Genomic DNA, 69,046 nt, shown 5'->3' on the forward strand with positions numbered 1-69,046 from the left:
CCAAATGCTAAGTGAGAGCCAAGGGGAAGCAAGGAACCCACCAGCATTAAAAACAGCTCCTCTTACAGAATGACAGACGCGACGACTCTCCGCATAAACACTGGGTGAAATTTCCCCCAACGCCCAAAACTCAGTATCTTCCCAAGTATGGCTATGTCGATGCTTAAACATACGGAGGGAGGCCATGCGCTGCGATGTGCTTCCTGGCAGCAGCGAACTCGCTTCACAGATTATTCGCTCCTTAAGCTCCTGCTGGCAACACCTTACCTTCAAATTCACGCGGCCACCGCAGAGGGATTTCTGTGGGAAGGCGGCCAGCAGAAGCGCCCTCACACAGGGGATGCATGGGTGTCTGTAACATTTTCCTGGGCGCGCGGATTCCTTCCCAATGCTTCATATAAATGCAAACAGCCTTTTCCTCCGACTCCCTGAATATTCCAAGACCATGACCAACATTAGCACCTTTAAGCATCCAGGCTTTGTGCCCACTAAATCCTTCTCCAGTCCCAGAACAGTGATACAGTGATGTTTGTACAACAGGCCTTTAATAAATAATTTGTGAATAAAAGAATAAATGTAAGGACTCTACACATGGTTCTGCCTGAAAAGCAGCATGTCCACTAGACTCTTCCCATTTCACAACTAAAAGCGAGGCTTTGAAAATCTACCTTTGTAACGTGGGGTTCAGAGAGTAAAGAGAGAGCCCTGTGGAAAACACAAATTCTCCTATTAATCACTCGTTAGACTTCATTTACTGAAAATGGTTAGGTTTGATCAAATAATTGAATCTGCACCCCTCCCCTGGGAACTGACCTCCAGGCCATTTCACAATGGGCATTCCCTCTCGCTGAGACCATTCTCTCCCCCTTCCCCCCCCCCCACTCCCCACCCCCGTCCTGCACAGAGAATTCTCCGCCAGAAAAAGCCTCCAAAAGTCCTTTAAAAAACTCTGCCTCCCTGTCCCTAAGGCAGGTGCATTTGGGGCTCAGCCCCTCCAGCCTCCAGATGATGGAATACGTTTCTATTCCCTCACCACTGTGGCCTCACGCGTTCCTCCTTCGCCGACCACAGCAGAAATCACCAGACATGCATCTAGTCCTTTATTCTGTTTTAAAGAAACAGATTTTGTGAGAGTTTAAAAATAATTTTTGGTGAATGTCAAGGTGTTCTTACTAATTCACAGAGGATGGCTTTAGTCAAAAAAGCACTTGTGTGGAGAGTTTTGATAAAAGACTTAAATGTAAGTCGTGAAGCTATAAAATTCCTAGAAGAAACCATAGGCAGCAAAATCTCAGACATCTCTCGTAGCAATGTGTTTGCCGATACAGCTCCTCAGGCAGAGGAAACTAAGGAATAAATAAACCAATGGGACCACATCAAAATAAAGAGCTTCTACACAACAAAAGAAACCATCAACAAAACAACAAGAGAGCCCACTGCATGGGAGAACATGTTTGCCAATGATTCATCTGATAAGGGGTTAATATCCAAAATATATGAAGAATTTACATGATTCAATACCAGGAAAACAAACAATCCAATTTAAAAATGGGCAAGGGACCTAAATAGACACTTCTCCAAAGAGGACATTCAGAAAGCCAAGAGACATATGAACACATGCTCAAAGTCACCGAGCATCTGAGAGATGCAAATCAAAACAACAGTGAGGTACCATCTCACACCTGTCAGAATGGCTGCCATCAGCAAATCAACAAACCAAGTGCTGGCGAGGATGCGGAGAAAAGGGAACCCTCATGCACTGCTGGTGGGAATGCAGACGGGTACAGCCACTGTGGAGAACAGTAGGGAGTTTCCTCAAAAAGTTAAGTATGGATCTGCCATTTGACCCCATGATCCCACTTCTAGGACTATATCCCAAGAAACCAGAAACACCAATCAGAAAGAACGTATGCACCCGTGTTCACAGCAGTGTTACAACTAGAGGCCCAATGCACGAAAAGCATGTACTCAGGGGAGAGGGGGTCCCTCAGCCTGGATTGTGAGAGGGTGCAGACCAGGCTGAGGGACCCCACCGGTGCACAATCGGGGCCAGAGAGGGATGCAGGAGGTTGGCCAGCTGGGGAGGAACTGCAGGAGAACTTGAGGGCATGTCCGGCCCATCTCGCTCAGTCCCGATCAGCCGAACCCCAGTAGCAAGCTAACCTACCAGTGGGAGCGTTTGCCCCCTGGTGGTCAGTGCATGTCATAGCGAGTGGTTGAGCGGCCTTAGCATATCATTAGCATATTACGCTTTGATTGGTTGAATGGCCAACTGGATAACTGGACACTTAGCATATTAGGCTTTTATTACATAGGCTAAGACCTGGGAACAGCGCAAGTGCCCACCAGTAGATGAGCGGATAAAAAAGCACTTGTTCAGGGAGTTTTATCTGCTGCGCCTAATAAGTTACGGTTAAATATATCACCTTAAGTTCCACTGAAAATAACTTAAACCTTGAGGGGCAAGTCTAACAGCACGTGGCATAGATTATAAGGGTGAACAGAAACCTACGAAATGTCAATGTGTCATCTGTCATCGTGTGGAAGGAAGAGAACCCCCCAGCCTCCCGCGTCGCCAGCGTGTCCTTCAGGAGACTCGCCTGTACAGACGCCTTCTCTGTCTCTGCGACGCGAGGAAGCCCATTAGAAGCCTCCCGAGCCCCCAGGAGGCCTCTCCTGGGGCCCCAGAGCCCCTTCAGGAAGGTGAGCACCAGGAAGGTTGGTGTTCTGCCTCCCGTCTCGGCAGGAGTTTAGCGAAGGTGCCCGACTCCCCGTTGTAACTGCTGCTTGTCAAGAAGATAAATGAAGTTTCCTTTTTCCCTGGATCAGAACAATTAACGTGTATGTAATAAATCACATCTTCAACGCGATCTAAAAAGACCAGGGTTTCTTTGTGCATTTGCCATCGCTTTGGGATTTGTCTCTGATGCACATCACGGAGTGATTTAATGATTTTTACAATAATCAAACCGTCTCGTTCTTTCCTACGCTTTTTGGAGAGGATTCACTGGATTGGCAGGCGATTTCACCTTTAATTCTATTTCCCCAACAGGATTCACGTGGAGCTGAGGGGAAAGAAAAGGCTGTATCGAAACAAGAACACGAAGGCTGAGTAAAACAGAACAGTCAAACCAAAGCAGAGAAAATGTTTCTTGTCTATTAAAAATGGAGAGTGTTTTGCTAAGCGAAATAAGCCAGTCGGAGAAAGACAAGTTTCACATGATCTCACTCATATGTGGAATCTAACAGACAAAATAAACTCATGAACAAAACAGATCCAGAGACATGGAAGCACGGAACAGACTGAGGAACTCAGAGGTTAGGCGGGGGTGGGGGGGGTACGGGGGGGGGAGGGGGGAAGAGATCAGCCAAAGACCTTGCGTGCATCTATGCATGACCCAGGACACAGCCAACAGGGGGGTGAAGGCCTGGGGCAGGGAATGGAGCAGGTGGAGGAGGCCAATGGGGGGGTAGGGGAATGGGACATTTGTAATACTTTCAACAATAAAGATAAATGTTTTCAAAATGGAGTAAACGCCACGTGCCTGTACTGGCAAGTACGAGTACATAGAACTAACGTGCTATACGCTGGAGGCTGGAACGTCGCATTCGGAAAAGCTCAGAGAATTCAGAGCTTCTGCTTTTAGCTAAACCCGCCTGTGTAGGTTAATCAAAAGAAATTCGGTATTTCTCACATCAAAGCAACCCATTTATTCCATGAGAACTAGAAAGGAATTAAACAACATGCTAATAAAAGTACGTAATTGGTGAAACTTGGGGAAAAGTCCTCAAAGAATCAGAAAGGCTAAGGAAATACCCTCATCGGTTAATACATCAAGAACTCGCCGAAGCCGGTTTGGCTCAGTGGATAGAGCGTCAGCCTGCGGACTGAAGAGTCCCAGGTTCGATTCTGGTCAAGGGCATGTACCTGGGTTGCGGGCATATCCCCAGTGGGGGATGTGCAGGAGGCAGCTGATCGATGTCTCTCTCTCATCGATGTTTCTAACTCTCTATCCCTCTCCCTTCCTCTCTGTGAAAAATCAATAAAATATATTAAAAAAAAAAAGAACTCACTCTATAAGTCGTCTAAAAAAATGATCACCAATTAGCAGCTCACATCAGTGAACCTCTGTTCTCTGCGTTATAACTAATTAGCAGGGATCACATTGCACATCGTCTAGTCTAGCAGGAGAAGGAAACTTAGTGAAGATCAAACCACAGCCCACATGCTTCCTCGCTATCCAAGTGTTGTCTGTTAGGGACTTCAGATTTACAGAGAACTCCTGTCGGATGAGCCCAGAGAGACCAGCGCCCCCCAGCCAGCCTGAGCTTCAGGCAGCGCACTTCCTGGCTGCAGGCCTTGCTTCTCCTAGACCCGTGGTCGGCAAACTGCAGCTCGCGAGCTACATGTGGCTCTTTGGCCCCTTGAGTGTGGCTCTTCCTAAGCCTTAGGAGTACCCTAATTAAGTGACTAACAATGTACCCACCTATATAGTTTAAGTTTAAAAAATTTGGCTCTCAAAAGAAATTTCAATCGTTGTGCTGTTGATATTTGGCTCTGTGGACTAATGAGTTTGCCGACCATTGTCCTAGAGCATTTTTTTAGAACTAAATGTGTATGTCAGTCTGTTCCACACATCCCTGCTTCGGGTCTTATTCTGTTGGTCAATTCATTTTGTTCATTAGGTATCACATGCGATCATGTGATACTCGTCTTTCTCTGACTGGCTGTCACTCAGCATAAACTCCCCAGGTACCTCCATGCTGTCTCAAAGGGTAAGTGATCCTTCTTTTTGACAGCAGCACAGTATTCCGTGGTGTAGATGTCCCACAGCTTTTTCACCCACTTATCTGCTGATGGGCACTTGGGCTGTTCCAGATCTTAGCTACTGTAAATAACACTACTATGAACATAGGGGGAGCATTCATTATTTATAACTAGTGTTTCTGATTTCTTAGGACACATTCCTAGAAGTGGGATCACTGGGTCAGAAGGCAGTCCCATATTTAAGTTTTTGAGGAAACTCCACATTGTTCTCCACAGTGGCTGCACCCGTCTGCATTCCCACTAGCAGTGCACAAGTGTTCCCTTTCTCCGCATCCTCGCCAGCACTTGTCGTTTGTTGATGTGTTGATGATAGCCATTCTGGCAGGTGTGAGGTGGTACCTCATTGTGGTTCTGATATTTCTCTGACAGACTGGCCTGTCCTAGATCTCTTCATCCTTCACCTACTCATGGTCCCAGGAACTCCTGTTCTTCAAGGCTTCATCCAATGGGCCCGTGTCTATGGAAGCATCCTTATTTAGCACACAAACATGCAGTCACATGCTCCACCTTATACATAACTTTCTTTATAAATATAATTTTATTGATTTCAGAGAGGAAGGCAGAGATAGAAACACAATGATGAGAGAGAATCATGGATCAGCTGCCTCTTGCACTCACGACCACCCTGGGGATCGAGCCCGGAACCCGGGCATGTGCCCTGACCGGGAATCGAACCATGACCTCCTGGATCATAGGTCAACGCTCAACCACTGAGCCAGGGCAGGTGGGCTGAAGAAGGATTTTCTTGATTGTAGATAGCACAGATACATATTACAGGTCATAGCACATATCTGTATACGTATATCTGCAAATAATTATATATTTTCATAAATATATTGAAATGGGCCAAAATACGCGACCTCAACAGAGGCCTCTTTGGCTTAAGGATTGTTCTGAGCTTGAGGCGATTGGGGAAAAGCTCTCAAAGCAGAGACTGAGTTCCCTTAGGGAACTGACACAAGGCGAAGTTCCATTTGTAAAGCTGTCTCCCTCTCCTGTGCCAGGAAAGAGGACAACTCTTAATTTAATGTAATTTAAACTCTTCATTTAAATCTCAACTAAAGAGCAAGTGTTTAACGTGCTAAAGTTACCTGGTAATTGCGGAGTGCTTAATAATTGTTAGTGCCCCCGAGCACAGGCATGGAGAGGGGGCAGTTAGCCGGAGGGGAATCTGCATCAGCCTGCTCTCTTGTGTAAACAGAGACAGTGAGTGGACTACGCAAACTACACAACAGAAGACGGGTCTTCACTGAGATCCTGATGTTCTTCTAAGGGCGACACAGACCAGCCACGTGCTGTAAAATCATCACTTAGCCTTCCTCCTTTCTAAAGGGTTTGATATGCACATTTTTGTTTGCTTGTTCCTGTGTTGGCCACTGAGCATTGTATTTGATGAGGAAAATTTGAGAAATGCTGCAGTAGATTATTTAATATCTGATTTAATGTTTTATTTAATATTTTAATACCTCAGGAAAGCAAAAATAAGAAAAAAAAAACTTGAGAAAGAAACTTCTGATAATATCCTCACTGGTCTTATGGGAAGAATTCAAGGGCAACGGGAGAATCTTGCCAAGATCCATCAAAGTATCTTTTCCATGCTTTTCTCTGACCTCTGGGGCACTAACCCTTTTCTCTTCTGTGAATGTAACAATGCTCTAAGCCTCTGTCCCCACAGATGAGCTTAGATGTAAGAGAACCACCTTCTTTCACAGTTGACTCAGAGCAAAGCCTCGAAATACTTCTTCCTGGTCCCGTACGTTTTCCTGTATCTCAAGCTGTTTTCCTGGTTAACCGCCCACTTAACAGAGGATCTCTTACTAGAGGCCCGGCGCACAAAACTCATGCACCGAAGGGGGGGTCCCTCAGCCCAGCCTGCATCCTCTCGCAGTCCGGGACCCCTTGCTCCTTATCACCCGCCTGTTCACTGCTCCTCACTGTTCAGCTTGCTGCTCCTTAGCGCTGCTGCAGAGGCAGGAGAGGCTCCCGCCACCACCTCTGCACTCGCCAGCGGCGCTCCCCGTGGGAGCACACTGACTACCAAGGGGCAGCTCCTGCATTGAGCGTGTGCCCTCTGGTGGTCAGTGCGCATCATAGCGACCAGTCGTTCTGGTCGTTCTGCTGTAACAGTCACTTAGGCTTTTATTATATAGATTCACCGCCCAGCACGCTTGGGTGGCGATAACTATGCCCACGATGACTGATATGAAGGCCACTGGAGGTCTAAGGGTTCCTCACAACGAATGAAAGAACAGTGGGGCCCACAGCACAGAGCAATGAGACCTGCACGAAGTCATGAGCTGATCCCTCTTCAGGTGCAGATACCCAGCCAGACAACGACATCCCCAAACTCTAGTGTCTCTCAAATATTCAGCCTTGACAGGCAAAACAAATGGGTCCAGGGAGACTGCAGAGTCAAGACGATGAAGGCAGGCAACCTGCCGCTTCCTCCAGACCCTGGAGATGGAGGCCTTGGGAAGGAGAGGAGGTGCTCCTTAGGGTCCCCAAAGGAGGAACGCAGAGGCCCAAGTGGTAGGGATTACACATCCATTAGGTCATGGGGAGGCCAGGAGGGCTGAGCCCCACCATGGCGCCCGCCCCCGGGGACGGGGAGTCAGAGGTTGTAAAGGCCCCTGGGCAGGGCTGGATCCTGGGAAGGTCCTGAGGGGAGAACTAATGGTCTGAGCGGAAGGGAATGTGAGGGATGTTGATTCCATTATCTGATCAGACCTCACAGCCTTGGCGTCTACATCAAACCTTCCTGAGAAAGAGGGAGGGCAGGGAGGACAGCCTGAAGGCAGTGTTCTGTCCCGGCACAAACAAAACGAAACCATCAAGAATGGCAGCGATGATGATGATGACGATGATGATGATGACGATGATGATGACGATGAGGACCATGATGATGACACAGCAAGGAGGTAAACAGAGAAAAGCAATCCCAGTTCACAACGCTTTTGCCACCAGAGACGCATGGAGAAGCAACAGAGAGCAGGGCCTCTTGCACAGGCTGCTCCTGAGACCCACAAACTCTAACAGCGACCAAAAAACTACTCAGCTCAAACAGTCACCGTCATAAACTTTAGTCTCAAAATAAAATATGCGAGTCTGTGCTATTTTTCCAGCCAGTAAATTTATTGTGGGCCTAATTAAAGTTATTAAACATTTTAGTGCCTCATGAATTATTAAGGCTACATCTATGTGTATATTATTGCCCAGAACTAAACCATCACGAAGTCTATGCCTGCACACGATAGATTAAAAGTGATTAATGGCCCCCTTCGTTGACTATTATCATTTGCTCTAATTGAATAACTTTAAGAATTTGGCCCAGGAATGTGCTGTTATTAAATATCTACAGACAGTACAAGTAAAACATGCTGAGGAAACTGTGTTTTTGACCTTCAAGAACTCAGTTTCATAATTTATGATCAATAACGCAGACCAGCCCCTCGGCGTCAGACTCCCACACGTGCCTTCTGTTCCACACCTGGGACACTTCCAGACCTTTTCTTCAAGCTGCTCTATATCGTGACATATCAAACGTCTCGTTTATAAAATCCGAATTTTGGATGCTATTTATAGCTTTTCTCAAAATGACATACTTTCACAATTAGCAAATTACTATTACTTTTTTATTTTTTTAATCCTCACCCCAGGGTGTTTTTCCCATTGATCTGTTTAACTTTATTGTTGAAAGTATACAGATGTCCCGTCCTTCCCCTCCCCCCGCTTTTTTTTTTTTTTTAACTATATCTTTATCACTATTTACTAGTATTGGAAGTGGAACTGGCAGCTTTCATTTAATGTAGTTTCAATTTTATAAAAACTTTTTAAATTAATTAACATTCTTCACAGTATAAAATGATATAGTATATAATAATATAAATATATTATGATAAAACTGTTTGCTAAGGAAGTTTATGACTTATAAGATTGATATATAGAACTGCACTAAGCATGTTTTTTTAGGGTTGTTGTTTTTTCTCCCATATCTGACAGACTTTTATCTGTCTTTGGAACAGGATTGTACTTTTAGCATTCACTTCTTAAAAAATTTATCCAAGTTTACAATTCAGTGTTTTTAGTAACTTTACCAAGTGGTGCTACCATCATCAAAAGTTACTTTTAGTGCGTAATCAGACACCTATAAGTTCTCTTCTGCCCATGCATGGGTGCAGGCCAGACTGAGGGGCCCCCCGAGTGCACGAATTGCATGCACCGGGCCTCTGGTATGCCTATAATTAACGGCTGACCAATGCGCCTGCTTCAAGTGACTCTAATACCAATCTTGCTCCCACGTGGTTCACAACGTCTGGTCTGCCAGAACTCAACAACTGGGAGAAATCCTAGTGAGAATGCCTGGCTCCTGTCCTCCTTCCACCACTGGCTCACTTGCCACCGCAGGTTAACACTCAACGTCTCTGCCCTCGAGTCCCTGGCTTAGTAAACGAGGAATTGGGGTTATGCGATCCAGAAAGCCCGCCCTGCCCATGAAGTCAACGGACTAGTTCTTTCTTGCTTCTTATTTGCAAGGATGAGATAACGACAGGGTGTGCTACACAGCATTTCATCACATAATCATTGATCTGCACGCCCTTGCTTGAAAGTATTGGGCAGGTGATGACAGCTCAGTGCCTCCTCTTCTTTTAGAATAACCGCCTGAGAACACAAACCTTCGAGATCAATTCCTCCCTGGAAACTCTGCCTGCTTCCTTGGGTTCATGATGCACACCCCTATGAAAAGGAATAGTGCCTGTGAGTGAACATCTCTTTGGTTTATTGCTCATTTCTATCAAAATATATACGATAAATGCAAAAGAGAGGCAAAGCGAAGAGCTATTTGACAGCCAGCCTTCTGTCAGAAATCATTCACGCCAATTACCTCGAATGCCGAGATATTCCATTTACCTTAAAGCACTCATTTTCCAGTCCAGGAGGGTTAGAATTTCAGGAAACAGTAGCCATGTTCTACGAAGCTCAAGTTTATGTGTTTCCAAGTCTCCCTAGGAAATGTGATAACATTGTGCTTAAAATAACCATTCACTTGTTCCACGTTGAGTGATCGTCTGTGACTGTGTCAACCAAAGAGACCCCTCCCCTTCTGGAAGCATCTGGTTCCGTAAAAGAGGCAGGTAAGTATTCAGATCTTGACAATTCAATCTGATCCAGAGATGGTCACACGCACAGTGTTAAGTGCTGGAAATGAAGGAATTATCCACCAAGAATTGACTAGCACAGGTGCCTGGCCCGCAGTTGATGCATAATAAGAATTTCTGAGTCGTAGTGAGTTTATTCGGGAGCTGTGAGCTTAAAGGATATGAACAGACAAGATAGGAAAGGACATGCTAAATCGAGATAATAATTTCTGCCAAAAAAAAAAGCTTTACCATTGTCCCGAGGTATGCGATCATTTAGTGACACAGATGAGGCCGAAGAAGTAGGCAAAGTCTGGCCACTGTGGCCTCGTATGTCAAGACAAGAAGTTTGCCTTTCAGCCTGGTGAGTATGGGGATAGTATCTACAGTTTAGAAAAATGACTCCAGGAGACTATTCAGAGGGAAAAGATAGGGGCAGGTAAACATGAGCAGATTATAGGACAGAGGGCCTGAAATGCAGCCCTTTCAGGAAAAGACAGAGCGAGGCATATTGGGAACAGTGTAGGGGGTAATAATTAATCGGCAGCAGAAGGTAAGAAGGAGGGAAGTGTCTAGAAAGTTCCTAGGACACTGGCTTGGAAAAGTCAGTTAACAGCGACACCACTTACTGGGAATTTCTTAAAAATACAACAAAACCAGGAAGAACATTACACACTAAGTTTTGGACATACTGAGTTTCACATGTTTGTATAATATGTAGGCGTGTACATTCTGCTCGTAGGGAAAAAATGGGTATCAGACTAGAGAGGACAAGTTCTGCTCAATATGGAAACCTGGAAACATCCTTTTTCAAACAGTGACTGGAGTTGTGGGCAGCGGAGAGAGCACCTGAGAATCGTGTAAAAGAAGGGGGCCGAGGTGAGACTCAGGAAAGATCAATACACAAAAGAGGGGGAAGCCAGTGAAAGAGCAGGGTGTGCTGAGGGCAAACAGGAAGGAGAGCTTAAAGAAACTGTCACGTATTGATCACATTGTCATGCACTCGTCTCAAATGCAAAAGGTAGACGGAACACTTACCAGCTCTGACGGTAGAGGACTGAAAACCAGCGAAGGCGGTAACGGTTGGTCATCAACAAGTTAAATAGGAACAAAGAGGGATAATCTGTGCACCACGGACCCCAGAGAGAAAACGTGGCACGTGGCTGAGCTCACGGAGTTCACAAACCACGTGAGAGGCTCGCTCGGGGCTGAGCAAAGTGCAGCCACTGCCACCCAGTGGGGCACAATCGTGCCCCGGTATCCCTGCCACACAGACAGGCACAACGCAGGGAGACCACCTGTCCCTCTCCTCCCCCTCACGCCACTGCCAGAGCAGATCTTTAAAGCTGGGCCCCTTTATCTTCTCACTGAACTCAGAAGGATTTTACGGTTGTCCACTCGCTCCAGAAGCCCAACACCACAGCCAGACACTCCAGTCTGTTCACATTGTTTTCCCAAGTGTGTCTTGGTCGTTATCACACCCACAGCTATTCCGCCCAAGGACATTCATCTCAGCAGCCTGCGACGCCACAGTCTCCACCCTGAATTCCGCCCCCGCCCCCCTGGCCAGGCCTTCATTACCTGTCCGGCCGCCCCCCCACCCCCCGGCCAGGCCTTCATTACCTGTCCGGCCGCCCCCCCACCCCCCGGCCAGGCCTTCATTACCTGTCCAGCCGCCCCCCCACCCCCCGGCCAGGCCTTCATTACCTGTCCGGCCGCCCCCCCACCCCCCGGCCAGGCCTTCATTACCTGTCCAGCCGCCCCCCCACCCCCCGGCCAGGCCTTCATTACCTGTCCGGCCGCCCCCCCGCCAGGCCTTCATTACCTGTCCGGCTCCTGCCCCCTTTCCCAGGTGCTCTCGGCTTCAGCCTTTCCAAACACCACGCCTCCTAACACTGCTCCTCAGGCCTCGTTTCCCTGTCAGCTGCCTCTCCTTTAGACAACCATTACTATCTTCTACATAGAAACCCACACAGGAAACCTGTATGTTCATACTGACCAATGTCACCCCACACATTTAATTTTAAAATAGTAAATTAAAAATCCTATATAATAGAAGGGTAATATGCAAACAGACCAAACGGCAGAACAACTGAACCAATCAAAGTGTAATATGCTAATGATATGCTAAGGCAGCTCAACTGCTCGCTATGATGTACACTGACCACCAGGGGGCAGACAGTCAACCAGTTGACCAGTTGCTATGACGTGCACTGGTCGCCAGGGGACAGATGCTCCGACAGATAGGTTAGCTTGCTGCTGGGTTCTGGCAGATCTGGACTGAGGGAGAAGGGCCAGACACGCCCTGGCGCTCTCCCACGGTCCCTCCCTGGCCCGATGGTGCACCGGTGAAGTCCCTCAGCCTGGCCTGCACCCTCTCGCAATCTGGGACCCCTCAGGGGATGTCAGAGAGCCGGTTTCAGCCTGATCCCGCAGGCCACTCCCCTTGGGAGGGCACCAGACGCAGGGCTCATGGCTGGGGAGCACTGCTGTGGCAGCGCAAGCCTCTCCTAATCGGGACTGATTGGGTGTGAGCCTGTGGCAGGCACAGTGGGGCCGGGATGAGCAGGAGCGACAGGTAGGAGCTACAGGCGGGGTTGGACTACAGGTTTTGGCCCAATCCCTGCAGGCCACCCAGAGGGACCCCACCCATGCACGAATTCGTGCACTGGGCCTCTAGTTAAAGAATAATGACCATGACTAGCTTTAAATTCCCTTTATATATAATAAAATAATAAAATCTCTGCAGCCCTGAGCTCAATAGTTTTATGTAACAGGGAAGTTGGATGAATCCTCTCTTATTAGAATAATAATATTCCTGGTATTTACATAAATTCATTCCAAGCACATTTTTCATTACATGGCTCGCATTCTGTTTGCTATTATGAATGAAGAACAACAATCAATTTTACATCCTGTAAGTGCCGGAGGGAAGCCGGTGCCAGCAGCCAGGGGAAGGAAGGCCTATTCTTGCACAAATTTCCTGCATCGGGCCTCCAGTCTCTAAAATAAAAGGCTAATATGCAGTGTCCCCTCAGGAGTTCGATTGGGAGACGGGGAGTTCATTCGCTCGCTATGACAAGCGCTGACCACCAGGGGGTGGCGCAGAACATGGCAGGTGACCAGCAGTGGTGGCGGGGCACTGAGGGAGCGAGGGAAGGAAGAGACAGGGAGGCGGGGCACCTGATTGGCCCTGATTGCTGGCCAGGCCTAGGGACCTACCCATGCGTGAATTTCGTGCACTGGGCCTCTAGTGTGCACATATTGTAGTCTTTTACAGTAAAACATGAAAAGAATGCTGTCCCAAGGGTCTCGTGTTCAACAGTTAAATCAGCCATTCCAGACTGTTCCCACTCTGGTCTGAAGTGTGTGGTCACTAATTAAAATTCATGGTCCTCATCTCTCCTCGGACCATTAATGTCATACTAAACATTTGATTAATTACTCTATGAAAGCATACTTTCCACATAGCTCTCAGCTCTTGGCAGGAGTGAAATATTTCCACCCATAGCTATGTGACATGTAAACATTACAGATCTAAAATAGATAAATTCCCAAAGGCATTCCTACTCCTATAAAATTTACTTTGACCCTGGAACAATTTTTAACTCTTCGCAAAAATAATATCTAGCTTGCTTTCTTCACCACATGGAAGGCTTGGAAGAGGAGTGTGTTTGCAACGTGCCGTTTGCAGGCTATCCAAGTGGCAATGTTGATAAGAAACTCAGAGTGTAGATGTGGAGCTTGGAAGTGAGGGTGGTGAAGATTTAAACGTATAAATCACTCACGATGAAGAGATCATTGGAGTCATTAAAGCCATAAGATAGTGGGACAATTAGTGTGGAGGAACCTGTAAAAACTGATGGGAGGGGAGAATTGTCAGATATGATTTGAGGAAGGGAAGAAGAGAGACAACACATAAAAGAACATGTTAAAGCCCAGACAGTATGGCTCAGTGGTTGAGCATCGACCTATGAACCAGGAGGTCACAGTTTGATTCCCGGTCAGGACACATACCCGGGTTGCGGGATCAATCCCCAGTAGCGTGCAGGAGGCAGCCAATCAATGACTCTCTCATCATTGATGTTTCTATCTCTCTCTGCCTCTCCTTTCCTCCTCTCTGAAATCGATGAATATATATACATTTTTTTAAAGAACATGCTAGGAAGGAAAAAGAGTAAAATAGAAGGTCTTGAATGACAAGAGAGGAGAAAGTTGTACGAAAAGAAGGAAGTATAATCATGCAGTCATTGACGACTGAGGACAGAAGAGTTTTCTAGAAGGTAGAGGCAGAATCCAGAGAGGCACTGCTGGGAGAATACAGAATACTTTTGGGGACAAGAAGTGGTAAAAGGAAAATTAGAAGGAATATACTAGTAGCTCAAAAACTTTTTGTTTGCTTTCTCTGTTTTTGTTTTGTTATAGTTGTTGGCTGTTGTATATCCCATTCCTTGTTTTAATTGAGTTCCATGTATATGTTTAAGTTCCTCTTATTTTCTCCTTAACTCACATGAGTCTCTCCCACTTCCATCCCTACAGCACCTCTGGGACCCTTCTGTTAATATCAAAAGGGTCCCAGTAACATGGTTTTTCTCCATGTTACTAAATGTCAAAGGTCACTCCTCTGCCTTTATTGTATTTGAAATTTCAGCTCCAGTTAAAACACTTGACCCACTTGTTCTCCAGTGTTGGTCAAGTCTACTATTTCCTTATAGATTTTCTGTCTGGATGGTCTATCCATTATTTAAAGGGGGTATTGAAGTCTCCTTCTACTACTGTTTTGCCATCTATTTCTCCCTTCAGATCAGTCAATGTTTGCTTTATATATTTGGGTTCTCTGATGTCAGGTACATATATCCTATATAATAAAAGGCTAATATGCAAATCGACCAAATGGCGGAATGACCGGTTGCTATGACATGCACTGACCACCAGGGGGCAGATGCTCAATGCAGGAGCTCCCCCCTGTTGGTCAGTGCGTTCCCACAGGGGGAGCGCTGCTGAGCCAGAAGCCGGGCTCACACCTGGGGGGCGCAGCAGCGGTGGCAGGAGCCTCTGCTGCCTCTGGCAGCGCTAAGAGCGGGCATAAGCCATCAGTGGAACATCCCCCGAGGGCTCCCAGACTACGCGAGGGTGCAGGCCAGACTGAGGCTGTACACCGGGCCTCTAGTATACTTATAATTGTTATATCTTCCTGTTGAATTGGCCCCTTTATGAATATGTAACAATCTCTCTCGCACGCGCGACAGTTTTCATCTCTATTGACAAAAATGAAGAAAAAAACTATAGAAAATATTTGCAAACCATGCATCTAATAGTGTTAATATTCAGAAAATATAAGATGCTCCTACAGCTCAATAGAAAATAATATTAATAACAACAACAACATGATTTAAAAATGGGCAAAGGACCTGAATAGCCACTTCTCTAAAGATGACATACTAACGTCCAATAGACACAGAACCATGCTCAACATCTCTAACCAGGGAAACGCAAATCAAAACAACCACCTATCACCGCATCTGCTAGAATGACTGTCATCGAGAAAGTAAGAAATAGCTAGAAGGGGTCAATGGGGGGGAAGAGGGGACATATGTAATGCTTTCAACAATAAAGATTAAAAAAACAAACAAGAAATACTAAGTGCTGCGTGGATATGGAGAAAAGCAAGCCCTGTGTGTTTGTTGGTGGAAATGTGAACTGGGGCAGCCACTATGAAACAGGATGGAGGCAACAAAAAATTAAAAGCAGGACTACCACGTGACCCAGCAACCTCGCACCCACGCAGACATCCAAAGAAACGGAAATGAGGACCTTGTAGAGGCATCTACACCGCAGCGTTACTCACAACAACCAGACACGGAAGGACCTACATTTCCATCCACGGGTGAATGGGTGAGGACAGTGTGGGGTGTGCAGTGTTCACAATGCAATGTGTAGTCTTAAGAAAAAAGCACATCCTGTCATTTGCAACAGCATGGATAAACCTAGAGTACATTGTGATAATAAGCCAGACACACAGAGACAAACCCTACGTGAGTCCCTTACGTAAGGAACCTCAAATAGTCAAACTCACACCCACCAAGGGCAGAATGATAGTTGCCAAGGGCTGGGCGTGGGGGACACAGGGAGGTGTCAGCCAAACGGAGCCGAGTTTCAGGGTATGAGATGAGTGAGAGCCAGGGATCGGCACAGCACAGTATCTATGGCTAATAATGCTGTATTGCATACTTAAAATTCTGCTAAGAGGGTGGGTCATATTTTCATATCTTACAAATAAGTAAATAAAAGGGCAACACACTGCACCCAGAGTCTTGGTTAGTGAGACAGATATATATGGTGACATATTCTCATGTCCTCTTTGGGTTTCTTTAATATAAATTGGCAAAATATGATTATTTTGGGCAACTTTGGTACCTCCCCCTAAGCCATCTATACTAATAAAAGCATAATATGCAAATTAGACTGGACGTCCTTCGGACATCCTTCTGGAAGACCTTCCAGACAAAGCCTGAGTCCTGGGTGCCGGAGGGAAGCCGGTGCCGGCAGCCAGGAGAGAAAGGCCGACTCTTGCACGAATTTCGCGCATCGGGCCTCCAGTGCTCTGTATCCGTCTTCCTGTGTCCACAGGGTTTTGAGTCTAATTCCAGGTCCTGAGGAACTGAGCGAGAGCAGAACTTAATTTTCAGGATGGTCAGCGTTTTTCAGAGAGAGGGTTCCTCAGGGCACTCGGGGGGGTTCGGCGTGCAGGGGAGCCCCATCTCCCGACGAGGAGCCCAGTGGGACCTGGAGAGCTCTACCCTGCCATCACCCACGGCCGAGTGAGCATCCCTACAAACGCAGTCCCCACCTCGGGAGGAAGCGGTGATGGCGCCGAGCAGACGACAATTCAGCACAGGCTGTAACAAGCAGTTATTTACTGAACCATTTTCAAACAAAGGAAATCTTACATTTTCCCCAAGTTTCCCCCATTTCAACCTCTGCCTAATCCTAATTTCATTTATGGGTGTGAGTCAAACGAGGACTTTGTCCTGTTTGTTAGAATACAACTGTATAAAGTGTAATAAGATCTCTGTTCACTTTTTTAAAATATATTTTTATTGATTTCAGAGAGGAAGGGAGAGGGAGACAGAAATAGAAACATCAATGATGAGAGAGAATCATTGATCAGCTGCCTCCTGCATGGCCCTACTGGGGATGGAGCCCACACCCCGCAACTGGGGATGTGCCCGCAGCCAAGGTACATGCCCCTGACCGGAATCGAACCTGGGACCCTTCAGTCTGCCGGCCGACGCTCTATCCACTGAGCCAAGCCGGTTAAGCTTACATATTTTTATTGATTGCAGAGAGGAAGGGAGAGGGAGAGAGCGATGGAAACATCAGTGATGACAGAGAACCCTTGATCAGCTGCCTCCTGCACGCCCCCCACTGGGGGATCAAGCCCACAACCAGGCAGGTGCCCTGACTGGGAATCGAACCGTGACCTCTTGGTTTATAGGTCGATGCTCAAGCACTGAGCCACACTGACCGGGCACTTACTATTTCAGATTTAAATAATTACCATATTCTCCGTCTCTTACAACTTTTTTGAAATTTCAAATTCAATCATTACTTTTTCAGATTGCTGAACATAACTGGGCAACTGAGCTGCAGACAAACCCAGTGAAACCACTGCCTGGTGGGATCTGCACTTGGGGGCAGATGGGGGACGGGAGGTTTTTACCACAAATGGGTCGGTCAGGAGAGGCTGCGCTAACGAGGTGAAGCAGAAAGTCGGTGAGGTTCCGGGAAGGACTTTCCCAGACAGGCGGGGGCTAACGGTGACAGCCACGAGCCTGTGCGTCATACCTTTTCATCAGGAAAACTAATCTCTAGTTGCGTTGCCAGAGCAGTGAAGGTTGGATTCCAATTGGCTATACAGTGGGGCCTGGACTTACGAGTGTCCCGACGAACAAGTTTTTCGAGATACGAGCCGTCTCTCGGCCGATTTTTTGCTTTGAGTTGCGAGCTAAAACTCGGGTTACGAGCCGGCTTCAGATACCCCACCGCCAGTTGGCGCAGGGAACGTCACAGTGACCGCCACAACGTCAGCCCAGCATCCTGTGTCTCACTCGTTCACTTTAAGATTTGACAGACGAGTAATCTGAGTTACGAGCTCCGTCACGGAACGAATGAAACTCGTAAGTCAAGGCCCCGCTGTATGTGAGTCTTTTCCTGAATTGATTCTATGATCTGAACTTTCTGCACGTGTTTCCATTTCTCTCATCGCATTCATGGACGGACTCTGCAGTCCAGAGTCCACAGAGTGGAACTGGTTTGAGATTCGGACAAATGAGAGAGAAACGATACGACCCAGGAGCCTTCTGTGAGCTAACACCACAAACGCGCTTCTCCGCTGGGCTTACACGGAGCACTGATCTGATGGGCCCACCGCCCGCTCCCTGTAAATGGTTTCCTCCTAGTCCGTGGTTACTGAGCTCCTTGTCAACGAGACAACACGCCGGCTGCACCCACGTCCCCTCAGGCCCCGGCAGCCTGATCTGCTCACCAGGGATCCTGAGACCTCTGACAAGTTCATTCCGATGTTTCCTAAGGACGCATGTTGAACCCTAAACACGTAAACATCCATACTCAGAGTCCCGGTGCTCAGAGAGTAATGGGAATCCTACCAGAGCTTCCGGGGGCTACTTTGGAAGGTGGGACATCCCGCACATTTCTTCGTTTATGACAAATAAGGTAAATTCAAGGCGGCAGCAGGTCATCCGGCCAAAAGCGTGCTCAGCCCCCAAGGGCTGTTTGTGGCTCCAGGGTTTGTTCTGGGGGGGGGGGAGCCTGAGGGCAAAGGGTTGTCAAAGCGCAGGCTCTGCGGGCATCTACACTCCCACCTTCTATTCATCGGCAGGTGAATGCTGGAAACTAAAAAACAGAGGGTGTTTACGCGTGGACTGTAGCCCGTAGTATTTACAACACAATGGCATGTCCTGCTTCCGTCCTTAAATGGCCGGCGAGACTTGTTTAAAGTGATTTGATAAACTCCGCAAACTCGGACCTCGAAACCTGTCCCTCTCACTAACCAGCAGGACGACTCTGACCTTGGCCTCGGAGGTATATGAAGATGAACGAGGACAACGTATTCCAGGTGCCCAGGACGATGCCGGCCACATAATCTTTTGCCGATTAATACGAATAGCCCTCCTTCCTCCTGTATCCCTTTTCAAGCAGGTACAACCTTACAATGCCATCGTGTCATTAACTTATTCATATATATATGTATCTATCTTAGTACGGATTTCAGAGAGGGAGAGAAAGGGAGAGAATAACAGAAGCATCCATGATGAGAGAGCCATCCATCCACTGGCTGCCTCCTGTACGCCCCACACGGCGCGTTTGCAGGTCACCCGGAGCCCTAACTCAGCAGAGCACAGGTCATGGCGGAAGACAGGCTCCAGGGAGGCTCGGACCCATAAAACGCCGCTGAGAGAAGCAGCTCCCACCCGCTGCCCCGGCTGGGAGGCCCTGAGAGGGAGAGGAAGGGGTGAGGGAGCCCGACTCGGGTTGGCCGGCCGGTGGGTGGGGTGACTGCTCTGCCAGGTCATCCAGGTGAGGAGACATGAAGATTCCCACCTGCTGCTGTGCGCCCGGCCTTGGGGTGGGCGTGGGGGGGTGTCAGCCCCCTGCACGGAGACCACGGGAGGCAGAGGGAGCGGCTGTGAAAGCCCGGCCCCTGGGCGCCCCGCTGGCTCTGAGGGCTGCCACCCGGGTGTGCAGAGGCCCGCGGGGAGGAGGCCCGCCTCCCTGAGTGCAGGGCCCGAGCAGGAGCCCGGCGAGGCCGCAGGGCGCTGGCCGCTTCCCCAGGCGCAGAGCGGCCCGAGCGGCCGGGGAGCCTCGCACCCTGGGCCTCCGACACCCACGCCCGCAGCTTCTCGGACCCGGACCCGGAGCCCCGCCCCGGCCCTGCGCACCCGGAGCCCCGCCGCCCGCACAGCCTCCTCCCTCCCCTCCAGCACGTGCAGCCGCTGCGGGTAACGACACCCCCCGCTCTGCGCTCGCGGGGGACACAGGCACCGTTTCTGCGCCCGAGACCCGCACGGCCCCGCCTGCAGCCCCCAGTCCCGGCCCCCTCCCCCAGCCCAGCCTGACCCCTCACCCCGCACCCCCACCCCACTCCCCAGCCCCCAGCCCGTCCCCCCCACCCTGAGCCCAGCCTCGCTCACCCCCCGAAGAGCCGCCGCACCGTCCGCACCGCTCGGCGGAGCTCACACCTGCGCTGCATCCGGAAGTCGGTGCGGTGGCCGCACCTGAGCCCGGAGCCCCGCCCCGCCCGGACCATCCAATCAGGGCCGAGGTCCGAGGCCCCACCTACCAGGCGTGGCTGCGCCAGATGCAACCATTGGCCCTGCCCGCCCGGGGCCTGGCCCGTGACCACCTGTCCTAGACCACGTGCAAGTGCGGGGCCAGCTCGTGACCCCAACTGACCGCAGAGCCCCGCCAGCGGCCCCCCCCGTGACCAGGGGCCCACCCCGCAGCCCCCCTAAATGTAGAGCCCAGTCAACAGGCCTCCCCCGCAACCTGGGAGCCTCGCCTGCGCATCCTCCGCCCCTCCCCTCCAGCACAGGTGTGGCCTCCCCGGGAGACCCCGCGGACCGGCCAGCAGCCTCCGCCCCCGGGTGCTCCCAGCTGCCCGTCCGGGGCCCCAGGCTGAGCCGACCAGGGAGGGTCTCTCCAGGCCTCAGCCACCTGCAGAGTCGGGGGAGAAGCCCACTTGCTGGGGTGCACAGGGACGACCAAGGTCACCGGGGTCACAGGGGACCAGGTAAGCAGACACCAGGGAACCAGAGCCCCAGGCCCTGACCCCAAAGAGATGGGGCTCAGAGGTCCCTCACCCGTTAAAAGGGTGAGGTCATGCCTTTCTCTGACTGGCTTGTCTCACTGAGCAGGACACTCCCCAGGGCTCCATGCCCTCTCAAAGGGTGAGCAAGCCTTCTTTTTTTCCTGCTAGAGTATTCCCTGGTGTAAACGCCCCACAGCTTTCTTCCCCACTCGTCTGCAGGTGGGCTGTCTCCGGATCTTAGCTACAGCAAATTGTGCTGCTGTAGACATAGGGGTGCATACCTCCTTTCTGATGGGCGTTTCTCTTTTCTTGGGATCTCTCTCTATATATAAGGCTAATATGCTAAGTGTCCCTCCTACCTCCGACTGGTCGCTATGACGCACGCTGACCACCAGGGGGCAGATGCTCAATGCAGGAGCTGCCAAGCTGCATGACTTGGCAGTGGTGGTTTTCGGGTGACGCACCCTGAAACCAGGGAGGAGGGAGCCCGATTCCTCAAGGGGCCTTGCGATTCCACCTTCAGTCGTGGGTTATGTTGTTGCTGGGGCACTGCCGGCCCGAATCTTGTTTAGTGCACACGTGTGTTTGTGTTCCACACCCTGTACGACAGCAACTTTGCAGAGTGGCCTCTCGCACTCCGGGACCCCTCGGGGGGTGTTGAGGGCCTGTTTCAGCCCAATCCCCAGAGGCCAGGCCGAGGGACCCCACCTCACTCCGCAGATGCCTTTGGAGCTCAGCGCTGCCCCAGGTGCGGCCGGCCAGGGAGGGACTCAGGCCAGTGGTCGGCAAACTGCAGCTCGCGAGCCACATGCGGCTCTTTGGCCCCTTGAGCGTGGCTCTTCCACAAAATACTGACTCCTGCGCCTGGGCCACAAAGTTTCAATCGCACTTGTACGTGCGCGCCCGCACGTGGTATTTTGTGGAAGAGCCACACTCAAGGGGCCAAGGAGCCGCATGTGGCTCGTGAGCCGCGGTTTGCCAACCACGGCTCTAGGGCGTGTCCAGCCAGTATCACCCAGTCTGGCCCCACCCGCCACCTTTTAATTAATTTCCTTTCAATGTGCACGACTCCGTGTACTGGGTCGCTAGTATTCCGGAAAGTGGGATCAGTGGGTCAGAAGGCAGTTCCATAGTTAACTTGTTGAGGAAAACTCCCTACTGTTCTCCCCAGTGGCTGCACCCGTCTGCATTCCCACCAGCAGCGCCCGAGGGCTCCCTTTTCTCCGCATCCTCGCCAGCACTTGTCGTTTGTGGATTTGTTGATGGCAGCCATTCTAGCAGATGTGAGATGGTACCTCACTGTCGTTTCGATTTGCATCTCTCTGAGGATCAGTGACTTTGAGCATGTTTTCATGTGTCTCTTGGCCTTCTGTATGTCCTCTTTGGAGAAGTGTCTATTTAGGTCCTTTGCCCATTTTTTTAATCGGATTGTTTGCCTTATACGTATGTGGAATCTAAGGAACAAAATAAACTGATGAGCAAAATAGGTCCAGAGACATGTAAGCATGGAACAGACGGCTGAGTCTCAGAGGGAAGATGGGGGAGGGCACAGGCGTGGGAAGACATCCACCAAAGACCTGGTATGTGTGTGCATCACCATGGACACAGACAACAGGGTGGGGAGGGCCTGGGACCAGGCGGGGCCGGGCTAGAAGCAGTCAGTGGAGGGGAAAGGGGACACATGTAATACTTTCCACAATAAGGATGAATTTAAAATAATAAATAAATAATAGGACAACAGGGTGATGACTGATCTGCTCGCTCTTGCAGGCTCTTTGCTGCGAACACCAGTGCCCCGTGCGCCCCCAAAAAAGTGCCCTGAGAGACGCCGACATGGGGCTGAAGCTGTGCTGTCCGAAAGGCTTTAACCTGTGTGTGGGCAGCAGCAAAGAGGACCCTTCGGACCAGGACCTGCAGGTGCCCAACATCATCATCACGCCCCCGACGCCCATTCCCACGGGCACGGTGCTGCCCAAGGACGCGAGCTGAGGGGCCTGGGCGGGGTGGTTGGCTGGGCTCCTGCTCTGGCCACGCCTCCCCCAGGTGTCCGGGCAGAGCTGCTGGGACAGGTGTGCGGAGTGATGGCTGCGAGAGGGATTCAGCACGTGGCCAGGGGGAGCGCGGCCAGGTGAACAGGAGTCAGCCCTGCCCGCCTCTAGAACCACGTCTCCCTGGCCCCACTGAGGGGACCGGCCCTCTGGTGCCCCACATTCTCGCTGACCCCAGGCCAGGGGGATGGCATCAGGGGGCCAGGGATGAGCCCACTCGGCGCACACCCTGGGCCCCGCAGGCCACGCCCAGGAGAGCCACAGGCACAAGCACTTCTGACAGCGGAGGGGCTCCGTGTGTACAAGTTTACAGATGTCAGCACCATCCGAACGGGATTTATACCTTCTTTTTTTTTTCACGATCAATAAAGATCCTCTGTCATGGGGGGGAACGCATCCGTCTTTGAGCGACCTCTGCAAGGCCACAGACGTAGTAGCTCCACGCTTTCTAGAGCCCAAGCAGTGGTTCCGGGTAAACCAAGTGCAGTGCACGGGAGCCAGTCAAGAAGCTGAAGTAAATAAAGTGGTTTCCTACAATGACGTCTTCTTTCTCACCTGGGGTTCCGTCCCTGGGGCAGGGCTGGGCAGGAGGGAGGAGAGGCAGGTGACCTCACTCGGGAGCCCAGCTGACAGCCTGGCCCCTCAGGTGTGGCTTCGGAAGGTGACTCTGTCCCCCTGAGCCTCCCCAGCACAGGGGGGGTGGGTGCTGCTGTTGGGTCGGTGCCAGCAGGAAAAGGTGGCGGCTGGGCTGGGTCTCCCCACAGGTGCCAGGGGCACAGGGAACTCGGCCCGGAACGCTAGGGGAGAGGGAAGTCATAGGTGACCCTCCGGCTACAGACGGACGGAACTCTGATGGTTAATTGTGTTACTCGGTTTTATTGATTTTAGACGGAGAGGAAGGGAGAGAGAGAGAAATGGAAGCATCGATGAGAGAGCCATGGATCGGCTGCCTCCTGCACACCCACTGCTGGGGTTGAGCCTGCAGCCCGGCCTGGGCTCTGACCCCGAATCCAAAGGTGACCTTTTGGTGCATAGATTGGCGCTCAGCCCCTGAGCCACTCTGGTCGGGCTGTGGTGGTTGATTTTATGCATCAACTTGGGGCCCAGGGCATCGGCTGTCTGGTTGAATGTCATTCTGGGTGTGTCTACGGGTGTCTGACACATAAGCGTCTGAAGCGTGGACTGAGGACAGGATGGGCCGCGTGGAACAAGGTGGACAAGCGTGCGCGCTCCCTGCCTGCCCTCGAGCTGGGGCGCCGTCTCCTGCCTGTGGACCCGCTGGCACTGGCACCGGGGTTTCTCCTGGCTCCTGGGCCTAGAACTGCAGTGCCAGTCCCCCGGGCCTTCCTTGTGCCAACTCCAGGTCGTGGGGCTTGTCAGCCTCCCTGACCACGTTGTCCAACTTCTCACAAAACGTTTCAGACGTGCAGCTCCTCTGGGTCTGTTTCTCTGGAAACCGAGGCGAACAGCGAGGGTGGACATCTGTCCTGGGTGAGGAAGGGAGGACAGTGCTCCGGGCAGAGCGAGCCGCACGCGCGAGAACAGAGAAGAGAGAACCGGCACTCAGAGAACCAAGCGAGACGCGTGTCCGGGGCCCCAGTGGGTGAGGGTGGACAGAATAATCCGAAAATCCAGGCAGGACCCGACAGGGAGGCTCCTGGCTTTACACCGAGAAGGAAATGCGAGGGGGGTGGGGGGGCTTACGTAATACTTTAACAATAAAGAGTTTAAATTTAAAAATGTAAAAAGAAGGAAATTCCGGGCTAGAGGATTTACTGTTGTTGTTAATCCTAACCCGAGGGTTTTTTTTTAGGGTGCGGAAGGGAAGGGGAGAGAGAGAATCATCGATGTGTCCCTCGCATCGACTGGTGGTCTCCGCGGGTGCCCTGCCTTGACCAGAAGACACAACCTGCTAGGGTCACACCCTGAGGGAAGAAACATTCGAATGTGGAAGTTCTGGTGTTTCTCCCGTGACTCTGTCCTCATTGAAACTCGATTACATTTTCCTCTCTGTGGGTTCCACCACTAGAAAAACAAGGCACTTCGCACAGGCGCTGCTGTGTGGGGTTCGGACTGGGCTTTGAACGGAGCTCAGCTACTGCCCTGGGGGAGTGTTCTAGAAGCACAGCACCGCGCTGAGCAGGGACCCGGGCCAGACCCAGCGTCACGGTCACGAGAGGCCGTTGGGACGCTTGAAGTCATCACCAGAGTCACACACACACACACACACACACACACACACACACATCCCCGGTGGTGACCCCCGTGAACCCCGGAGAGGCTGCCCTGCGCGTGTTTCCAGCCTGAAACGAGTGACAAGAACGGGAGGGAGTGACAAATACGTCCCGGCCTGCGGTGAGCGAGCCCGTGAATTACCGGGCCAAGCAGCCCGAGCCCTGGATGGTCGGGGAAACCTCATCTACTTGGTGGTTATGCATGGGGCTGTTTATAGCATCGGCATAATGGGTGGCCTGGGACTCTCCCTGCAATTCCAACGCCCGTCACAGTTACAGTTCGCTCCTCACACGATCCGGGGGCGCTGCAGCGCAGGGCCGTGATCAGGACGGAGTCGCTGGAGGCCGCTGTTGCCGAGGAACAGCCGGGAGCCCAGCGTGGAGCAGGATTAATGGAGGCAGGAGCCCCTGAAACCGGCCCGGGGCTTCCCCCTGATTAGAGGCTGTCCATCCGCGTGGCAGCTCTAATGCTCCCGTTAAGCTGATGAACGAAATCAATTTTGCATGACAGCACTCAGCGTCTGCTGCTTCATCTGAAAATGAAATCGCACCTTACAAATCTGAGCGTACACTCTACAGGAAGGTAAACACAGCGGAACGAGTCGCAGCTTTCTCGTTACACGTATACTTACTATTTCCTGGGCTTGTGCTGCTGCTCCTCCTCCTCCTCCTCGCCTTTCCTCTTTATCGGGGAAACTCCTCCTTAATGCATTTCTCAGAGGCCGTGCCCATCCGTGCGCACTCACTCAGAGGCCACCACGGATCGCTACCGCACTGTGTGCCTTGAGGGTTCATGTTCACAGTCATAAAATAAATGACGCAGGTTTCAGATTTTCAAGAGAAAGACAAGCCCCCAACTCAGAATCTTACTATGATAGCATCAATTTTATTTTTTATATATATTTTCATTGATTTCCGAGAAGAAGGGAGGAGAGAGAAACATCAATGATGAGAGACAGAATCATGGATTGGCTGCCTCCTGCACGCCCCTCACTGGGGATCGAGCCCGCAACCCAGACATGTGCCGTGATCAGGAATTGAACCCTGACCTCCTGGTTTCTAGGTCAATCCTAAATCACTGAGCCACTCCGGCTGGGCTAGCATCAGTTTTAAAATGACTTAAGATGGAAAATAAAACCCATCTCTACCACCTGCTTTGTAAGCTAACCTTTACCGTGTGGCCGAATCATTTCCTGGGATTAGCTGGCGTCTCCGTCAGGTTTGGAGGAAGAGTCGTCTTGTCCCCTGTACAACCTCTCTGTTGACAGAGAACGCGGACTGGGTCGCGGGAGCCTCACTCACCGCTCCCTCGCACTTCACGGCCCTGTGAGGGTGAAGGGGGAAGACAGGGAAGGGAGGAGAATGGTTGGGTGTGTCAGCCAAGCTCTGAGAAAACAACGGAGGATTCCTGTTTCCCATCTGGTTTCTAAATGCCAGGTTCGTTTTAGAATAAGATAAAGAGCAATTGGCCACACTGCCTGCCAGTTTCCGTAAAAGGGCATATCCAGTCCAACTCTCCGTGCCAGCCTGAAAACAGTGACTTCCCATCTCACCAATGAAAAGCTTTCCAATGGCCAGGAAACCGCACTAGATCCCTCCGACGCAACATGCCTCGAAATCTCGGGACAGTCTCGTTTCCCTCCCGGCCTCCCCGGCTCGGTTGGTCAGTTGTCGACACGTATTTACTCACCTGCTTCCTGTGCAGCTCTCTTCTAGACTCTGACAGACAACGCTGGGAAAACACAGGCAGAAATGCCCGCCCTCTTCAGACTTTTCTCTTCGTAAGAAGAACGGGCACAAAGTAAATAGAGAAATGCCACAGTATTAAAAGGCAGTGACACATTCTTCAAAGAAAAATGATGGAGGAAAGGGATCCAGGTTGTGTAGGGCAGCTTTCACTTCCAAGGCGAATGAACAGGAAAGCGTGGCTGTGGAGGTGACATCTGTGCAGAGACCGCGATGAAGCGGGGAGTGAGCCTCCTGACTGTCCGGGAAACACGCCAGGGGGTGGGAGCAGAACGTGCAAAGGCCCTGCGGTAGGGGCACGCCTGGCTTGTTCAAAACCAGCAAGACCAGCAGGGCTAGTGCAGTGAGTCAAGAGGAAGAGCAGCAACCAGTAGGAGTCAGAGAGCTAGCTTGGGGGAATCACAGAGGTCCTCTTCATCACAAGACTGCTACATCGGCTGTTGGGCAGGGGAGCGCTGGGGAAGGGGAAAGGAGAATGGGGTTTGGAGGAAAGAGTTCTGCTTGAGGCATCCATTGTCTATTTCAATCCCCAGTGGAGATTTTGAAAAGGACAGTGGGATAAGTGAGTCTAGAACTCACAGGGATGACGGACGGAGTCATAAGCAGGAGGCAGTGCACTGACGGCAGTCAGTCATGGGCTGGACGGGGTGGCTGGGGAGTGGGTGTGACTAGTGGAGGTCTGAGGACAGCAGAGTTCAGGAGAGGAAACACACCATGGGAGACAGCAGTGTGACCGTTGAGCGGGTGAACCAGAGGAAATGAGAGCATTCGCGGTCTGAGGAGCAATGTTGTTGCCAAATGATGCTATTACGTCAGGTGAGATGAGCAGAGATCTGGCCATTAATTGTGGCCATTTGAAAGCCATGAATGACCTTAACAAGAGTGAGTCTAGAGCAGGGGTTCTCAGCCTCGGCTGCACATTAGAATCACCGGGGAATCTTTCTGAAATCCTGGTGTCTGGGCCTCGTCCTCCGGAAATTCTGCTTCTTTGTGACTAATGTTGTGGCCCCACCCCATCACAAAGACACAGAATTTCCCGAGGATGAGGCCCAGACATCAGGATTTCAGAAAGACTCCCAGGTGATTCTAATGTGCAGCCAAGGTTGAGAACCTCTGCTCTACAGAGAGGGTCACGGCAGTCACCTGCTTGCCTCACATGTGCCAAGAACTAAAGGACACCGCACTGCGGGCACTGTGACTGGTGGGTGCATTGGTTCATTTTCATTAGGTCGAGGCAAGCATCACATGAGCTCTTCTTAATCGGTGAGGCCATCTGAAGCGCCATAACTTTTCTAGGACTTCAGATGATACAGAATCACAACCTCATGCTTCCCATCAAAAATAATGCTTTTTTTTTTTTTGCCCAGCCAGTGTGGTTCAGTGGTTGAGCGTCAACCTACGAACCAGGAGGTTCCATTCCTGGTCAGGGCACAGGCCCGGGCTGTGGGCTCGACCCCCAGTAGGGGGTGTGCAGGAGGCAGCCGATCCATGATTCCCTGTCATCACTGATGTTTCTCTCTCCCTCCCCCTTCCTTTCTGAGATCAATTAGAAAACAACAGACAGGTCACACGTTATTGTCATTTGTGAGACCCACACACCTGAAGTTGGACTTTCTCTAGATGGAAGAGGGGAGTAGCCCTGAGGGAGGGAGCTTTGGCCGCGTTTTGAAGAGCATGGGGCTGAGGGTCTTCTATTTATTATCGCTGAGCAAAGTGACAGGGCGACCATTCGCGGTGAATCCTGCAGAGAGGGACAAGGCCACACAGCCCAGAGCCTGCCTAGCCTCCGTGGGCATTCTGACCCCAGGACCCTCTGAAGGGGAGAGCGGGCTGGGGTGGGGTCAGCCAGGCGGCAGGGATCCCAAACAACCCAACCGAACCTTGCCCCACACACGTGAGCTCCGGAAGCGAACACCGCGAACCGCTCTTCACCTGAGAGCCGAGGTGCGCTCTGCCCAGACTCCGGACCTCGAGCCCTCTGAGCTGGTAAAGGGTGTTCGTTAAGCCATGAAGCCGGTGGCGATGCACTGGGCAGCACTAAAAAAGCAAAACACGAACGCACGGACGTGGTTTCTTATTTGAACGTTGGGGTGCAGGAAGGCTGAGTGGCCTAGACTCACAGCTGTAGGTGGTGAATGACCAAAAACAATGCCTTCCTGGCTCCGCAGTCCCAGAACAAAGCAGCCCGGTCTACAAAGTGAGACGCGCCGTCTACCCGGCTCCGTAACCTGGGGCCTCGCGGCATCTTCGCTGTCTGACCTCTCCTTGCTTGATGACGGCTCTCTCCCGCCTGCCATAAAACATAATTTTAATTGTGAATTTAACAAAAAAAGGCATGTTATTCCAAAAAAAAAAACAACAGCTGTCAGTTCCCACACACTTCCTAGTTGATATTATTAGTATTTTACGTCTTTAATTTTTAATGCCTCGGAAATAGTTATCAACGTAACACTTTATTCTTCAATCCTCCTGCTCTGGGTCATGCTAGGCTAGTGTGCTGGTGGAAATCACTGCTCAGAAGCAGGGGGTAGAGGAGAGCAGAATGGCTTGTTCGCCCTGAACGGAGCTCGAGGGATCTCTTCAGAGCACGCTCACACAGTGAGACAGGCACATGTAGGATTTCAACGGTGCTTTTTCTTTTCCCGATTGCTTCGGTGCTGATGTTATTAAAATGAGAACCCTCGTTAAAACTGCCATGATAAAGTATTGACGTGATTCGTTTATTTCGCAGAAGGTGTTGGCTGCCATCTCTCAGGCTGTCCGAGCATTGTGTCAGCCTTTAACATGGCTAACATTTCTTCAGAGGAGAAATAACCAAGTTGCAGTATTATTTGCACGGTCTTGATTATCTCACTAAAATGCTTGCTTATGAAAGCGTTTGGATATATGGTGAAATTATCCTGGATGTGTGAAGACGTTCATCCAAACAGGTGGCAAAAAAAAAAAAAAAAAAGAGTATGCATTATCCTAACCTTAAACTTTGTTTTTATTTAAAATACTAGAGGCCCAGCACACGATTAAATCATGCACGTGTAGGGTCCCCTAGGCCTCGCCTGCCATCAGGGCCACGCCCGCCGCCCCGCGGGACCTTGCACACTCTGTGGACGCTGCTGGAACCCCGCCGTGAGAGCCGCTGCTTGTTTGGTCCTGACGCCGTTACGTCACAACCACAGGCCTTTCATGATATAGATGACTTGCACACCTCCGCTTTGTGATTCTCCCGTCTTCTATAGCTGCGGCTACAACGCTGGTCACTGCTCTCCTCGATATATACGCTAAGGGGGTGCCAAGGCTGGTCCATTTCTTCTGAAGCTAGGTGATCACGTAAATTCTCAGTAACATTTCTATATCAGCTGTAATATTTATATATATTAGAATCAACTTTATTTTTACTTTATGGGCAAAAAGACGGCTAATGGATAAACTGTGCTCGTTGATGGAAGTTACTGGTGAAACCTCACACAGCTCTGCAGTGCGGCTGCTGGTTGGAGCTTCATCCTGTGCACCGAAAGGTCGCTGGTTTGATCCCAGGTCCGGGCACATGCCCAGGCTGTGGTTCCGTCACTGGTCAGGGTACATGTAGGAGGCAACCAATCAATGTTTCTCTCTCTCTCTCTCTCCCCCTCTTCCTTCCTCTCTCTCTAAAAAATCAATAAAAATGTATTTTTAAAAATCTCCCACTTTAATCCTCTCACCACTCATGACTGCTTATGTATGGCATCTAGTCATATATTTTTTAACATTCTGTATATTAGTGATTTCTCTGTATATTAGCGACTTCTCTGTGTATTAGTGATTTAGCTTTACCTAGGAAATAAAGCGCAGGAGTATAAAAATTAAAGCAGGATACAGAAAAGCAGTTACCTCTCATTTTTACTTTACTCTTTTAACTTACTGTTGGCAGTATTACACATGTCCTTTTCTAGCCCACCGCCACCCCCTTACCGCTCATTTTAAAAGGGTTAACAAACTGCAAATAACTAAACGAGTAGTCAGTGTTAATGAGCTCAAACATCATATTCCATTGGGCTCACTGGGTATGAGAAGTAGACATTTTTATTGGCAATTAGTAAACTGCAGTAATGGAGTGAAAACAATAACATTTTGAGCCCAATGGAATATGATGTTTGAGCTCATTAACACTGACTACTTTGAAAAGCAGAATCACATAAGAATTTTCATTTAGTTATTTGCAGTTTGTTATAGGGTTCCTTTTAAAATGAGCGGTAAGGGGGTGGCGGTGGGCTAGAAAAGGACATGTGTAATACTGCCAACAATAAGTTAAAAGAGTAAAGTAAAAATGAGAGGTACCTGCTTTGCTGTATTCTGCTTTAATTTTTATACTCCTGTGTCTTATTTCCTAGGTAAAACTAAATCACTAATATACAGAGAAGTCGCTAATACTGAGAAGGTAAAATGAACACCATTTGATTGCACCTGGGGTTGTAACACTTGCTCAGGTATTTGAAATGATCTAACGTAAAGCTATTTCGTTGTGTTGTCAAGTATTATATGTGCATGTAATTCATAATTCCTTGCTCTCACCACACAGATCACCTAGGTCCTACATGAGGTGAATGGAGGGTCTGATGCACAAATTATTTTGAATGCGACTTCTTTCAGTAGTAAAATCCATGCTGCTTGACTGCTTATATATGTAGACAAAATCCTCAAGAGGAAATGAGAATCCATGAGAAGTCAAATACGTGAATACAAACAGAATTCCCACGCCCTGGCCGGTGTGGCTCAGTGGATGGAGCATCGGCCTGCGGACTGAAGGGTCCCAGGTTCGATTCCCGTCAAGGGCATGTACCGTGGTTGCGGGCATATCCCCAGTGGGGGGGCGTGCAGGAGGCAGCTAATCGATGTTTCTCTCTCATCGATGTTTCTAACTCTCTATCCCTTTCCCTTCCTCTCCGTAAAAAATCAACAAAATATATTTTTAAAAAAAAACAAGAGAATCCCCACAACTGTCACCGAGACATTCTGTGGTGCCTAGGGCTTAGTTATAAACTCGCTGTGACACCTGGTGGGGATTGTTAGAAAAGCAAGACCCCGCCATCGGCTCCGACACAGCCCCAGGGGCCGGCTGCTGAGCGCCGACATGCGGCTCCCTAATGGGATGTGTTCAGAGACTTCACAGGAAAAAGGACTATTCATATCTCACCACTAATGTTCTGTATTGATCACATGTGGAAAGGATAATATTCTAGATGTATCGATTAAACAAAATATATTACTAAAATTAATGTCACTTGTTTCTATTTACTTTTTCTTACGTGGCTTCTGAAAATTTTAAGCTTCCATATGTGGCTCACATGTGCAGCTTGGATTCTATTTCTACTAAGTGCTCTGACAGCATCTAAGCCTTAAATATCTAAAGGCGTAACATTTGATTGTAACAGGAGAACCAAGATGGCGGCATAGGTTAACGCCGGAGTTTGCTGCTTTGAACAACTACTTCAAAAGTGAAACTAAAACACGGAAGGGACATCACCCAGAACCACAGGAACGCTGGCTGAGTGGAAGTCCTACAACTAGGAGGAAAGAGAAACGCATACGGACACTCAGAGGAGGCGCAGTGGTGAAGTCAAATTCTGAGGTGCGGAGTGCGGGGAGCGGGCTGGCGGCGGAGGGCGCGGTTGTTGTTTTCAATCGGGAGGGAGTCGCAGACTCTGAGCTCCAGATACAGGCGAGTCTTTAGGGACCCAGACTCAAACGGGAGAAGCGGGACTGTCTGGCTTCGGTCAGAGCGAGTGCAGCTTTCTCTCCCAGCTTTGCAGCGGGTGCTGGGACTCAGAGAGGCAGAGCCCCTGGGGACAGGACTGAGAGCCGCCATAACTGCTCTCTCCGGCCCACCCTGTTGATCCTGTGCGACCCGCCCTGCCCACGCCCTGCACAGAGGCATTTGCCGGATAGCCTCAGGCAAAGGCTAGATTAGCACCTCCCTAGAGGACAGAAGTTCTCTCACTGCTGACACAGCTGATTCTCATAGCCACTTGGCCTGGAGGTCAAACCCTCCCTGGAATTAGCTACAACAATCAAGATTTATCTATAAGACTGCGAACAAAGACCACTAGGGGGTGCACCAAGGAAGCATAACAAAATGCGGAGACAAAGAAACAGGACAAAATTGTCAATGGAAGAAATAGAGTTCAGAACCACACTTTTAAGGTCTCTCAAGAACTGTTTAGAAGCTGCCGATAAACTTAATGAGATCTACACGAAAACTAATAAGACCCTCGATCTTATATTGGGGAACCAACTAGAAATTAAGCATACACGGACTGAAATAACGAATATTATACAGACGCCCGACAGCAGACCAGAGGAGCGCAAGAATCAAGTCAATGATTTGAAATGTGAAGAAGCAAAAAACATCCAACCGGAAAAGCAAAATGAAAAAAGAATCCAAAAATGCGAGGATAGTGTAAGGAGCCTCTGGGACAGCTTCAAGCGTACCAACATCAGAATTATAGGGGTGCCAGAAGATGAGAGAGAGCAAGATATTGAAAACCTATTTGAAGAAATAATGACAGAAAACTTCCCCCACCTGGTGAAAGAAATGGACTTACAGGTCCAAGAAGCGCGGAGAACCCCAAACAAAAGGAATCCAAAGAGGACCACACCAAGACACATCATCATTAAAATGCCAAGAGCAAAAGATAAAGAGAGAATCTTAAAAACAGCAAGAGAAAGAAACTCAGTTACCTACAAGGGAATACCCATACGACTGTCAGCTGATTTCTCAACAGAAACTTTGCAGGCCAGAAGGGAGTGGCAAGAAATATTCAAAGTGATGAATACCAAGAACCTACAACCAAGATTACTTTATCCAGCAAAGCTATCATTCAGAATTGAAGGTCAGATAAAGAGCTTCATAGATAAGGAAAAGCTAAAGGAGTTCATCACCACCAAACCAGGATTATATGAAATGCTGAAAGGTATCCTTTAAGAAGGGGAAGAGGAAGAAAAAGGTAAAGATACAAATTATGAACAACAAATATGCATCTATCAACAAGTGAATCTAAGAATCAAGTGAATAAATAATCTGATGAACAGAATGAACTGTTTTATTTTTTTTGTCTTTTTTTTGTTTTTTTTATTTTTTTTTCTATGAACTGTTGATTATAATAGAATCAGGGACATAGAAAGGGAATGGACTGACTATTCTTGGGGGGGAAAGGGGTGTGGGAGATGTGGGAAGAGACTGGACAAAAATCGTGCACCTATGGATGAGGACAGTGGGTGGGGAGTGAGGGCGGAGGGTGGGGCGGGAACTGGGAGGAGGGGAGTTATGGGGGGGAAAAAAAAGAGGAACAAATGTAATAATCTGAACAATAAAGATTTAATTAAAAAAAATAAAATTAAAAAAAATAAATAAATAAATAAAGGCGTAACATTTCTCAGCCAATCTGTGAAAACTGGACAAATAGCTGCAGTTGAGGACGGATGGATGTGGTCGCAGCATTCCAAGGCGAGTGCGGACGGCCCCTACCCTGTGTAACTCCTCCCGCCGGGTGCGGAGGGCCCTTGGAGCGTGACGGGCTGTCATTCTGGCCGGCACGCTGCACGACAGCGGTGAGGGTGCGGGTGTAGCGAGGCCTGTCGCCTGCTGACACTGCGTCCACACGAGGCAGGTGTCCGGTGGGGCTGCTCGCAGAGGGCCCAGGAGAAAGGCCCAGCCCAGCAGGGGGCGCCAGCTGTTGGCCCGGCAGCAGCTGACCTGTGGAGTGACCCCCGTGGAGGGGAGGGCAGCCCGTCCTGGGGTGTGGCCTTCGCTCTGCAGCTGTAAGAGACCGCGTTCCGCCAACAACCCGAGGGCTCGGAGGAGGCACCCTGGCTGAGCCTCCCTGCAGCCTCTGAGGCCAGGGCGGGGCCTGCTGACGGCCTGGGGGTCCCCCCGAAACTGCCAGGCAGTAAATACGGTCGCTTCCAGCCACAAAGTCCACGACACCTTGTTATGCAGAAAACAACACGCTGCCCTCAAGCCGTCGTCTACTTTTTGTTACATTACTGTGTGTGAGACTGTTTTCCCCTTTTCACCCAAGACACAGTCATCATGTCAGAATCAGCCATGAAAACCCTCACTTCGTTACAGCACACACGTATGGCTAGGGTAGCGTGCACTTTATCACGCGTGTACAATGGAGACAGATGTGAAATACAGCGAGGCTAACAGACACCCCGATCTGTGCACTGTGGAAGGCGCAGCAGCCCGGCCCAGCGACCTTTCCCGCTTAAAACAGCGCTACGCCCCTTCTCTTCACCCCTTTGTGCTGTTGGGCACCGAGGCGGCTACACTAACGAAGGTGGAGAAACGGGTGCCAGTGAGGGGACATCCGGGTTCGTGGGGATGGCGAGCACACTCCTGCGCAGGGACCTAACCAGGGCTCCTCAGGAGGCAGAGCCCACCCAGCATCACAGGCCTCCGCCCTGCGGCCTGGCCCCGGCACTGGCAGCGCAGCCTCGCCCCCAGCCGCTCCGGCTGACACAGCTCCCAGCACGGAGGCACCTCAGCTGTGTCCTCCTCTTCCCAGACGCGGGGAGGAGTGGCCGTCTGTCTAGCAGCTCCTCCGATCCACTTCCTGTCCATCCAACTCCCCATCACCTCTCCATGCTCCCCGGCCTCTGCACGCGCATTCGCTTTTCCTGGAGTGAATTCCTGCCGCTTCCCGGCCTGGCCAAGGTCACCGCTCCTGGAAACGCCCCCCTGACCTCCGTGGGCTTCCTGGATCGCTCTTGCTTTTCCCAGCTAGTTCCTCTTCCGTGAGCCGAAGGGGAGGACAAGTGGGACCACCCTGTGTGGCCGTTCTGAGATGTTCTCTCCACTGGTTTCATCCCCGGTGAGGGAGGAGGACCAGTGAGCCAGTCCCCAGGTGCGGACGTGGGTCTGGTACTCACACAAAATATACAAACTCCTGTCCTCTTGTTCCCCACACCGACTACTGCCCCTGCACCCAGCCTAGGTTTCCACAGGCGCATGTGGTAATGCTTTGGGGGGCTACCATCCCCTTATGTCCCCCTAATGCTGTTAGAATTAGGACACTCCATCTGTTTTCTCACCATTCTTGCATTTTGTTTTTTAATTACCTCCCTACTTGATTGAGTTTGCACCTAGCATCCTTGCATTTTTGGGGGTCTGATTTCTGCAAGAAGCCTTTGTTCTTAATTTACTTTTTACTATGTCAACATATTTCCGCAACAGTAAGGCCTACCTTTATATCATACTAGAGGCCCGGTACATGAAAATTTGTGCACGGGGGGGGGGGGGGGGGGGGGGAGGAGGACGGGGGAGAGGGGGGTGCTCAGCTCAGCCTGCGCCCTCTCGCAGTCTGAGAGCCCTCGGGGGATGTTCAACTGATGGCTTAGGCCCACTCCCTGCAGCTGGACATCCTTAAGCGTTGCCCAGGAGGCGGAAGAGGCTCCCACCACCACTGCTGCACTCGCCAGCCTTCAGCCCAGCTTGTGGCTGAGCTGCACTCCCCCTGTGGGAGCGCACTGACAACCAGGGGACAGCTCCGGCCCCACCCCCCACCCCCCCATCGCCCCTCCATTGCCGGCCGTGGCCGCCCTCTGGAGGCAACCAGCGGGCCAATCAGGGGACAGCACTGGCTGGCAAGTGGCGGCCCCCGGCCCCCATTGCCCCTCTGCTGCCACCGGTTGCCACCACCCCCTTCCCATCGCCGTCCCCTCCCTCTGCCCCCTGGCACCTGCCTTGGCTGGCCTGGCGTGGCCTGCTCGCCTGCTCCCTGGTCATTCCTGCTCCCTGGTCATCCTGCCCTTCAGTCCATTTGCATATTAGGCTTTTATTCTATAGGATTACACTTCCTGCCCCTTCAGGTAGCGTTCTTGGCGCTCTAGTTTCAGAGCACTGCCGACCTCTGTCCCGGCACTGACCATGTTATACAGTAACTGCTTCACGTCTGTTCACATTAAACTGAACACGGGGGCATGCCTTACACAACGCGGCATCCACAACCTCTAAAAGGCAACAAACAAAACGAAGTGCCCGGTCTCCTTTAGGTATTAAAACATGTAACAAACTTTCATCACAGTCGTAACCTTCCTGCCCCTCTGCAATGAGCTGTTCTAGTTGCAGAACCAACGGGAAAGGGAGGAGGGAAGAGGGCATGAGCTCCCATCAGGGTCTCCTCCCCGCCCCCTGCCCCCCGCTCCCCACCCCCCCCCCCCCCCCCAGAACTCAACCGCTGCCACTTTTCAATAGAACCAAACTTCGTTGATAAGCATTTAAAAAACTGCTGCACAGGACTTCCCTGTAGGTGAAGTTGGTGCCGACTGTAGAAGTGAGAGGTGAAAAGAATACCATTCTTCTTAACAGAGAGAAAAAAAGATGGAAACTATTCTCTGGCTTCCACGCTGGTCACGATGCTTATTTTGATAATTATAGTTTGGGAGGGATGTCCTTAATGAACATTTCTGTGACTCCTCTATCGATCGCATGAGCTTAGCTGTTGTCTGAGCCGGTCTCCGCCAACTTTACCTGCCAACAAGTTAAGAAGCATTCACTTTAAACTAAAGTGCGCCCCAATCCTTAGCGACAACCCTGCCTCAGGCTCCTACGCTGGGGTGGCGGGCAGGGCGTTCTGGCTCAGGCTCCCCGGTGAGGCTGCAGTCAGACACTGGGTGGGCCGCGGGCACCCACAGGCCTGGATGAGGCCGAGGGTCCGCAATCACGATGGCTCATCTCCGGCCGCTGGCAGGCCCCGGGCCCTTCTACCTTCTTAGAGACGTCCCAGGCCCTCACTGCACCGTCTCTCCCCAGGCATCAGAGGGTCTCCCTGGCGTTCCCCCCGATCACGTAAAGGCAGAGACAGAAAAGCTGTGGCGCTTTTTATTCCCGAGTCTCCGAAATTGTACTCTGCCGCTTCTTTTTTATTGATTTCAGAGAGGAAGGCGCGGGGAGAGATGTAGAAACATCAATGATGAGAGAGAATCATTGATTGGCTGTGTCCTGCCCGCCCCCTCTGGGGATCAAGCTCACACCCAGGCGTGTGCCCTGGCCTGGAAGCGAACCCGTGACCTCTTGGTTCCTGGGTGGATGCTCAACTGCTGAGCCCACCCGGCTGGGCTGCCACCTCTACTTCAGTTTTATCTGTTCAAGAGCCTCTCGGTGCACCCCACGCTTGGGAGGAGTTGGGCTCTAGACCAGGGGTCCTCAAACGACGGCCCGCGGGCCACACGCACATACAAATCTTATATTTGTTCCCGTTTTGTTTTTTACTTCAAAATAAGGCATGTGCCGTGTGCCTAGGAATGTGTTCATAGTTTTTTTTAAACTGTAGTCCGGCCTCCAGCGGTCTGAGGGACAGTGAGCTGGCCCCGTTTAAAAGTCTGAGGACCCCTGGCCCACACGGTGGAGAGCACGTATGTCCTGATTTGTGCACGTTCTCCTAGCACCACGACTTCTACAGGCCATTCCCTGAGCGTCAGCATCGCTCGGGGTCTGACCCCGTCCTCCGACACGCTCACCTGGTCACGCTCCCGGGGGCTCGCTCCCACGGCTCCCGGACCAGCTCTGCTGTCGAATGTATTCCTCTGGTTTGAACCTCGATGACTGGATTCATCGTCCTAGTCCCGACCTCTCCTCCAAACCAGCTGTATTTGAAGTCCCCGTCATACCCACCTGGAGAGCCGACTCAGCCGAACCAAAACCAACCCGTTTCCTCCCTCCTCGCGCCCAATTTTCTCCAACCCAGTTACCCAGACGGGAAACATAAACTCACAATCAAGCCCTCCTCTCCTCGCCTCAGTCCTTCGCTGTGGACTTATCCTGTTTATCCCGCCTAAGGGCTCTCAGGGCTTCCTCGCTCATCACCGTCGCCCACAGGTTCTCACTTCTGAAACGATGGCTGCGGCCTGATAGCTGATCCCTCTGCCTTGTCTCTCTTCCTAATTTACCTCCTGTCCGGCATGTCTTGATGAAAACATCTTCCAGAGATATCTCTCTATAAAGAACCTTCACTGGCTCACTAATAACTTCCGTTTAAAGCCCAAATCCTTTAAAATCTGATCCTAAAGTGCTTCTAGCTTCACCCTTGTCACCGTCTCAATGCATCTTCACCAAATGGTCGTCGTTCCCCAAAGACGCCACCTCCTCTCAAGCATCCATGTGCTGCACGTGCTGTTGTCTCCGCCCGGAGGACCCACTCTCTCCCCTCTGCTGGGTGAACCCTAAATCCACTCAAGCATCAAGCAGCGCCTGCTCCAAGCCCCTCTCCCGCTTCCCCGGTGAGAAGTCATGCACCTACTGCGGTGCCACATCCCCTTGTGCATACGGATGGCATATACTCATCACCGGAGTCACAGAGGCTTTCAGGACGATTTCATTTCAAACGTTCTGTCTCTATGCCCGCGTGAGAACATAAATTTGTCAGAGTACATGTCCTACGTTTTTTATTTCAGAAAATATGATTGCTAGTGACTCCACTTGTCCCCTCCAGAAAGTCCAGAACAACCGACTGCACGAAGAGACGGACCTCTCACATAACTTTTGGAGTGTTTTCTGACTTTGGGGTCCAAACGTGCTGCATTAAAGATCACAGAGCGTCACTCCCAGCCCAGAGCACAGTGTGTGCCCTTCTCTACGTAGGTCGCTCCCCGTTCACCAACACCCAACCCCCCATTCCAGGCCACGTTCCAGAGTAAGTGGGTGAGGTGTCATCAGACCTGGTCCCTACTAGTTTTGTAAGGACCGACGTGAGGGCGAAAGCTTGGCCCTGAACCAGAGGCTCTTGCAAGAGGCGTGGCCTGAAGGAGGCAGCGAGGCCACAAGGGCGTCGTCTCTAAGAAACGTCAGAGGTGGAGTCACTGGGTAGGACTAGATTTGCAGGCTGAAGGAGGAACCAGACGACTCCCCTAAGTCTCCCTTCACGGAACCCAGATGGCAGGTAGACCAGTTTTCAATCGGGTTGTGCACGTAAGACTATGTATGAGGAGCGCCAAGGCAGTAAGGAGTGGTGGGTGGAGGGGAGGGATGGGACAAGCAGACATACTGGGCTGAAGCAGGGATCCTCGTACTGAATTCAAAGGGACATGGGGCCCATAAGAAAGCTATTGCTAGAGAAATGGCATGATGGACAGGAATCATGGAAAGTCTTTTTAGCTTCAGTGAAGCAAGAAATATTTGGAAATTGTACACCTTGGTTTCTTGACAAATGCTGTAACTATTATCATAAAAGCACCAAGAAGTATTTCAAATAGAAACAGGTAAGTCACCCATGTAAGTCACAATTTAAGAAAAGTTTGTCAGTAGTTTGAAGTGACAGTTTACAGAATTGAAACTCAAACTGACAAGTTAGAAGACATTATACATGCTCTACTGAAACACTGACAAATCTTCTGTAATAGTTTATTATTTTGGGAAAATGTCTCGAAGGAAACTGCCTACATGTCAGAAGCATTCAATGTTTAAATCAAAACACTTTCTAATATATACTCTGCCTCAATCCATCAAATGGATCAGCAACTTACATAACCAATCAAATTGGTCTTGTCTTTATATCAAGAATGTATTTAGATAAACTAGTGGTCTTGCCTCTGCTCACCGCAATAGCGACACCCACAGCATGGTTCAGTCCTTTATCAGTCAGGATCTGTGCTAGTGGACTAGAGCTGCTGTAACAAAATATCACCAACTGGGTGCCTTAAACAATTGTCAACAAAAATGGGGTTCTTCAAAAAGCTACCTCACGATTATAAGCTCCTAACTCGGAAGTTCATGGTGGGTAGTAATACCCGAAGTATACAAGTTCTTTAGCAAAAGGTTTATCTGTCCCGTAAGCAAAAACGGTTTCCCTATACACAGGTTAACACACCGTTGAAATGCCTCTTCAGACCCCTCAGAACTGAAACCGCCCTCGAGAGAGCCCCCCATTGCCGGGAGCCGGTCCATGCTTGCTGTTTCAAGGGACCTGGCATATATGGCATACTGTTCTTAATATGTTTGCTCACCTTCTTGGCACTATGTGTTTTAACCAAGGTCTCTGAGAAAGGTTGTTTCCCCAGGTAGGGATTTTCCCCTGAAGTTAGGGAGGGAATAAAACCCCTTAACTAAGTGCCAGGTGGGTAATTAATCACTTTAACTATGAACAATCATGCTTAAGCTACATAATCTTTACTCCCTGGAATGGAGATAAGAAACGCCCTAACCTTTGGAATAGAGATTGATAGGATTGTAATCAACTGGTATAAATACAGATGTAACAAGACAGAACTTAGAAGACAGAACCAAGAGGCACAGAACCTAGACACAGAACCTAGAGAAGAGCCTAGAGAGAGAACATGGCAAAAGATCCTGAACTGAACCTGACTACAGAAATTGGCAAGAGAACCTGACTAGAACCTGGTGACTGAACCTGGCTGGAGAACCTAGCGGGGGAACATGGCTACAGAACCTGGCTGGAGATCCTAACCAGAACTTCACTGGAGATCCAGACCAGAACTTGGCTGGAGATCCTGGCTAGAGATCCTGGCTAGGCTGCTGATCAACTGAATGCTGTCTCCGTGTCATTCCTTCTTCGCCGACTCCGTCCACACCTTTGGGGACCCCTGGACCTGCTGGGGTTGGACCCCAGCACCCCATCTCGTTCCCTCCTCTGTGACCCAGCCCCTGCCTGGCTCTGTCCCTCCTTCCTGCAATGTCCCCAAGGAGCCTTCTCAATTCCAAAGGCATAAAGAACCCACAAATGCCAATCCAAGAAGTACTTTTCTCAGTCTGTGGAATCCTTGCTTCCAGGCATGTCCTCCGTTTGGCTCAAATAAATGTTTATAAAACTTCTCTACAGGTCTAGACATTCTTACATCAACACAATAGGAATTTATATTCTTACTAGAGGCCCGGTGCACGAAATTCATGCAAGAGTAGGCTTTCCTTACCTGGGCTGCTGGCACCGGCTTCCCTCTGGCCGCCGGCAGGCACCAGGGACCTGGGCTTCCCTCGCAGCCCCGGCTTTGTCCGGAAGGACGTCTGGTCTAATTAGCATATTACACTTCTATTAGTATAGATTATTCGTATAGATAGATTGTTTTGGAGGCTAGAACTCCCGGATGAAGGGCTGGCAGATGGCTGCTTTCTTGCTGTGTCCTCCAGGCATCTCTAATGTCTGTGTCCAAATTTCTTCATATAAGGATGCGAGTCAGATCAGAGACCACCCCAACAGCCTGACTTTAACGTAATCATCTCTTTAAAGCCCTGTCCCCTAAGACAGTCACATACTGAGGTATGGAGACGAGTGCTTCGACACAGGAATTTGGGGGGTGGGGGGAGGGAAAGAAGGTAATTGATCCCATAACAGCCATTAGTTGCAAACAACTATAAGCAAGCCTAACTAAAGTAAAAAAGAATTTATTGGAAATATTGCTCACAGAATCTAAGGAATCCTGGAAATCGTAGGAAATCCAGAATCGTGGGAAGCCTGGGACATGAGGCGAAGAAAACAAAAGCAGCAAGTGGTACGGGACACGCTGTAAGTAAAGCCTCGTGCAGATGCAGCAATGGCCTACCAGCACTGGACGCGGAATGCACGCATTCTCCGAACGACCTGAAAACTGAACTATATCTAGTCTTGTTTCATCCCTTTGAGATTCAAAGCCTTGGGCTTAGGTGGAAATGGTGTAACCATAATTTAACATTTCAATTAAGCAATAAAAGTTATGTATCTTACATATTCTCAAGGCTACAGCCAACTCTGTTTGCCTGGAGTATGTAAATAAGCCCTATGTTTTAATACTTCTTATCTAGCCTTTTTTACAGCTGAGAGCAGCCTGCTCTGTGGGAAAAGGGCTGGGGAGTGCCAGCTGGAAGGCCCACAGGTGGCCCCTGTACAATCGCTGGAAATGTACAAATTCCTATTTGGAGAGCGAGAGCGAGAGCGAGAGAGAGAGAGAGAGAGAGAGCGCGCACCCAAACGTCAGGCCAGAAGCGAAAGCAAAGGTCAGAGGTAGAAGGGAGTTAGGAACTATGAAACAGGCAACTATTATGAGATTCCAGGTTCTCTGTGATTTCCCTGTAGTTGTTCCTTATGATTCATCAGTTTCATGATAATGACTATCAATAAAACTTTAAAAAAGGGGGGGGGGGCAAAGTATATCTTTGGCAGCACTAAAAAGAGGGAGTTAAAGCAAACACATCCCACCCCTACAGGAAGTCTTAAGGGAGAGCATCCCCAAAGAATCCAATAGATTATAGGACTGAATAGAGCAGCGGTTCCCAACCTGTGGGTCGCGACCCCTTTGGCGGTAGAACGACCCTTTCACAGGGGTCGCCTAAGACCGTCCTGCATATCAGATATTTACATGACGATTCATCACAGTAGCAACATGACAGTTAGGAAGTAGCAACGGAAATAATGTCAGGGTTGGGTCACAACATGAGGAACCGTATTTAAAGGGCCAGAAGGTTGAGAACCGCTGGAATGGAGGGAAGCAGGCTGGGTCTCTCTGTCCTCAGACAAGAACAACTACAGAAATCACGAAAGATAAAAAAGTAAGTAAGTAAGTTTTTTAAACAGAGGGAGGGTGTCCATCAACCTAGCCCAGATGAAGTAAAGTTCTCATATAGACACAGATATAGAGAGAGCAAGACACACACACACACACACACACCGGCTTCTTTGGCATTATCTTATGTACACAGCTAAGCATACAATCCACTGTACTCATCCAGAGGACTCGTTCTCCTTATGCAAATAGGTGGAAAAGATTAAAAACTCTTTTGTAAAGGCGAGTCTTGGCTCCACAATACTTCCTAACAGGAACAGTTTGAACAATAATCAGAAACAGCCCAGCCGTGCTCACTGTTAAAGATGGCATTTTGGTTGTTCTGCGTATGAACGGGCCCATGTCGTTAACCAAGCATCTTTCCCAGCAGGATCTGCTTTGTGCTGCTAGTGACGGGCATCTGGGCCGTGAAGTCAGGCCGCCCTGGCTCAGCGTCTAGCGTAACTTGGGGCGTGGTTCTTCCTCCTGGGTTTGGTCTCCTAAAATGCAAAGCACAAGGACGCCCGCCTCCACGTCGCTGCGATAACTGAACGCAACAGTGCGAGGGGCCCGGCGTTTCTGGACCTAGCGCTCAGGGGAGGCTGCGGAGATGCGCTCGTCCCCCTCCCCAGGTCGGCTTAATGTCGGCACACGGGGGACCTGAGGGAACCGTAGGCACTTTCCAAAAGCCTAAGAGTAATGTGAAAAAACGTCAAAGGGATTCAAACTCCTCCTCTGGGCGACCCCCTGGCCCTCTCCCAATAAAAACAGGCCCGCTGCTGCTCTTCTCGCCGCCTCTGTGATGTGATGTGACGCTGGCTCCTTCTGCAGAACTTAGTTCCGTTTCTGTACCCTTCAGCTCTGTGCCTTGCTCGGCATTCCCTTCTGCATTTCCTGTCTCTCTATTAAAATCCTCTCTGTGTCCAGGCACTGTCCTCCGGGCCTCGGTGAGCACCTTTAGGACCACGAGTCTCCATTCTTTATCAGGTCAGTCACCCATCTCCACTTCATCCGTCTGTTTCTGGAGTTCTGGCTTGTTCTTTTGCTGGAACATACCCTTCTCGGCAGCGGAATGCCTCCCATCAAAGAAGCGAAACGCATGGGAAAGAGTGAAGGTGGCTGAAGAGACTTAGTACCACGTTCGCGTAATGCAGGTCCCCACGGAAGGAAGAGAGAGAAACATCTTAAATGACAACGGTGAGACCTCCTCAGACAGTGGGGGAGAAAAAACACCCAGACCAGGGGCTCCAAGGAAGATCCCTCCAGGGAGACGCACACCGCGGCACACTGCAATGATTATAACCACTAGCGGCCCGGCGCATGAGTTCATGCACAGGCAGGGTCCCTCGGCCTGGCCAGCCATCAGGTCTCCCCCTGCTGGCACCCGCTTGGCTGGCCTGGCGCCTGCCGGCTGGGGCAGCTTCTGCATTGAGCACCTGCCCCCTGGTGGTCGGCACGCATCACAGCGACTGGTCATTCCGCCATTCGGTTGATTTGCACATTAGGCTTTTGTTATATAGGATATTGGCAAAAGTTAAAGACAAGGGGGGGGGGTATTAACCAAAGAAGGTATATGCCTATAAGCACAGCCCATGGGCACAGACAACAGGGAGGGGAAGGCCTGGAGGGGGGAGGGGGGGAGGGGGAGGAATGGGGGGCCAATGGGATGAAAAGGGGACACCTGTAATGCTCTCAACAACAAAGGCAAAGTAAGCTTTTCACATTCCTTCCGAACCCTCCGCAGGAGCCTGGCCCGGAGCAGGTCCCCGGCCCCCGCCTTCCCAGCAGCCGCGGGGCGCGGAGGTGGCCCGGCGGCCACTCAGACAGGGACGGGACGGCCCAGGCGACCATCCCACCCGCCGCCACCCGCCGCGAAGATGGACCAGGGGTGAGCCGTTCCCGGCGGAAGGGAGCGCGAGCGGACGGAGGACTCGCTCACCGAACTTCCGCCCCAGGCTCGCCGCCGCACCGGAAGGTCCCGGGCCCCGACGACGTCACGTGAGACGCGTCCTCACGTTCCCTCCTCGCGCCGGGTCAGCCGCGGCCAAGGCGCATGCGCACCTCCGCTTCCGGGCGCCGGCCCCGCCCCCACCCACCAGACTCCGCCGCGCCGACCTGTCGCAAAGGCCGCGTTGCGGCGGCGAGCGAGCGCCTCGCTTTACGTGCGGCGCGGCGGCGACGGCGGCCCGCGTCTCCCCTCCTGCCGCGCGCGGGGCCGCGTCCCCGGACGGTGTCCAGCTGCGCCCCAGCCCGGCCGGTGCCCCCCGCCTCCGCCATGCCCCCCAAGAAGCAGGCTCAGGCCGGGGGCAGCAAGAAAGCGGAGCAGAAGAAGAAGGAGAAGATCATCGAGGTGAGCGCCCCTCCCCCACGCGGCGGCCGGAGGGGAGCCGCCTCCGGTCCCCGCCGCCCGGGCGCGTGGGGCCACGTGTCCCCCGCTCGGCCCCGTGCGCCCCCCGCCCGCGTCCGGCTCCCGATGACCCGCCGCATCTCATCGCCATGGCGACGCGGGCGCCCCCGTTCCGGCCTCCGCCTCTGCCCTCCCCGCGGAGCGACGCCTCCCCCTGCCGCCCTCCGGGCCGCGCGGGCCGGGCCTTCCGGCGCTGCAGGTGGAACGAGCTCCGGGGCTGGCGTTTCGGGCCCCGGCCGGGCGGGCTCGGGCCTTCGCGGAGGGAGGCCCCCCACCGCCCCGAACGAGGCCTCTCCCGATCCGGCGGGACCCCGATTGCGGTTCCGACACGTCGCGGGGCGGCTCGGGCCCCGGGCGGGCGGGGCCGGCGCCGGCTGCGGGCTCGGGGCGGCGGCCGGGGGCGAGGGGCGCGGGGGACGCCCCGCACATCCCCCGCCCCCCTGCCAGGGGTCTCCCCGGTGCCCGCCGCCGCCGCTCCTTCTCGTCACTGACATGAGTCGCTTCTCCTGTAGCCGGGAGAGCCGTGGCCTATTTTTCTCCTTCTGCATAAAGCGCACCTGGGCGACGGGCAGCCTTTCTAGGGGGCTCGGTGCCTTCTGGTTGGGGCCCGACCAGCATGCGTTTCCGGTGCCTTGAAATGCGGCGTTTGTAAGTGATTTTCGTTTGTGATCAGTTCTGCCGAGCGTGTTGATGGCGAGCGGGTCCTAGTAGCTTTGGCCGAGTTCCAAACCGGAAGCGGCACCTGGATTCTTTTTTTATTTTTAATTTTCAATATGTGTTTTGTGTTTGTTTTCTGGTTGTTTTTGTGTGTTTCATTTTCAGAGAGAGGAAGGGCGAGCGATAGGAACATCAAGGATGAGAGAGAATCGCTGACCGGCTGCCTCCTGCACACACACACACCCACACCCATGGAGCCCGCACCCAAGCGGGTGCCCTGACCTGGTCATAGGTTGGGGCTCGGCCACTGAGCCGCGGGCGGCACCTGTTCTCACTGCCTGTTGGTACCGTGAGGACGGCAGCCGCTCCGCCGGCCAGGCGCCTGGATGCATCCCGGGCCGGTGCTCCAATGGGACCGGTGCTGAGTGAGCAGGGCATCTGAGGGTGGCCCGTCCGCTCCCTTGATGAGGTGCATTAACCTGCTTGACCGGGTGCGGGGAGGAGAGCTCCTGGCGGAGTGGGAGCTGCCTGTACCAGAGCAGGTGACCTGGCGGGGAAGGGGGCTGGTTTTAAATAAAATGGAATTTTCAACCGATTCACTCCCTGGGTGTTAAGGCTCGGGGAGCCCTCCTCCTGGAGTGACCGCCTGTGTCTAGACGCCTGCGTGTCCGGATCCCCAAGTCTGAAGCACACAGGCTCCCTCCTCTCACCTCGCCTCTGGGCTCTTCTCTCCCTGGTTCCATCTTAGCCAGGACGGGGGTTGATTGCACCTCTTCCCGCCTCCTGTTCCCCCCGCCCCAATCCGGGCCAAGTTTAGGTAAGGTCTGTCCCCAGCTAAGGAGCAGGAAGTGTGACTGCAGATTGCAGACGCCCGTCTTCAAGAGGAGGCGTGCCCTCCGCGGAGCCCGTGGTGCTCAGGAAACCTGTCTGCCCACCGGCCGGTCGCCTGGCGAGGTTCTTCCAGGAAGTAGATTCTCATGCTGGACACAAGGACTGCGGGCGTCAAATATACCGCAGCTCCCACGTCACCTGTCCCTTCAGAGCTAGCGCTTGGCGGGGCTGACGCGGGCTCGGTGTTTGGGGACGGAGAGAGGAGAAGCCAGCCGTCTGGGGTCCGCACAGCTCACTCATTTCTCGGTGGGATGAGTACTAGCACCGTTTTTCCCGTGAGGAGACAGGCACGGGTTAAACGCCTGCCCGGGGCGGGATCAGACCCGGGACGTCTGGCTCCAGAGTGCGTGCGGTTCCCCTCCGTGCCGTGTGTCCTCTGGGGGTGAACCGTGTAACTCGGCGACCCCAGGCTCCTGTGAGACCCACTGGACCATAAGAAAACTGGCAAAGAAGGGGCTTTGCTTAGTCCGTTTGGGAATAGAATGTGAGCCGTCTGGCTTCAGAGCTTATGCTCTTAAAGCGGGTGGGAACCTTTTCCTGCCAAGGGCCACACAAAATTATCAGCTTAAAAATGTTAACAATTCACCCCTGGTGCCTGGGCAGGGCCAGACCAAATGATTTCAAAGGCCTTCTACAGCCTGAGGGCCCGACGTTCGCCGCCCCGTCTCAAAGCATCACACCGGCTGCCTGCCCTTATTAACAGCCAGAGGCCCGATGCACGAATTTTGTGCAAGAGCAGGCCTTCCTTCCCCCGGCTGCCGGCACCAGGCTTCCCTCGCAGCCCTGGCTCCATCCGGAAGGACGCCCGGTCTAATTAGCATATTATGCTTTTATTATTATAGACTAGAAGTCCGGTACACGGAAATTGTGCACTGGCAGGGCGGGGGAGGGGGTGTCCCTCAGCCTGACCTGCGCCCTCTGGCAGTCCAGGCCCCTCGGGGGGATGTTCACCTGCCGGTTTAGGCCAACTCCCCCCAGAGTCAGACATCCCTCGCAGTCCCAGGCTCTCGCAGTCTGGGACCCCCTCACTCCTTACCTCCCGCCTGCAGCGGGAGCAGGAGAGGCTCCCACCACCGCCACTGCACTCACCAGCCATGATCCCGGCTTCTGGCTGAGCGGTGCTCCCGCTGTGGGAGCGCACTGACCACCAGGGAGCAGCTCCTGCATTGAGCGTCTGCCCCCTGGTGGTCAGTGTGCGTCATAGCGACCGGTTGTCCCGCTGTTTGGTGGATTTGCATGTTAGGGTTTTATTATCTGGGATGTTACTTCAAAGGAATTGAACATTTTTAAGTTTCCATGGCTACGATTATAGACTATATAATAAAGAGCTAATATGCAAACGGTTGTGGCGCCCTCATGCATCACGACTGATCAGCAGGAGGCTGCGTGCACAGCAGACACAGGTGGGCGGGGACTTCTGTGAGGCTCGCGAGGCCTACCTCTTGGGGGCGGGGGATCGCGGGGCTCCCGCACTGACAGGGCACAGGCCAGGCTGGGGGACCCCCGAGTGACGAATGTCATGCACCGGCCACTAGTCATAGTGTAAGCTTGCCAAGAGGATTCAATAATACACGTTCGGGAATTTGTTTGGTGACTGCCAGGTACAGACGTGCCCCCATCTCTCTGGAAGAAATAAGTCCTGACCTGGAGACTTGGAAGAGCAGGACTTCTTATCTCGAGGCGGCGCAGTCGGGTGCCACACGGGGCCATGGGAGCGCGTTCTCTGCGACCTGGGCGTGCACACCGTGCTGTTGTCCTGAGTGCTGGCTTCCCCGTGGCCAGGTCCCCCGCAAGGACCAGTCTCCTGGTCTCCGGTGTCAGGTCCTCCCTGGCCCTGTGGTCTTTAGTTGGGGTTTGCTGCCTCTCTGCTGCTGTTGGGGCGTGGCTGGGCCCCAGTTGTGCTCTTCTTGGGCGCGGTGTGTGCAGAGGCCGCCGCATTGGATTCTGGGGGGACTTTCTCCAGACTCTCCTCACTGGTCCCTCCACGGGAGCTCGCTGTTTGTAGAAGGGAGTGTGGCCCTTCTCGCCTGATGCAGAGGCGGGAGGAAACGGACAGTGCTGAGCAGATGGGAAGAAGAAGGAGTCAGTCCTTGGGTTTAGGGCCCCCCTAATCACTGCCGTCTTCACTTACTGCGCCTGCAAGGACCTGCGCTCGCAGATTCCCAGGAGACGTGAATTGGGGGGATGCTGTTCAGCCCGCTGCAGCCCTGACGCAGGAGCTGGCGCACACGCAGCGGCTTCTAAGTGTTTCCGCGCCGCGTGCTTGTTCCGTGTGAGGAGGTCGCCAAAGGATTGATAGTGCCTGGCTCATGAGCGTTCCATAGTAAGGACTGCTCGTTTTAATAGTTTTCCCCGATCACCATGTCACTATTCCTGATTTAAGCAGCGTGTTGCTTTTTAGTTGGGTATGCCCAATTTTACTATTTCCACTTTAGCAACAACCGGGAATGCATGCTTCTCAATAGTTTGAGTTCTTCAAATGTAATTGTTTTGAGAGGACAACGACCCAAACAGTCAGACTAGAACTCAATGTGTCTTCCTTTGCAGTATTTCCAAAACTGTCCAGTAGAGCATAGCTCTTCAGGGCGTGGTGAGGAGAGTGCACTGGAGGCAGGACGCGTTTTGAGGTTGCTGCCTGCGTCTCCTCTGTGGTACGGCTCCTGCTGTCTTAGAATTAACGGCCCGTTAACTCCGCCTCTCCTGAAGGGACCGCAGGCTTCTCATTCCAGTAGCGGCTCTGCGCTTGCCGGGCGCAGGGTGCGGCCGCCACCGTGCTGGGGGTGGCTTCTGGTGACGTTCTGAGTCAGTGGTGCCTGGACTTGATGTTCAGTGTTTTGCCTCTGTGAGTAGCATAAGAAAGACTACGTTTCTTACCCATAAGTAAAGGAAAGAATGGTTTCAGATGTGACTGGAAAAGTAGATAAGAAATTACTATAAATGGCTGAGATATTTTATACTCTTTTTTCATTTAGGACAAAACTTTTGGTCTAAAGAACAAGAAAGGAGCAAAGCAGCAGAAGTTCATCAAGGCTGTCACTCACCAAGTTAAGTTTGGTCAGCAGAATCCACGCCAGGTAAAGATTGAAGTCCTGCATTTTCTTGATTCACAGTTACAGATACGCGGTATCATGTTTCAGACCAGAGCCCTACGCTACCGGCGTTTCTGCATCCTGTCAGCTCACCCAGCAGTGCCTCTTAGCTCTCCCTCGAGCCGCTCTGAGATGGTCCTGACCGCCTCTGAGGCCACACACTGGCGGTACACGCTCACCCTTCACTCCTTACAAGTGACCCATTTGTTTCCACATCGAGCCCTTTCTGACTCCAAGAGCAGTTCCACAGGAAGTGCCCTGTGTGTGTGCTCTTGCAGGCACGTGTGCCCTCTCTCTGTGGCCTGAGGGCATTCGGAGGCACATTCTAGATGAAGCAAATGGGTTTCTAGTTTTCATCCATTTGCCGGATCACTTCCATCAGATTGTAGCACTTCAGATTTTCACTTGCAGTGCATGAGTTACAGGAACTAAGAAGTAAAGATTTTTTAAGATTTAGCAGTTTTGGCCAAAACCGGTTTGGCTCAGTGGATAGAGTGTCGGCCTGCGGACTGAAGGGTCCCGGGTTCGATTCCGGCCAAGGGCATGTGCCTGGGTTGCGGGCACATCACCAGTGGGAGATGTGCTGGAGGCAGCTGATCGATGTTTCTCTCTCATCGATGTTTCTAACTCTCTATCTCTCTCCCTTCCTCTCTGTAAAAAATCAATAAAATATATTTAAAAAAAAAAAAAGATTTAGCAGTTTTGTGCCATAGTTTAACCACACCCTTTAATATACATTGAAAGGCATTGTAAAACGGATGTTACTGTTAGTGTTACATGTCACTGGACAATGAAAACAATTATATGAAATCAAATGTTTATATTATATCTGGGAATATTATAGGTAGCACAGAGTGAAGCTGAAAAGAAATTAAAGAAAGATGACAAGAAGAAAGAATTGCAAGAGCTAAATGAACTGTTCAAACCTGTAGTTGCTGCTCAGAAAATAAGTAAAGGTAAACTTTACATTTCAGAAGTATTATTTTTATCAAATGTGACTCATGTTTAAACTCTTAATTTGTTTTGATATATATTCTGATCATAAGTGATTGTATCTGCTATGAAAACGATGCTCCCTTTGTCAGCATTATCATTGACTTTCTCACGGTTCCTTTACACGTGTGCACAGCTGTGTCATTGTACAACGTTTACTGCAGCCACTAGCCCCCCAACTTAAGGCAAAATTAATGATTTAGCTGCTGTGTGATATCCAGTCTTTGGCAGTAAACAAAGCAAACCTGCGGTTCTGTACACAGAGGCCCAGACCCTGGCAGTGTGCCTCCGTCTGTGTTCTCTCTACCTCCTGCCTCCTGAACTGCAGCTGGACAAGCGGTTATGGAGTAACTTACATGTGTGTTCGGTTTCCCATCTCCTGCGCCCCCTTTGTTGTTGTTTTTTGTTTGTTTGTTCGTTCGTTTGTTTTGGGTTTTTTTTAAATAAAAGAAACAAAAATGTATATAAAATGCAATAGAAGAACTTGAAAAAAATGTCCTACCAAACACCCATAAGTGGTGTTTTCCTCTCACATCAGTGAGTAGAAATCAGAAGCTAACCAGGGTAACTGATCTCACCGGGAAGCTGTGCTTTAGGACCTGGCAGAGTGCATTACGAATACATGTGCCGTTTGCACAGGTGCCGACCCCAAGTCTGTGGTGTGCGCCTTCTTCAAGCAAGGGCAGTGCACGAAGGGGGACAAGTGCAAGTTCTCCCACGACCTCACCCTGGAGAGGAAGGGCGAGAAGCGAAGTGTTTACATTGATGCAAGAGATGAAGAACTTGAAAAAGGTATTTTTAAAAACATTTTCTTAAAGATCAGTGTCTTTGGGTTTGTTGTTACTAAGAATATTTAGTAACTTGAATAGTACTTCGGTATTAATAGACTGTAAAGAATAACTGTTGTTTTTTTGTTTTGTTTGTTTTCATAAAATCTGAATTTATTACATGATGCCTTTTGATTAAGCAAATGAGGATGATTAAACACCAGTTACTTCTTTTGGATTTGTCTCTCACCTTTTCTGACAGCACTGCTTTCTCATTTGCCTGACTGCTTAGGGTTTGGGTGAGCAATCTCACACTGTTGATGCTCACCTCTGGCGTCTGAAGAAAACACATGGTCACACTGGCTGCAGTACAGCCGTCCTGTCCGCGGAGGGGAGCAGTGTGCTCGGGGAGCAGCAGATAAAACACAGCACTCAGTCTCCCTTTCCTCTCTCTAGACACCATGGAAAACTGGGACGAGAAGAAGCTGGAGGAAGTGGTGAACAAGAAGCACGGTGAGGCGGAAAAGAAAAAGCCCAAAACGCAAATAGTATGTTCTTTTCTTGCATTGAGTGGATTTATCTTTAGGGACAGTCATGCTGTTCGCGTTGTTATTCGTTACGTCACTGGGTCTTTTCATAAAGATGGGGGGGGGGTGGACTTCGTTTTGGAAGTGGACACGTGTAGGTTATAGAGTTAAATTCTTGTTGAGAAGTCGCCTTTGAGAACCTGAGGCTGAGTCCTTCCGTCCTTTTCTGAGTGGCCTTTCTTTCTCAGACACGGGCGGCACAGGCACATGTGCTAGGAAAAGTTCTCTTCCTATTTTTTTGCAAAAGAATGGATGGCGAATGTTAAACTCATCCACTTAACTAAGAATTCTATTTTGATCAGAGAGTTTTAAAGCACACGGTGCAGATAGTGTTACAGGTGAATTGTGGAGTCAGTGTTAATGTGCTAGTGTCGCAGGAAACGTCCTTTTTACTATTGGTGCCTCGTTTCTCAGACCCTGCATCCATGCTCACAGTGTTACTGTCGCGCAGTCACAGGGGAAGCCTCGCTTGTGCTGGGAAAGTCCAGGTGCTGTTTCTGTCAGAGGCCCCTCTCGCAGCCACCAGAGAGGTGTGCCCGGACAGGACAGCCTCTGAGCCCGTGGGAGCGCTGTCCCAGCCTCGACCTGGTCTTCTCACATAAATGAGTTTACACGAGGGACCTCGACAGCGTTGTGAACAGCCAGCTCTTCAAGCACTTAGAGCAGGCACCTTTATTGAAAAAGCAAAGCGAGCAAACTATCCATCTGGCTCCGGAGCGCAGACGGGCACTCAGCTAGTCTGAAGAGAGGTGGGGTGAGGTCCAGGCGTCGTACGCCCTCCTGCCTGTGGTCTCAGAACCGCTCTGCTGACGGGCCTGGTGCAGATGACTTCTCAGGCCCCTGCTGACGGTGTGGCCTCCCAGAACGCACCAGCAGCACCTGCCCGTGGCCTTGCCAGCCCGGGCTGTGGGCGTCTCTGCTTTGGGGTGAAACGGCCCTCCCCCCCTCCTTCCCTCCCGCCCTGCATTCTCTCCTAGGGGTTTGTGCCAGGGGAGGTGATGGCTGCCGCACCGTGTGGCCTGTTAACTTCCTGTCTCCGCTTCCCTGGGCCTCCTGCCCTGGAACCTGGAACAGTTTTACTTCGACTTGTAGCTGTTCAGGAAAGAAATACGTACATTAGTTAGTTTTTCCTTCTTGGAAAGCTTATTATCTGAGGCTTTAATACAGTTGCATCTCGCACCCATTTATGTTCTTTTTTTAATTCATTTGAGAGAGAAACATCAATTAGTTGCCTCCCCCACTTGCCCTGACTGGGAATGGAACCCGCAACCATTTGACATACAGGACAGTGCTCCAACCCACTGAGCCATACTGGCCAGCGCCCATTCATGTTTTGAAGGGTCACGGTGCTTTGTGTTCCTGATATACCTTGCTCCCTTCTTAGATGTAAGAAATTCCCTATAATGTCAAATAATTCAAACCGTGCTTACATCATTACTGCATTGGTTTTTAGGTCAAACCAAAGCAAAATCATTGGTTTTATTTCTTATAACAGTTATATTTTCTTTCTCTTATTTAAAAATCAGACTTCAGATTACATTTACAAAGGCTAAATGGAACAAGTCCTTTTGTATAATTCAGAATTTACAACATTGTCAAAGAAGTTTTATCTAGATCAGTGGTTCTCAACCTTCTGGCCCTTTAAATACAGGTCCTCATGTTGTGACCCAACCATAAAATGATTTTCGTTGCTACTTCATAACTGTCATGTTGCTACTGTTATGAATCGTCATGTAAATATCTGATATGCAGGATGGTCTTAGGCGACCCCTGTGAACGGGTCGTTCGACCGCCAAAGGGGTCGCGACCCACAGGCGGAGAACCGCTGCTGTAGATCCTCTTTGAAGAGCAGTTACTGTTAAGTATTTTAAGACTAACGCGTATGTGCCTTTCTGTACAAAGGGTGCTCTGGGCCGAGTGGTCGTCTGAGGTTGTAAGAATGTACTTGTTCTGTATACGTGAGCATTTACCTTGGAAATGGACGACACTGAGCTGCTGCTTGTGCATAACATTGTCTCTGTAGGTGTGCAAGCACTTCCTTGAAGCTATTGAAAACAACAAATATGGCTGGTTTTGGGTATGCCCCGGAGGCGGCGATGTCTGTATGTATCGTCATGCACTTCCTCCTGGATTTGTATTGAAAAAAGATAAGAAGAAAGAAGAGAAAGAAGATGAAATTTCATTAGAAGATCTCATTGAAAGAGAGGTAACTAGTATCTTTTCCACCATAAAAAGAAAAGGCAGTGTTTATTGTGAAATGTTAATATTTACCACTTGGGGGCAACAGCATGTTGTTATGAAAGAAAAAACGGGCTCTTTCCCTGAAGTTGCCTCACTTTTTAAGTTTCTTTATGTGTAGATCCAGCCGTAATCATTAGCCAAGTAAGACATTAATTTTAGGATTAGGAAATAATTTTTAAGTACTAGCCACTGGGTTGTCAAATAAATGGTTTCCATAAGATTGATTTACTAGTTTTATCAGTTCATTAAAGTGCTTAGTCAGTATTCTCATTGATGAATCGGAGGGAAGTGGAGGGATGGGACACAATTAACCAAAGAACTTACACATTTACATGCACGGCCTGTGGACCCAAACAGGAGTGTGGTGAGGGCCTGGGGTGGGTGGGGTGGGCTGGGTGGAGAGGCGCATCTGTAATACTGTCAGTTCTAAGTGTGCGTGTGTGTATATTTATTTTTTTCTTAATGAAGGAGACATAATGGGGAAATTCAGAGTGAACTTGAAGTTTTGGGGTTTTTTAAAATATATTTTTATTGATCTCAGAGAGGAAGGGAAAAGGAGAGAGAGGGGCGGGGAGAGACATCAATGATATGAGAGAATCATTGATCGGCCATCTCCTGCACGCCACCTACTGGGGATCGAGCCCACAACCTGGGCATGTGCCCTTGACCGGGATCGAACCCGGGACCCTTCAGTCCGCAGGCCAACGCTCTATCCACTGAGCCAGACCAGCTAGGGCTGAGCTTGAAGTTTTTGATGTTTCCCTGGTGTCTTATTTTTCACCATTTTGCTAACCGTTCCCGTTGTGTGGGAGGGGACGGCTCCCCTGATCGAAAGGAAGGTGGGGCTTATTGAAAACAGTCTCAGCACAGAAGCTTATTCTAGGAGTTAGCCGATACCACTGCACATGATACAAAGGTGCTGAGGTGACTGGAGATGCCAGCTTGAGGCTGTGCATTCTGAACTGGGTCCATTTCACCCTGTGTTGGGCCATTTACATCGTGTAACTGTCTGATATTAGGACTTCACACGCTTGTTCTCAAATGGACGAGCTGCTGGAGTCTCACGCTGCAGGCGGTAGACGGTGACAGGAAACGTAGGCTGTGGACGGGTGCGGGGGTGTTTGTGCTCGGCTCCCCCGTGTGTGGGGTGTCAGCCTGTGGGAGATGCCCGTCGCGGGTGCTCTGGGGACAGGTCGGAGTGATGGAGACTGTCTGGCGGCGTCCGGCAGGGACTGTCCCCAGGTGATTGCGTGCTGGTGGCTGGCCCTGAGGAGCAGGGGGCATTCTCTGCTGCCCGCCTCGCTGAGGAACACGGGAAGCAGGGGTGCGGCCGCTGCCGCCGTGCTCTCACGGTCACTGTTGTCAGCCGTTCGCTGACAGAGCTTCTCGGGACAAGTTTCACTCGCCTTCGTTTCACAAAGATCCCTCGTCAGAATGACACCCTCACTGCCACGTAGCGTAAAAATAAGCCAGTTCTAGCTGTCAGGACTTTGCAACAGGCAGAGGCTTCGGTGCAGGAAGAGAAAGCGACGACGCTGGGATGGGGGTGGAGGGTCATGGCTCTTCTCTCCGCAGCGCGCCGCCCTCGGTCCAAACGTTACCAAGATCACCCTAGAGTCTTTCCTCGCCTGGAAGAAGAGGAAGAGACAAGAAAAGATCGACAAACTGGAGCAAGACATGGAGCGAAGGAAAGCAGACTTCAAGGCGGGGAAGGCGTTGGTGGTACGTCCCCCGGCCCAGGTGGACTCTGTCCCTCCTCTCGCTTGTCCCTTGTGCCTGGCCGGAGCCTTCCCTAACCGCGCGCGTGTGTGTGTGTGTGTGTGTGTGTGTGTGTGTGTGTGTGTGTGTCTGTCTGTCTATCTAACGCTGCGACCGGGAAGTGTTGAATCCTGTCCTGAGTCCATGTCTTTGTGTCCAAGTAGATCAGTGGTCGTGAAGTATTTGAATTCCGTCCTGAACTGGTTGACGATGACGATGAGGAGGCAGACGATACGCGCTACACGCAGGGAGCAGGCGGTGATGAGGTAAGAGAAGCGGGCACCCTCTCTCACTGGCTGAGGGGATGGAGTGACGGTGGAGCAGCGCGGGTAGGAGTGCCCCCTCAGGGGCCGTGGTCAGATCCTGACTCACCTGGGCGTCACCTGTCCTGGTCTCCACCCTCGTCCCTAATGGGGCAGGCGCACCCTCATCACAGGGTGCTCGCGAGCATCACAGGAGCCAGTGAGCACATGTCCTTCCCAGGACTCGGGACGTGCCTGCTGCCTAGTTCCGTGCTATGTGTTAGCTGTAAGAAGTGTGTGTGTGATTCTCCCTCTAAAGAAGAAAGGACTTCCGGTTTAATATTTTATACCAAAACAGAAATCATGAGACAGAAATGCCAACTAAAGAAAGCGCAGTCCTGGCTGGGTGTCTCAGTTGGCTGGCGCGTCGTCCTGGGCGCCAAAAGGTTGCAGGTTCATTTCCTGGTCGTGGTGTGGGGGCTCCGACCGGTGTTTCTCTCCCTTCTCTCTCTCTAAAAAGGGGGAGAAATCTATAAAAGTAAAATTTCAAATTAAAACAAAGAGTGCAGGGTGGGAAGCAGGAGGCATTAGCACCATCGTTTGGTTGTAGGCAAACTTAGTAATCGCCGAGAGCGGGCTGTTCTGTATGTTTATAAAATCCTGGCTTCTGTCTTGCAGTTGAAAGATAAAACTGCCGTAGTCTGTGTGTGGGAGTAGGATGTCAGAGGAAGGAGCTTGAATACGGCATTGCTGTTTTTTCAAGAAGCTTAAAAAGTAAAGTTTGGCAGTAAATCGTGTTTTCCCTTGACGGCAGCGATGATTTTGTCCCGCTGAGGTAGAGACAAGTGAGGGATGGGGATTGTTCTCACTGGAAACACTTTCTTCCGGTGTTTTTAAGGTTGATGACTCGGTGAGCATAAACGACATCGATGTGAGTCTGTACATCCCAAGAGACGTGGACGAGACGGGCATCACGGTGGCCAGTCGTGAGCGATTCAGCGCCTACACTGCAGAGAGAGACGGTAAGGCGCTCCCTCGGTGACTCAGAACCAGGGCGCTGTCCGACGGGGTTAGGCCAGGCTTGACCACCCTCGGTGCCCACGGGCACTGACTGGCAACGTGAGTGTGTGGCGTGACTGGTGGTAGAGCCCTGAGGAGGGAGGAGGCTGTCGAAATGGTGCCGTGAACCGAAGCCAGAAGGGGACGAGAGTGTGTGGGACGGACCTCAAGGCGGAGATTTTGGGTGTCAACAGTGGCCCTGGGCCCTGGCTGGGGTGACTTGCTTGGTTGGAGCCTCGTCCTGTACGTGGAGAAGTTGGGGTTTCGATTCCCTGTCACGGCACATACGGGCGGCAGCCACTCCATCTCTCCCTTCCTCACTGAAGTCAGTAACCACGTCCTCTAGTGAGGATTTTGGATTTTTTTAAAAGAAAAAAAAAGTAGGTGGCACTGGGCCCACCCTCCTCCCTGGGCGCCACCTGTCCCTCGCTCAGCTCCAAGGCCCCTCTGCTGCTGTAACTTGTCCCGCAGCCTCGCGGCTCGCTTCTGCCTCTAACTTTCCAAATAAAGCTTCTCGTAGTTGTAGTGAAAGTGGCCTCGCCTCTGACACTGTAGACGCTCACGGGCGGAAGCGGTTGGACAGTCGTTGAGCTGAGAGAGAACTCCCAGGTGCGGCAGCAGGAGAACCTTCTGGAGCACACGGCCGGCATGGGGTCAGGGCCAGTTTCAGGGAACCAAGTGGGTGACTTGGCAATGACTCTTCAGCTGCAGTGAGGAAGGGGCTGCAGGAAGAGGTCCCAGAGCTCACCGGGCAGTGGTGGGTGAGGAGGGAGGACCGGGCATGGTCAGGGGCTGGGCTCCTAGGGTACGAGGAAGCCACGCACATCTGCAGGCCGTGGGGGAGGGCCTGGGAGAGGAGGAAACGGGAGGGGAGAGGCTGTCCGTTATGGAAGCAGGAGCTCAAAGTGTAAACACTGCCTTCGGCTCAGGACGGAGGACGGCTGGTGGGTGCTGGCGCGGTGTCAGGCGTCCTTTTCCAACCAGAAGGAGCCCTGAGGGGGGACTGGAGGGGAGAGGTAAAGGTTTGACCTGGTTGCGATGAGAAGTGGAAAGAATGCTTCCCGGGGCGTGAGTCGGGGGAGAGAAGGCTGACCCTCGTCTCCGGAAGGAAAGGCCGGCTGCCAGCAGGCGCCTGGAGGCGGTCAGTCGCCAGTGCTTCCGAGGTCATGGCCCCAAGGCGTGGGTGGTGGGCGGATTTCTGCAGTTTGTGGGTCTAAAGGGGCCAGTGAGCGTTGCCTGTGTCCGTGTTGGTGTCGCTGAGCGAGGCACGGCCACGTCTGTAGCTCCTTTGCACGTCTGAGGAGCGGGAGCCGCGTGGCCACGGTCTCTGCTCGCAGGCTGATGACGGGGGTGTTTCTGGGTTCACGCGTTCCCAGCATTGCCCCGTGTGGCTGTGCCAAGCCAAAAGCGAAGGGGCCGCTTACCTCATACATGTTCCTATCCCATAGCCATTTGTTCAGACAAAATACTGGTGTACGTGGGTGTTGACCGTTAGAACCTAATTGCTGGTCCTGGAGGGGGCGGTTGGGGGTAAATCTTGCCTCCGAGGTCCGAGCCGCGAGCAGGCAGAGGTTGGAGGGGAGACGGCTTGTGCTTGTGCTTGTGCAGGTGGAGGGGACGGTGCAGCAGGCTCACCCCTCAGCTCAGGGGACGGGACAGGCGGTTCCTGCTCGTGGCCTCAGGCCGGCGGGGGACGGGGGTCGTGTGGCATCTGTCGGTCGGTCACGGACAGCAGTGTCTGTCTCGAGGCCTCACTGTTTGCCGTTCTGTGTTTAGAAAACAAGCTGAGCGAAGCCTCGGGGGGCAGGGCTGAGAACGGCGAGAGGAGCGACCTGGAGGAGGACCACGGCGGGGCGGGCCCGGAGGACGGGGTCGGCGCGGCGGTGCCCGTGGACGAGAACCTCTTCACCGGGGAGGACCTGGAGGAGCTGGAGGAGGAGCTGAACACACTGGACCTGGAGGAGTGACCCCGCCAGAGGGTCCGTCGGCCGCCCCCCAGCATGAAGGGAAGGGACTGCACTCATTCCTTCCACCTAGAACTCGTCCGCAGGACGGCGGTCCCCACGCTGCCTCCCAAGGACTCCTCTCCCTCGTGGTTCCTCCGGCTCCATCTCCCTCTCCTAGGAAGTGCAGGTAGTGAGTGAAGCACCTCATGGCAGAGGCGTCATCGTAACTGTCCACGGGGCGGGTGTCCTGCTCCCCAGCGTCTGGTGTCATTGGCATGTGTCCCTGCGAGGACATGCGTGTACAGTTAAGGACCCTTTATTTAACGCCGTCTCGCGGGTGGTGTCGTTTCTTCTGTATTTATGTGTTAAGACTGCCTGGAACGTGAGCACTGTACTTCCGGAGGCACCGGCGTTGCAGGTTCCGTGTTCATGTTTTGGAGAAGTAGGTGGACCTTTAAAGTGAACCTTCTTTAATTGACAGACCAGCTGCAGTGCCCTGTGGTGAACTGTTTTAATCGTATCCTCTTCTTTTTTGCCAATAAGTTGTAAATAAAGACATCAGACATTAAAACCCAAATATGGGCCTTGTGTCTTACGGTTTTCTGCGAAAGATTTCTTGGCATTTCTAGCTGGAGGACTTTAACTGATCGCTGTTCCCGTGAACTGTCCCCGGTCTGATGCTGCTGCAGAGCTGAGGACGGGCAGTGCTGTGGCTGAGTCACCACAGGAGCCTCGCAGGCGCCGCAGGGCGTGGGCAGCCACGTAGCCCACCCGCAGTGCCCGTGCTGCTGAGGCGTCACGGGAAGCTCTGGGCGAGGTGCACGCTGGGCTTGATTATTGGAAAGGGGGTCAACAAGTCCCCCACGCCCTGGCCGGGCGCCTTTGGCATGGAGGCCCCTGAAACGTTAGGGTGACATTTCAATGGGCACGAAATGCTAATGGCATCGTTAGTACCGGTGACACCTCTTCATTACTTCTGTGCGAGTGTATTTTCAGATACAGGCACTTCTGTTATTTGCAAATAGAAGTGGGTGTTACGGCAGCTAAGAGAATAGCGCTGTGTCAGGTGGCCTGGGCCCTAGTCCCACTTCTGCTTCCGGTAAATGGATGAATAAGCCTCTAAGCATTCGTTTCTTCATCTGCATATAGAGTTAGGGTGCTTCTAAGTGTGAAGCCTGAGGAAGATGATTGTAAATCTTGGCAAATGGCAATATCAGCGGCAGAAAAGAAACTGCCTGCCTGGTTGTCGAGTCTATAATTGCCGCTTTCAAATGGGGCACATCGAGCTTCATTCCCCATCCACAACGACAGTGCACTTGGAATACTTCGTGTATGAGAAGACGGCTTGAGTTTTAGTTTGTATCTATGAAAGATTGGTCCGTTCTTTTTTAAAAATATATATATATATATTTTATTGATTTTTTACAGAGAGGAGGGGAAAGGGATAGAGAGTTAGAAACATGGATGAGAGAGAGCCATCGATCGGCTGCCTCCTGCACACCCCCTACTAAGGATGTGCCCGCAACCAAGGTACATGCCCCTGACCGGAATCGAACCCGGCACCCTTCAGTCCACAGGCCGACGCTCTATCCACTGAGCCAAACCTGTTAGGGCTGGTCCATTCTTTTTATAAAAAAGTTTTAGATGTTATTTATTGCATTTTTAATAATAAAGCATTTTTAAATAATCGAATGAGCTTAAATCTTTCTAAAGCTATACCCAAGCAGTCTTTTTTCCCATTTTGAAACCATCTAAAACTTTTCCTAAGAATTGGCTCATAAAAGTTAGAATCCATTTACTTTAGACCTTAAACTGTGTGGGGTTTTTGTTTTTTTGTTTTTAATGTACATAAAGTAGACCTGCTAAAGGCTTTTTGGTGTTTAACTTAAATCTCAAGTATTACTACCTTACAGCAAGCATGAGAATGCTATATATGCTCAGAGAATGCAAAGCATTTTAATCTGAGAAAGACAAAACGGATAATTAAATCTACCTCTAAATAACTTAGGCCCCTGTATTGATACAGTAGGTCTGAAATTGACTCTTCATTTTTAAACACATTTACACATAACTTGACTTTCAAATAGTTTTTTCTTACAAATTGCTCTTTTATGTAATTCCCATTGTTAACTCAGTAGGTCTCTGTAATCCATTGTCAGTTAGCTTCATTTTAAAGGGTTTGTGTTTAGAAATTCAGAAGCTTAAGATGTAAGCCTCCCACAGGGGGAGCTGGTGTGGCACCTGCTTCCGGGTAGTCTGTAACGAGGGCGTGCCCCCCAGTGAGGACTCGGCGTCATCTGATCTGGACCACATCGGCCAGCCCTCGCTGTCTTATCCTCACTGACAGTTACGGCTCATCACAACCCCAGGTTTGTCAAAACCCTTCTAATCGAAGGGAATTACAGTTTTTTCTTATTTTTGCACAAATGGTTTGTGTGACACTAAGCCCACCATGGGGAACCTGATAATGAAATTGTGTAACTGTACCATATGTTTTCAGTGCTCGGATCAGATCACTAACCATTCATTGATTTAGAATGTGGTAGGAATAAAACTCCAGGACACACACACACACACAGTTTATGTATAAGCACAATTCAAAGAAATACAAGAAGAGAGAAGACCAGATACTGCCTATATTCAGAAAAACAGTATTTCGTCAAAACAGTGTTTTTTAAGCGTTTGCAGAGTATTCAGATCTTCAAAAGATGGTTTTCAAGTTATTTCTGGAAATTTTAATTAAGAGAAACAATGTGAGAAGGGTAGAGAGACAAGGATAAGTAATCATCACCTAACCCACACCCCTCCACAACGCCACTCGGGACAGAAACAGCAGCGCTGGGACTGAGGCTTTCCTGAGTGGCTCTAGCGGGGTAGCATTTTAAAATGAAGAAGCTCGCTTAATACAATAAAGCCAATTGTCTTAGCTTCATTAACTCACTCATTTCTATCAGAAATGGCGCCTAATCACATTCAACAGGCTATGGGCTGTCTAGAACGCTGCCAGTTTATTTGAAGTGAAATAAGTGAAAATGCAGATTTCTCTCGGCTTTGGTAACTGGAGGGATCACTGCTCGTCCTTCCCGACAGAACGGCTGGTGCCACGTCTTCAGAAGCTGCTCACCTTTTCATCTTCGCTCCCTTTGATAGTTGATCAGAAGACCAAGTGCAAACCGAGCTGTCGGGACTCGTCCCGGGCGAGCGGCGGAGCCTAGGGAAGACCTACGCGAGCCAAGGGCTTTGGGCGCCGGGCTCACGCGGCTGCTGGCAGGTTTGTTCTCGCACCGCCGTTTTTCTGCCGACTTAATTGCATGCACGGGAGTGGGCTACTCGCGCGTAGAACTGGGAGGAGTGCTGCTGTGAGAAACAACAATATGTAGGAATTTGCTGGGCAGTGACTTTCACAGAGAGGCTTGTTTTTTTTTGCCATAGTTTTGCGTAAGTTAGATCTTGCAGCGGAGCTTTATAGTGAGTTGTTTAAACGTGTTCAGTAAGCCAGATTCCGAAGAGCTGCATTAGTAGAACTGTCCGAATCAGTTTCTCTGGGCCGGGACACTGGGCTGTTGTGCCTGCCAAGGGAACACCGGCCGGCCAGTGGTTGAGCATCGACCTGTGAACCAGGAAGTCACAGTTCCATCCTAGGTCGGGGCACAGGCCCGGGTTGAGGGCTTGATCCCCAGGGTGGGGCGTGTAGGAGGCAGCCGATCAGTGATTCTCATCATTGATGTTTCTATCTCTCTTTCCCTCGCTTCCTCTCTAAAATCAATAAATAAGACTTGAAAATATATTCTGTCATTCCACAGGTTATCTTTTCACTGTGTTGATTGTTTCCTTTGATGTGAAAAATTTTTAAGTTTGATATAATCCCACCAGTCTATTTTTGCTTTCATTGCCTGTACTTTTGGCTTTATTTTAAGAAATTATTGCCCTAGCTGGTTTGGCTCCGTGGATAGAGCGTCAACCTGTGGACTGAAGGGTCCCGGGTTGGATTCCCGGTCAGGGCACAGGCCCAGGTTATGGGCTCCATCCCCAGTGGGGGCGTGCAAGAGGCAGCCCATCCATGATTCTCTCTCATCATTGATGTTTCTGTCTCTCCCTCTCCCTTCCTCTCTGAGATCAATAAAAATACATATTTTTAAAAAAATTATTGCTAAATCTTTTGTCCTGAAGCTTTTCTCCCATGTTTTAGAAGTTACAGTTTTAGGCCTTAGGTTTAGTCTTTCATCCGTGTTGAGTTCATTTTCTACGTGGTGTAAGGTCAGCGTCCAACTTCGTCTTGGGCATGTTTTGTTCTTCTAGATTGTTTTGCCTACTTGGGGTCCCGTGAGCTGAGTACTGTTGTCCCATGTTCAGAGGAGGTGAGCGAGTCCCAGAGGGTGAAGGGAAGGTCCCCAGTCCCATCGCCGGTGTGGGGGGCAGAATCCAACCTCAGTCTCAAGGGCATTGCTGTATGAGTAGCTCTTTGTTCCTGACCGTCGCCGGGACACTGGGCTGTTGTGCCTGCCAAGGGAACACGGCCATGGCTGCGGTTTCACTCGGACAACGTCCCAGCTGTTCCCTCGGCAGCGGACCCCCGATGCACCCGCTGGGCTGGGACACCGCGGCTGCTTGCAGAACGAATGGGCACCCGGGACCCCAGCGACGGGGCAGTGACGCCGTGAGCTCGCAGAGCAGCGCGCGGCATCCGATGGACCCACTTCTCAGTGAGACGCCGGCCTCGCAGTAGCCCTGGTGACTAGAGCGTTCTCGTCAGAGTGACCAAGCAACACCCTCGATAGCGTGCCTCAGGACAGCATTTCCTGCGTCGTTGCCTGCGCGGCAGTGCCCCTGCTTTAATGGACCACGTGTGGCGTCAGTAACTCACGGGAATCACAGAAAGGACCGTGTGACACCTGACCGTGTGGGGCCGTGTCCACTTAGCACAGACCGTAGTTCAGTCAGACCTGGAGGGGCAAGGTGGTGAGTCTCCACTACGTTGTTTCTTTTTAAGCATCTCCGCCTTTTCATTGGCTCAGCAAACACTGCAGCTACTGTGTGCCAGCTCTGCAGGGGCACCGGGTAACGGGGCTGAAGGTCCCATTAAAACAACAGCAAGAGCCCGACCCCACTGCCGGGCCCCAGTCTGCTGGGCAGATGGGAAAATAAGTGGCTGATTTCAATACAGTGCAACACGTGTGCGTGTGCGTGTGCGCACGTGTGTGTGCGTGTGCCCGAGCACGCACGGGAGGGCCGTCTCTCAGACGGGGAGGCCAGGGCTTCTTATCACAACCCTTTACCTGACTCTGGACGTGCAGAGGCGAAGTGTGAGCACGTGTGGCTCAGTTCAGCAGATGGGACCATGAAGGGAGGAGGTGGCTGAGAGGTGTCTGATTTATGGGTGAAGTGGTTCTAAGGCCTCAGGAAACCATAGTTAAGATTCAGGATCCTAAAAACTCAAAAGCAAGCTTTCACAGTCAAGTAGCAGTGTTAAGGCCCAGGACTCCCCTAGCCGGTTCGGATCAGTGGATAGAGCGTCCGCCCACGGACGGAAGGGTCCCGGGTTCAATTGTGAACAAGGGCACACACCTCGGTTGTGTGCAGGAGGCAACCAATTGATGTTTCTCCCTGTCTCTCCCTCTCCCTTCCACGCTCTCTAAAAATCAATGGAAAAATATCCTCGGGTGAGGATCAACAACAACAGAAAGTACAGGAGTGGGCGAGGCGTGGCATTCTTTTTAGAACGAGCAAATTCTTGGGTTCCTCGAAGGCCCTGAATGACTGAAGTGAATGAGAATCCGGCCTGTCGATGAGGCTGGAAGGCGACTTGGACCCTGAGGTGGGAGGTGGCTGTGCGGGGGACGTGCCGGGACCTGCGAGAGCCGCCCGTCTGCGAGCCACAGCTCAGCTCCGGACGCCCACGCAGAGACTGGGAGTGAGCAGAGAGGGTGATCTTTGGCGATCGGTGTTGTCGCACCCAGAGGACTACGCTGCGCCACCAAAAGGGCCAGGTTTGACCCCCAAAAGGTGGGTCTCCCCACTTAGCTGCAGATCCCACCCACCCCACTTCCTCCGATTCCTAATGAGCAGTAACTTCCCAACACAGTTATTAATGTCTGTTTAATATGCTTATAATTTGATAGACACTATTAGCTCATTTAGAGCACAAATTAGATTTCATTTAACTACATGGACTAAATTGTATTTATTGAATTAGGCCAGAAAAAGAGTCAATTAACTTTTTAATGGATTAAAATTTTGGAGCAGTTGATTAAGTTATACATGTCCAGCATTAATGTGCAAAGTTTATCCTTCAACTGTTTCATACAGTCAACATTCAGATGAAAAAATCTATTTCCAGAGTTTACCCCAACTTCACACTAATTTCTATAAACTCTGGAGATCTTTCCACCATTCCCTTGCGATTTTCTTGCTGAAAAACAGCAAAATGGCATGTTGGCTCTTAAGCCACCCGGGAGATGTGCTCTGGACACAGCGAGGAGACACGCCTCTCCCCTGCCTCCTCCCTGCGGCCCCAGACCGCCAGGTACAGACGCCCCTCACCGTGCACCCCTCCCGTGGGTGAGAAGGAAGAGCAGCCCGGCCGCTGGCTCGGGGCTCGAGCACCGACCTAGGAACCAGGAGGTCAGAGCACAGGCCCCAGTGAGATCGATAAAAATATATTTAAACAAAAATGCCCAGCGGAAGGGTTTGTTACCTGCAAGGAGAGGAAGAGGCGGGAGGGAGCAGCGAGGCATGGGGAGAACTATCTGGTTCCCCATCACTGCCCAGCCCAGCCTGTTTCCTCCTAACCACTGTGGGGGTGCCCAGCTGTGGGGGTGCCCTGCCGTGGGGGTGCCCAGCCCTGGGGGTGCCCCGCCTCGGGTTCCCTGGGCTCCTGGGCTGCAGGACTCTGTGATGCTGGGGTTCCCCGGGAAGTGCTCCTCCCCAGGCCAGCCGCCCACCCCATGCTGTAACCCCCCCCCGACCACCCCTCCGGCCCCCCCCCCCCAGGGCTCCGCCGGGGCTCTTCGCCCCCTGAAGCTCGTGGCCCCGCCGGTCTCCCGTCCTCCCTCAGGGAGCTGTCAGCACCTGCAGCTGGCACGACACCGGGGTTGTCGGTTCCTCTGTCTGCTGTGGTCAGTCTATAAATACTGTTTCTTCATGTGTGATTTTTATTGATGTCAGAGGGGAAGGGAGAGGGAGAGAGATGGAAACATCCATGATGAGAGAGAATCACTGATCGGCTGCCTCCTGCACGCCCCACACTAGGGATGGAGCCCACAACCCGGGCAGGTGCCCTGACCAGGAACTGAACCCTGACCTCCTGGTTCCTAGATCGATGCTCAACCTCTGAGCCACGCCAGCCCGCCTCTCGATTGCACATTGATTTTAGCTTCTTGGCACTTTCCTGTGTCACCCTGAACTCATGCTTCCCAGACAACTGGTCAGTTTCCATCATCCCCTGTACCTCTCTGTCTATCTCACACACACACACACACACACACACACACACACACACACACACAGGCTCAGAGCCTCGGGTTTACATGGATACGGCTCAGCCTTTAAACCAGTGAATTCGCACCTTATCACAATGGAAAGGGAAAGAAATCACCGCCCTGAGCTGGAAGCCGCCTGTGTTCCATCGGACAGTGTGGGCCTGTCTCCCGAAGCGGGAGAAGGACCCAACCCACGACCTGAAATGTCCCCCTTACAGCGTCGTGCTGGGGGAGCCGCGGCTCTGCTGCGGGCTGAGGATGCCGTCTTTCCGGTCAGCAGGATATTGTTCACATCGTGTTTCTAAAAAAACAACGAGTTAGGATGACTTCATCCCTGCCAGCGGGATTATGATTCCTGCTCTGAAGCCACCGGGAGCTCAGCTGCTTCTGACGTGTCAGCCCTGCCTGGAAACAGCCTGTGTGTGAATGAATCACCGAGCAGAATTCTCTCCTCTTCTTTAAGCCTCGCCAGAGACATTTTCCCATTGATTTTTAGGGAGAGCGGGAGAGAGAGGAAAAGACAGGGCGAGATCCATGTGAGAGAGACACATCGATGGGTTGCCTCCTGCATGAGCCCTGACCAGGGCCCGAGCTGGGGAGGAGCCTGGGACTGAGGTATGTGCCCTGGCCCTGACTCGAACCCAGGACCCTTCGGTCCGCAGACTGACGCTCCACCCACTGAGCCACACCAGCCAGGGCGAACCCAATTATTTCTTCATCCTGACTTACGTAGGGCACCCGGCGGGACCCCTGCCTGCTAGCAGCTCGCACTACAACGGGACAGGACAGATGTGCACAGATAGGGTGTCCCCCCAACCCGGACGCACACACTTTGAATAGCAATGAAGTTTGTGTTCATTAAAATACGCTGCATTTTCAAAACGGAGTACCAGCTGTTAAAGGGTACGTCCACTTTGGGGGGCACCTGTATGTGTTTATGTGTTTATGGACGGACACGAAAAACACTGAATTACATGCCAGGGAGTAGGAGAACCAGGACTGCAGTTTTTCCTCTGAAATCAATAAAAATATGTTTAAAAAAAATCATCTTTGCATCACTGCACCGGTACCACCATATCTTTTTTAAAAATATATTTGTATTGATTTCAGAGAGGAGGAGAGGAGAGAGGGGAGAGAGAGCGAAACAAACATCAGTGATGAGAGAGAATCTTCGATCTGCTGCCTCCTGCATGCCCCCACTGGGGACCGAGCCCACACCCCTGGCCTGTGCCCTGACCCGGAACCGAACTGTGACCTCCTGGTTTGTAGATCCATGCTGCACCACCGAGCCACGCCTGCGGGCAACACCATATCTTTATTATTTTTATTTATATACTTATTTATTTCCCACCATAGCTTTAAAAAAAAAAGGTGAGGCTGCTGGATTCCCAGGGCTGTGAGCCAGGAAATTCCTCTCCCTGGCCTGTGTTTGAGGGCTTTGTGTTTTGGTTTTGCCTGACATGACTTGCGAGTGAGGCTTTTTTTCTTAGACAAACGGTGTCTGATTCAGGAGCGAGGCCTTTAGGAAATTCCCTTCCTCTCAAGCCCCTGAGTCAGTGCCAACCGTGTGCACCCGTGACCCAGTGCAGCCGGCTCGCTGCTCCCTCCC

The 69,046-nt window shown here is 51.3% G+C and overlaps 1 protein-coding gene across 1 annotated transcript; it reads left to right on the forward strand.

Annotated features, from left to right (window-relative positions):
* Positions 1-45,461: 45,461 nt before the first annotated feature.
* Positions 45,462-60,536, forward strand: ZC3H15 (zinc finger CCCH-type containing 15). Its single transcript, XM_059702523.1, has 10 exons — positions 45,462-45,672; positions 50,250-50,351; positions 51,211-51,322; positions 51,999-52,151; positions 52,583-52,674; positions 54,737-54,919; positions 56,530-56,676; positions 56,877-56,978; positions 57,853-57,976; positions 59,790-60,536. The coding sequence occupies exons 1-10, from the start codon at positions 45,598-45,600 to the stop codon at positions 59,978-59,980; spliced, it is 1,281 nt and encodes a 426-aa protein (XP_059558506.1). The 5' UTR covers positions 45,462-45,597; the 3' UTR covers positions 59,981-60,536.
* Positions 60,537-69,046: the final 8,510 nt, after the last annotated feature.

This window comes from Myotis daubentonii, chromosome 7 (genome assembly GCF_963259705.1).
Source record: "Myotis daubentonii chromosome 7, mMyoDau2.1, whole genome shotgun sequence".
NCBI lineage: Eukaryota > Metazoa > Chordata > Mammalia > Chiroptera > Vespertilionidae > Myotis > Myotis daubentonii.

Coding starts and splice junctions, on each gene's coding strand:
- ZC3H15 (XM_059702523.1), top strand. CDS start 45,598: ATGCCCCCCAAGAAGCAGGCTCAGGCCGGGGGCAGCAAGAAAGCGGAG. Junction 52,152..52,582: donor AGATGAAGAACTTGAAAAAG/GTATTTTTAAAA, acceptor TCCTCTCTCTAG/ACACCATGGAAAACTGGGAC. Junction 56,979..57,852: donor AGGGAGCAGGCGGTGATGAG/GTAAGAGAAGCG, acceptor GGTGTTTTTAAG/GTTGATGACTCGGTGAGCAT.